The sequence below is a fragment of the Eulemur rufifrons genome, chromosome 7 (assembly GCF_041146395.1).
Source record: "Eulemur rufifrons isolate Redbay chromosome 7, OSU_ERuf_1, whole genome shotgun sequence".
Taxonomy (NCBI): domain Eukaryota; kingdom Metazoa; phylum Chordata; class Mammalia; order Primates; family Lemuridae; genus Eulemur; species Eulemur rufifrons.
The window spans coordinates 226,472,999-226,545,087 of NC_090989.1; the positions used below are offsets into that span (position 1 = coordinate 226,472,999).

The 72,089-nt window shown below is 39.3% G+C and overlaps 1 protein-coding gene across 1 annotated transcript; it reads right to left on the reverse strand.

Annotated features, from left to right (window-relative positions):
- Window positions 1-2,713: 2,713 nt before the first annotated feature.
- Window positions 2,714-42,783, reverse strand: PUM3 (pumilio RNA binding family member 3). The gene is made up of 18 exons (XM_069474174.1): window positions 42,748-42,783; window positions 37,423-37,512; window positions 36,083-36,301; window positions 33,181-33,316; window positions 32,504-32,579; window positions 30,561-30,654; window positions 30,235-30,301; window positions 29,028-29,202; window positions 27,927-28,030; window positions 26,656-26,734; window positions 24,127-24,225; window positions 23,164-23,217; window positions 19,352-19,432; window positions 13,142-13,284; window positions 12,260-12,482; window positions 9,204-9,291; window positions 5,865-5,955; window positions 2,714-2,924 (listed from the first exon to the last, which is right to left on the reverse strand). The coding sequence occupies exons 2-18, from the start codon at window positions 37,502-37,504 to the stop codon at window positions 2,792-2,794; spliced, it is 1,944 nt and encodes a 647-aa protein (XP_069330275.1). The 5' UTR covers window positions 37,505-37,512; window positions 42,748-42,783; the 3' UTR covers window positions 2,714-2,791.
- Between the last annotated feature and the right edge of the window lie 29,306 nt (window positions 42,784-72,089).

Below are 72,089 nucleotides of genomic sequence, written 5' to 3' on the forward strand. Positions count from 1 at the left end.
GTGGATCGTTTGAGCTCAGCAGTTCGAGACCAGCCTGAGCAAGAGTGAGACCCCGTCTCCACTAAAATAGAAAGAAATTATATGGACAACTAAAAATACATATAGAAAAAATTAGCTGGGCATGGTGGCGCATGCCTGTAGTCCCAGCTACTTGGGAGGCTGAGGCAGGAGGATTGCTTAAGCCCAGGAGTCTGAGGTTGCTGTGAGCTAGGCTGACGCCACGGCACTCCAGCCTGGGCAACAGAGTGAGACCATGTCTCAAAAACAAACAAACAAACAACCCCCCCCCCCCAGAATTCTATATTAAGCTAAACTAGATATCTGGGTGTGAGAGTAGAATAAAGACATTCAGACATGCAAGGACTTCACAATTTTACCTCACATGCACTCTTTCCAAGGAAGCTACTAGAGGTGGTGCCCCTTTGAGAAAAGGACGTTAAACAAGAAAGAGAAATGCAGGGGTCTGAGAAACTGTCTCAACAGGAGAGAAGTGAAGAGAAGGCTCAGGGTGATGCCAGTGATGTGAGCAGTTCTTCAGGGCATCCAGGAAGCCGGGGGCCGGGGGCTGGGGGGCGGGGGGGTGTCTCCAGGCGAACGTGGGAACGCCAGCTGACTCGCCATTCGGGATAGTGTACAATTTACTGTTCAGAGGCAGGTTAGCACACTTTTGGCTGCAAGTTTCTAAAGATCCAATTCAAAATGATCTAAACAAAAAATGAGGGTTTATTACCTCACATAACCAGAAGTCCAGGGCTAGTGCAGCTCCAGGAGTTAATTTCCACTGCTGACTTCAGGACTGGGGCCCCAGCGCTGGTCCATACCAGTGCTCTCCTGCGCAAGACACACACGGGATATGTGCATCTATGACCCACTCAAGACACACTGCCTGGGAAACAGTGAATTAATTATGCCAGCCAGGATATCTGAGCCACCTGGGAAGGAGCAGACACCAGAATAACACAGGAGCCTCGGCAGACTGAAAACAGAGGAAAACGGTGGTTGGGTAGTCACTAATGGTGCCTGTGAGAGAAGAGTTTAAGCAATTCTGATGAAAAGTTTAGGAAAAATTAACAACAGAAATGTAGAAACTAAGCAAATGAAAATAAACAAAGAAACGACTAATTTCAGAAAAAATAAAATGACACAGTTCTACTGGGAAGAGAAGGGGGAACAGTGATGGCAGAAGTTTTAATCTGTACTTTCTGTAATAGGAAGTCAAAAGATAATACCTAAAACTGGCAGATTTAAAAAATATACACTATAAAAACAGTATATTTAGAAATTTAGCACAGCTAAGAATAAATGGAAGCAATTCTGGAGAAGTGAGCAGGGGTGCAGGAGTGGGGCAGAGGAAGGACTGCTGCTTCTGTTATCAGCTTTATACAAGTCCTCTCCAAATTCTGTACATGTCATTTTACTGTTTTAGTTTCAAAGATGAACAAATAGCAGCTCCCCCCTCCCTGAATGGATCCTTTATATGGAGAACACGAATCACAATTATTAGTCAAACAAAAGCAAGCGCTAGCGTTGCCTTTTCCCCATTCCCCCTTCTCACCCCATCCCAGGTCCCCTGGCTGTCCTACCCACACCCTACACTCAGCTGAGTGACAGTTGGGAGGAGAATTCATGCTGAAAGAGTTAATTACAGGCATCAGCTCGTTTGTTCTTTGGGGAAGGGTTCAATACACCATGGCAGGAGGAGTCCTGGTAGCTGGCAGGTTGGGAGTAGTCCTGGGACTCCACAGTATGGACAGGAAAGGCACAGCCAATTCTCCAGCGGGTGTAACTGCAGTGACAGATCTAAGTGGGTGTCCTGTTACATCAGACTATTTAGAGAAAGGACCAAGGCTCTATACTGAAAGCTGCCAGATACTCATAAGCATGGCTACATGAGCCTGACTGAGCTACCAATCCTCCTAAGCTTTGTTGCTAAAAGCCAACCACATATTTAAAATTCAAACATCCTACCTGCACTAAAATTCAAACTTCTGCACTATAACAAATTTGTATCTTCTTCCATCTTACGCAAACCCTGTAGGCTTTGACTATTTTAGGGACAGTCCCGGGAAGAAAAGTCTCATCATAAGGAGCTATTTACTTGGAAGGTCCAAAAACAGAGACAGATCTTGACCTTAACACTGCAATCCACTGTGATCCCTAATTCATTTAGCACATTTCCCTCAGAGCTTAACTTACCCGAGTGGCTTTCAAACAAAGTCTAACATGGAAGCTAATCCATAAGACAGCCAGGAATGCAGCTGCTCTGGTTGCAGGGTATCCCCCTCCCTGTACCCATCAAAGCCTTAAGGCTTCCTGAAGTTCAGTTCAAAACCATTGATTTTCACCTCACTGCTCCCACCAAAGACTCCTGTTGGCTCTTCTTTTCCACATCCTACCTTCCTTTGGCAGGATAGTCCTCTCAAGTCCTACCTCCTCCAGGAAGCCTTCTCAGACTGCTGCTCACTGAAGCTGTCTTCTCCTTGAATCAACTCATTCAACTACACTTTACATATATTGGTCCCACCATATATTATTGCTAAACCTTCCACATTACTGCTTCATGCTCTGAATTACTTACTACTTAATATGACAAAGGAGATAGCTTGGATTTAAAAAAAAAAAAAGACCATTTTTAGAAACAATTTTATAAATAGATACTTATAAAAGGAGAAACACATGTACAGAGCACCCAAATTACTAGTCAGGTGAACCCCAGCCCTTCTCTTCTGCACTGGGAAAACAGAACAGAGAACGGGAAAAAGTATTCCATCTTGTGCTTAACTCTTGCCACCTATGTGCTCAGCTTTTCAAGCAGAGTTTCTATTCCTTTGCTCGTGTTTTTGTTTTTTTCCAATGTGGGAATCAGGCTTTTTAGTCCAGCTTTGACTTTGTTTGCAACTTCTTGGTCAGAACTCTGGAGAAGGCTGAAGAGAGAGGAAAAAAATTAACAAAACTTAAATTTCATAAAAACCCCTAGATCATCTGCAAATACTATCTATACCAACAGTATAATAGAATTCATTAACCGTGACACAGATCTTGTAACTATATACACATTTTTTTTTCATTCACCAGATGATGGGAGTCAGTAACCCATCTTCTAAAACCACAGAAAAAAATGTTTTCAAATCTTACTGAAGTCACTCAAGCATGTAGGACTACATTGCATACAGAGTTGGTCCTATCCTCATTTGATCTTAGGACTTACTTACATCCTGCCTTAAAAAATTATTCGTGTATTCTATCTTCCCTTCCCCATCTAGATTACCAGCTCAGAGGACACTGTGTGTGTTTTATTTCTTTATCTCATGGCACTGCTTGTATAGAGTAGACGGCCAAGAAATGTTCACTGAGTGGCTGAAATAACACGTGCGAATGGGAGCACAGAGAGGCAAGGAGGGGGCACGAGGGCTCAGAGTCACTGGGCCTTCTCCTGGAACTCTGCAGCACTTCGTGAAGGGGCGAAGAGCTTTCCTGTGGAGCTTCACCTCTTGAGCATGAAACCTGCCTCTGCCATTCAGTAACTGTACAACCCAGGCCAGGCTATTTCAATTCTCCAAGACTCAGTTTCCTGATCTATAGGATGAGATTAAAAATAGAATCCATTTTATGGCTCACAGGGCTGTTTTTTGAGGCTTAAACTATCCTATATCTAAAGTACCTCGCCAGAGCCTGATACTTAGTAAGCACTCAATAAATGGTAGTCGGTAAACAAAATAACCCTGGCCTCTGCTTTCTGAAACCTTGCCGGAGTGCTCTAACTCCACGAGTGAAGGGAGCCCTGGGGGCAGGTAATGGTAAGTCCATTTCTCTAGAAACAGGGGCTGGGGGATCGGCGCCTGACCACAGAGAACCAGGCCTGGATTTCCTGTTTGCCTCTCACTGTTTCAGGACCACGTGTAAATGCTGACCTCTGAAACACATTCTAGAAAGAAACTACTTGGCATTTTCCAAAGTGCCTGGCCCTGGGAACTTCCATCATGTCAACAAAGAGGGGGATAAGTTATCAGCACTGAGCAGCATTCTACTGCTTGTGGGAGACAAGAAACAAGTACAGCTTGCCACCCGCAAAGTTTAAAAAGTTGAAAAGTAAAGTATCCTTTTAATGGATCTGTGACTCACTAGATGCTTTTATTTTACACACCTTGGCTAAATACAGTTACATTATGCATAATAGTAATACAAGTTAATGTTTATTGATCATATTCCAAATATTAGATACAATGCTAGGCCTTTTATGTGCACTGTCCAATCTAGTTTTCCTAATAACCTTAGGGTTATTATTAATCTTGTTTTACAACCAAGAAAATTAAGGCTCAGAAAAGCTGAATAGTTTTCCCAAGGCTATGCAGTAAGTAAGCTGGGACTGGTACCCAGGCAGTCTATCTAAAGCCAATGTCCTTAAATGCTAGAGAATTCTGTTTCCCTGAGTTATTCTTCAGCTGATATACAAGGCTGACTTTCTCTTTTCACCCAAAATGCTTTTTCACTTAGTGCTAATACGTATAGCAAAAAATAAAAAAACAAAAAAGAGAAACTCCAAAAGTTTTAAGTAAAATATAAACAAGAAGAGAATTTTACTGAACAAGTCAAGCACATTACAATATTTGAAAACCAAACAAAAATGATTATATTAATTATTAAGGTATATAAAGTTCAACTTCCATTTAGAACCACAAGTATTTCATGTGTTTCTGTTCCAATTCTAAGAATTCATAATATACCTATACTATTCTTCTAATGTTTGAAATCTACCCAACAGGAGCTCTGATTGATGAGTAACCTTTATAAATTAATTTCATGGCATTGCTGAAATTTCTAGTTAATTGAGTCTAATGAAAGAATGTGTCAGTGTTTAATACTCCAAATGCCTGGTAAAGAAATTCATAACAAAAAAGTTCATGTTTCAGATAATGGATTCTGACTGTTTAACATCAACTGGAAAATTAACTAATTTTAATGACAAATGAACAAAATGATCTGTAACACCCATGTATTTGGAAATACTGATATACCTGAAGAAATGCATGCTCTTGCGCGCGTGTGTGTGTTTGTAAGCATATTTGTACTAGATCAAAGTATATACTAAAGAAACATTTAACATAACATTTTCAAACACTATAGATTAAATCGCACAGCATGTTGCAAATGAAATATTGTAGGAAATTCAAACTAGGCTTGGTATCTGTTTTCTCAAACCTTGCTAACACAGAGGGAAAAAAATCAACAGTGATTGTTTCAAAGCAACATATAAATCTTCTTTAAAATGAATGCTCTTAACAGAAAAGTTTCATCTAGGCATAGAATATATGGAAATTTCTATGACCTGTAAATTATAAACTCAACATAACTAAATCTATATAAGATGGTTTCATACATCATCAATTTTCTCTCATTTTAAGTTAGAAATAAACAATTAGCACACAGACTTCCGTAGCAAATGTTTTTCTAATATAGCATCTTTGAAAACAATGAAAGAAAATTACATATAAAGTCAGGTACAACTTAAAAAACGTCACAGTTTTCACAGGAACACAACTTATTCATTAAAAAAGATACAATTACATTTTGGTCAAAACCATAAATGTGGTGAAGCCATCATGACACCTTGTCAATGTCATAATTTTATAATCCTTGACATAAAAAAGACAGTAGTTAAAATAAAAAACCCTAAGGACTGGCCAAAAGAGCTACATTTGCTTTCTATTCTTTAAAATAATATTTGGTATAGGTGCCTAGACCATGAGTGACTGACAGAAATATCAGACTATTGGGAACAAATATTAGGACCGAGAAATAAATGAGAAGGAAATATCTTTTGCATGACCATGCCCTGCAAAAAGAAACACACACATTATACATACCTAGAAAGAATAATGGCACCTCGATTTACACTAGCCCAGGACTTCAGGTTCTTCATACCAACATGCTCCACAAGTGTTTTTGCAAAACAACCTGTAATATAAATATACTAAAACTTTGCGAACATCATCTACCAAGATTTAAACTCCCAATCCCCTTTTCTACTGCCCTTAAACCTGTAAATATGTTTTAATAAAAAAGCTAATAAAAACACATGTTGGTGTGGATGCGGAGAGACAGGAACACTCATACACTGCTGGTGGGACTGCAAACTAGTGCAAACCCTATGGAAAGCATTATGGAGATATCTTAAACAGATTCAAGTAGACCTACCATTCGATCCAGCAATCCCATTATTGGGCATCCACCCAGAGGAACAAAAGTCATTCTATAAAAAAGACACCTGTACCCAAATGTTTATAGCAGCACAATTCACAGTTGCAAAGATGTGGAAACAACCCAAATGCACATCAATTCATGAGTGGATTAGTAAATTGTGGTATATGTATACCATGGAGTATTACTCAGCTACAAGAAATAACGGTGATATGGAGTCCCTTTTGTTCTCCTGGATAGAGTTGGAACCCATTCTATTAAGTGAAGTATCCCAAGAATGGAAAAACAAGCACCACATGTACTCACCAGCAAATTGGTTTCCCTGATCATCACCTAAGTGTACATTTGGGAATAACACCAATTGGGGGTGAGGTGAGGGGGTGGGGGGAGGGGATGGGTGTATAACTACATGATGAGTGCGATGTGCACCGTCTGGGGAATGGACACGTTTCAATGTTCTGACTGGGGGGGATGGGGGTATAACTACATGATGAGTGCAATGCGCACTATCTGGGGAATGGACACGCTTGAAGTTCTGACTCGGGGGGATGGGTGGGACATGGGCAGTGTATGTGGCCTGAACTTTTGTACCCCCCATGATGATAAACTGAAATAAAAAAAAAAAAAAAAAAAAGAGTTCTCACCCAATCTCTCTTAACACTAAAAATTCCATGCAGCTTTATACAATGCATTTTTAAACAGTCATTTCTTTTAACTCTGATCCAAAACCTAATCTATGTTTAGCAGTAATTACTCAAGAAAAACAATAAATGCTTATAAAATGCTCACTTGGTTATGTTTGCATTTCTTTGTAATATTTAATGATTTAACTTTGACCTGAAAGATATTCAGGAAGTAAATGTTTGATGGTAGCACCTGGTGGTTGGTTGAAATGAAAGTTTTCCCTTATGGAGGAATGCTCACCCAGAAGGTGCCATGAACACAACACTGTGTTCATGTGTTCAAAAGTAATTGAAGAATGTTCATTCTTTAATAGTAGCTGAAGAATAACTATTCTAGCTTACACCTGGCAATTGCTCTCTACAATGCTTAAATACCCACAAATGCACACATCAAAAGCACCATTCATCTTATGTTATTCTAATACTTCTGATTCCCAAGGTCTTGGTAGTATCTTATTCATTGTGTCAATTAAGTGCAACTAATTCTTGGACAAAGGAGAAATTCTGATGGCTAGGATTTGGTGCAGATGGAGGTAAGGACAGCCTATCTTGAAAGCAAACATCTTGGTCAAGTAGCATGTGCTGTGTATTCAAAGATACCCAAATGTAAGGATCCTTTGAAAGCCAAGAGGCCTATGGTTATTCATCCTTTCATGGCACCTGCTAAGGAGGGACAGAGATCATCTAGTGAGAAAAACTATGTTTTCCAAAGATAACCACAACAGCATCTCCTGTCCTATGTAGTGCTCTTCTAGAATACTGCCATCCCATCATCTAGAGGTGGAATCCATGTCTTCTCCTTTCGAATCTGGTTTAGCCTTTGTGATTGACTTGACCAAGAAAGTATGGTGAGAGTGACATTAAATTAATTCTGAGGATAAATCATGAAAGTACCATGCATTTACTTTGTTCTCTTGGGATGCTTACTCTTAAAAATCAACCACCATCTTGTGAGGAAGCCCAAGCAGCCTAGGAAGAGAAACCGATGTACCAACTAACAGCTAGTACCAACCTGCCAGCCATGTGAGTGAGCTATTGTAAACATGGACACTCCAACCCTGTACTGACTCTGAGTAGAGCAGAGGCAAGCTTCCCCAAACCCTGATGAAATAACTGTCTTGAAAACTACTAAGTTTTGAGGTGGCTTGTTATACAGCAACAGATAATCAAAACAGCCAGACACAAAGCGAGACACACTCATTTGGTGCTACATAAAAATGACAAACATACCAGGCCCAAATAGGCATATTTTAGGGCTGCTAGTGGCTTTTAATTAAGAGGGAGAGAAATCACCAGAAAACTCCTTGGACTTTAAGAGTAAGCCAGACAACTTTTCTGGCATAAACTTTAACTCAATTACACACCAACTTTTTTCAATAATGAAAAAGATGATTCAATATGTTATTTTTCATTAATATGCATTACAAGCTCTTTTACAAAAAAATTTACAGTGAAAAATAGCCCTAAGTCCCTATTCTTAAAGATAAAGTGAGAAGTGACAGCTCTACTGCTGTACCGATTGTCTCACCAGCCTCTGGAACTGCAAGTGGCCTCAAGACATAGATCCATAATCTGTCACTTTTTTCAGACACAGTAATAGAAAGTCCAAACGGTTTCAACTCAGTGTGGGTGGGCGGGAGTCGGTGGGGGGGGGGGCGGATCTCTTTAGTGGCTTAAATACCAGATGGAGTTTGGATTTTGTAAGTGAAGGTCCAGTGAGAGACAGGACTAAGAGAGGAATGGCATGTTAACTTTTAATACTGTCCTCCTCTTGAGAGCTGAGTCTCCAGAGCAGCTGTAAAGCTTATGGAAAACCAGAAGTGCCAAGGACTGGCTTGCTCTTTGGTCACATGTGTTTTAATGCCAAATTCATGGGCGCCCATCCAAAATTCTCTTATGAGGATAATTTTCTTCTGCTTACTCTTTCCTCAAAACTAGAGATAAATGTCATGCCTTTCAATTGGGGTAATGATACTCACAATTGGGATCTCATGCCCCCTCCCTCTCACCATCCTCTAGATATAGAATGGCATTTCTGGGCATTGACCAAGCCCGGGCAGAAGTCTGAAGTAGCAGAGGAGGGAAGACAGGAAGTAAGGATGGGTGGGAAAGAGAAAGAAAATTAAAGGATTCTTGGACACAAATTTCTAGGGGAAAAAGCATTATCTGCAACCACTAAATCATTTCTTATTCACAGACATCATTTCTAAACACTTGACAAACTTTCATTTGCATTTAAATGGCCAGTGTAAAGTTCAGGGATGCCAAGAATTACTGGAATTCCACATAAGATACAAGAAAAGGTCAAGTTTCACAGCCTACCTTCTCTTCCATTTTCCTTCATCTTTTTATCTTGCTCTATTAACCACTTCAGAACTAGATGTCCTGCGGGATGTTCTGCAATGTGAAGCTATGAAGGGTCAAGAACACGTTCATTGCAAAAGCTGTTTTCATCCATGCAAACACAATACATTTGAATGAATACAAACAATTCATTGTATACCACCACACACACATAAGGATTCAGCCACGTTTAAAGTTCCACCTGGCTTAAAAAGTCTTTATTTAGAATGACTGACTATCATACAAGGAGGGACTGAGGTCTACCCCAATGCCCAGACTGAAAGGAAGCCGGTCAAGGCCAGATCACACAGCCACTGCAAAGCAGCTCAGACCAAGCTTCCTGAGTTCCACTCTGAACAGCACTGCCACAGTGCTCACCTTAAAATCATGTTAACTGCGTTTTAGATTGTAATGTGCAGTCTTCTTTTTTTTTTTTTTTTTTTTTGAGACAGAGTCTCACTCTGTTGCCCAGGCTAGAGTGAGTGCCGTGGCGTCAGTCTAGCTCACAGCAACCTCAAACTCCTGAGCTCAAGCGATCCTCCTGTCTCAGCCTCCCAAGTAGCTGGGACTACAGGCATGCACCACCATGTCCGGCTAATTTTTTCTATATATATTTTTAGCTGTCCATATAATTTCTTTCTATTTTTAGTAGAGATGGGGTCTCGCTCTTGCTCAGGCTGGTCTCGAACTCCTGAGCTCAAACGATCTGCCCACCTCGGCCTCCCAGAGTGCTAGGATTATAGGCGTGAGCCACCGCGCCCGGCCTGTAATGTGCAGTCTTGAGGTACAAATAAATCTACAGGACAAAACGCTACAGCAGAAACATTGAAACCCAATGCTGAATGATGTTCAAATACAGGTGACTACTTAAGGGGAACTGTCTAATGAGCAGGCCAAGAGAGAATCTCTGCAGCTCAAACTTACTCGTTTTCAATGGCCACACCAATTGTTCCCAGGGTACCTAAGGGCCTCTCCTTACTGAGTATGGGAGACAAAGGGCTCAATCTCCTTACACAGAAAACTTTCACTACAGATACCTTCATTTCTCCCATTTGTCAATATGATTTGCTCGATGAGGGCAGGGGCTGGGGCTCTCCAAGACCCACCCATGGCCTACTTCTCAATGTGTCAGACACATGGCCCAATCCCATGCGCCAGAAGCACCTTACCATCAATTTCATTCACGACCAAATACACGTCTGTACAAAACACTTCCAAGTGTCAGGCTTTGACCCAGACGGTTAGAGAATTAAAGATGAATACAATGTAATTGCTGCTGTGGAAAAGGCTCTTAGTAGTTTATTCAACAGGCATCTCTCTCTCCACCTTTCTTCCCTGCTGATACCCCATACCTTCTAAAAGTCCCTTCTCAATCTCAGGGGACACATTCTGCCTGGTCTTAACCCGACCTAGTGATCCAATCTAGAAGTGGATGCGACTTAGTTCTCCCCAGCAAAACACCAGGGAAGCCTGTTTGGAGGTTTACTTCCCAGTGCCAGGAGGACAACCCTTCTTGCTTTTTCCTTCCTGCTTGGGACCCTGATAGGGGGACATGGGCTGAGGCTGAGAAAGCCAGCTTGTGACCACAAGGCACCAACAGCTGCAAAGACAGTGAGTGAGCCTGGGAGGTGACATGGCTGGGTTGCTGTACCACACCTGGAGCTGTGTACCATTGTTTTTCTTACTATGGTAATTAAGCATCTAACTGCTAGATTGAGGCATTCTATTATTTGCAGCACAACAACTACTCATGGCACTAGTGAGAAGTTCTTAGATTTGGACTAAATTCAGATGTTATCGTTCAGTTTCCACTGCATCCTGAACATAACTCACCGTTACAGCTACTGGGTACTGTAACGCCTTGCTTGTATGTGTCTCTCCAATGGATCTCAAGCTCTTTGGCAGGAACCCTGTCATTTCATCTTTGAATGCCTCCTTAAGCATTCAGTATGGATTTATTGCATCTTTGATTAATGAATGAAAGGCATGGAACTTGAATAAATTACTACGTATCCTCTAACTATAATACTGAGGACAATAATGAAAGGGTGCTGTGAGAATTAAGTGAAAGCAGAGGCAACTGCTTCAGAAAACAGCAAGTTCCCCATAAATGTCTATTTGTAGTTTACAACCCAGTGTAGGACAAAGGCCCTGTGTAATCTGGCCTGTCGTGTTCCCCTTCCCTTTGCTCACTGATTTCCACCCCCTGCCCCATCCCTGCCTCGAGCCTTCTGTTCTCAGACGTGCCTGGGTTCTTTCTTCCTTAGGGCTGCTGCACAACCTGTTCCTCCCTAGCATCTTCTACCATTCTTCACTGAGCTACTCATCCTTCAGGTCTCAGCTGAGCTTTCACTGCCACTGGGAAGCCTTCCTGGGGGGAGGTTGGCTCTTCCACACTCCCATGAAACTTGTAGTTTCCTTTCATAGCTCTAATCTCAATACTGAAATAATTACTTGTGAAATATTTATTTAAATATTGTGTTCCCCAGAATGGTAAGCTTTGGGAGGGCAGTGTTGGCCACTGTCTAGCAGAGGTGCGTGAATCAGGGAACGGATGATGCAAGGCAGAATAGTATGAGGCCCAAATAACACAGGCAGGAACTATCAGAAAGAGCAAGCGTTTTCTAATGAGGGGCAATAGGAAAGACTTCACGGAGAAGCGTTCAGGGGACCATGGATGAGTAAGGCACAGGGAAATGGAGAAATAGGACGGCAGGCTAGGCTGGGGGAGGAAGCACACACAGAATGTTTGAAATCAAAATATGAGCATAGAATATGCTGAAAAGGCAGTCTGGGGCCAACCACGGACAACAGAGAGTCACAGTAAGAGGATTTTGCTTTTACTCTGGAAGTACTATGGAGCAGGTTTCTGAAACAGACCAGGGTTGTAACGGCATAGCATGGTCAATCCACAATTTCCAAATCTACTGTTGGTATGAGGTGAGTTGAGAAAATCATCATTTAAATCTCTTTACAGTTACTGGAGTTTTTGCTGCGTCTACAGCTTTCCTGTCTGTCACATGACAGCACATTACCTCTCCATCCTTGCCACCAGGATGCAGTTCTGCTGCTGCCAAGCTGGCGATGGCACTCATGGCAGGCTGAACGTCTCCGGTTGCAGATCCCAGAATGTCAGCAACCAACACACACGCAGACTTATCTAGCACCACCTCCTGGGCATGCCCTTGCAGGTAGCTCAGCAAAGCTGGAGAAATGGATTCTAAGAGCTCCCGTCTGCGGATCTCTGTATCTTTCTTACTGTTGGAATATGTTGAATGAGGTATTAAGGTAAGATACACAGCAAAGGAAATTTGGTGACCTTATTATCACAAAAACCTCTAAGAGCTTATCACAGTCTGTGTCACACTCTCTTATAATTGTCTCTTTCTATTGAGCATGTAGACAATGAGTGACTTGAAGGCATCTTTGATCTGTTTTTCATCTCTGCATCACCAGGATCTGAACAGTGCCTGGCGCAGAACAAGCACTCACCAAATGAGGCTTGGCTTATGTAACACAAAAAACAAAAACAAAGAAACACATCAATCCAAAACCAAGCGAAAAAATATCCCACAAGACAACACATTTATACTTCTGTATGGACTCTACTCACTAGGGTACTCAAATGCATGGTACCAGTAGGTTTAAAAACAAACAAAAACTAAACCCCATACCTAAGTGCCTACTATGCGGCAGATGCTCGGGTGTTCTTTTGGCCTGACCTTTTTGTTAAATATTTCCTTTTCAAGATAAAAACTTTAAGAATCTGTCAAAAGAATTTGCCTTTTGAGAAGTTTTAGCTCTCAAAAACTTGGCACGGATGTGTGAGTGGATTTCTGGAACATGTGCTACTGGCTAGTAGTGAACATTCAGAGCAGAGGAATAAAAGGAGGCAAAGCCGTTCTACTTGCTTTTACCTGTGTGCATTTCCATCTCCTTTTTGCAGAACTTCAATGATTTCTCGGACCGTATGTGCAGGATCTCTGGGGCTTAGTAAATACAACAGGACCTTCTTTCCATATTTATCATTTACTATGTTAGGCAAGGAACTGATAATTTCCTATAAAATTATAAACAAAAACAGTGAATCAATACCTACATTCTTAAAGTATGATTGGGATTTGAGTGGTAAAGAAGAATACACACTTAACTATTTTCTCCAGCGGACTTAATGGCAAATGTGGAGCTAGTTCTGAAATTGTCTCATTAAAGCACAAAGAGATTTACACTTAGAACACAGGATCGATTCTCTACTGTGACTAGCATTACTGAACAATCCATTTATATTAACTAATCAAGCCCAAAGACTTAAAAACTATTTAAAAGAGTTATCTTTATTCATTACGACCAACATTTCTTAGGCCACTATTACAAGGGACATTGCTTGCTGAGGTCACTGAGTAGACACAGTTAATTTGCAGTTGCACTTAACTGTAGCATCAGCAAGGATGAAGAACATTCCTATTAGAATTTCCCTGCTGAGATGTATGTGAAAGGAGATAAAGAAACTCTGTTAAATAGAACAAGTTGATAAAGGCTTTCAAAGTTCGGTTGCTTATTCATGGCAAATGAAAGCTCTTTAACTATGTAAGGAAAAACAAAAATAGAGGGGGAAGGAAAAACAAATTCAGAAAGACTCCACTGAGCAGTTACAAATTACACTGTATGACATTTCAATCAACACGCCCAAGAACTGTAACCTCCTTTTCTAGTTATGTGACAAAAGCAATGTCCTCCCCACCCTAACTGAGCTCCAGGGTAGATTTGCTGAAGTTTTCAAAGATAGAAAAGTCACTGTTTAAAAAATTCCTTTATTTTTAATGGAGTACATGTAACAGAAAAAATCATCAGTTTGTTTCTTCCCCCCTCTAACATTCCTATTTCTTGTAACAAACTTTATAAATATTCAAATGCATGTTTGAGCAGTACAGATTCTTTAGAACTGGGTGGGGCCTCAGAAAGAATTCAGTCCAACTTGCCAGGCTTAAGGCAAGGGAGAAGTGATCTGCCAGAGGACATACAGTGACAGTGGCAGAGGCAGTGGCAGTGGCAGGGCTGGCCTAGTCCTGGTCCTCTGACTCCAAATCCAGTGACTTTCAGAGAAAACGTACAACCTCCTAAGGAAAGGAATTCTCACTGACATATATTCAGATCTACTCTTCTTCAAAGTGCCTATTTATTATAAAAAGATTAGTAATTTTAGTGCAAGGAATCAACCTAAAAATTAAGTCAGTCATCAACCATGGGACTGTGATACAGCGAAATTCATCATCCCACGGTTGATGAAGGAACTCCACATTCTACATACCACACTTCTCTTTTTAAAATTCTAAGCTTCCCTCATCTTCTGCACACAAGTATACTGTGCTTCTGATAATTAGTAACAGTAGCTAATACTCGGTAAGTGCTTACTAGGAATCAGATACTGCTGAGAGCTGCACGTCTATTATCTTAAATAATCTTCAAACCTCTACGTCCTGATTCTTGACTCCAATACCCACTGTGCTCTCCTAACTACTTCTGAAGAAGTTTAAAGTCACAGTATAAAGATTCCCACATAAAACGTGTTTTCAGAGAATACAACCACCTCAAAATGGATACATAATCTCAGTCACCCAGGGAAACTAAAATTTCAGTAATAAAAGGTAACACACATAGAAAAAATGTACAGAACTTATCAGTGTAGGAAGAATTTTTGTCAAGGTCAACAAGCTTAACCATGTATACCTTTGGGAAAATCTTTTAAAAACTTCTCTGCATTATCTGTAAAAGGAAACAATATGCCAGCCCAACTCATGGGCTATTACCAGGAGCAAATCAGAGAGTCAAACTGAAAATCTCTAAACAGTAATTATTTCATATATAAAAAAAACACCTCTTGATATACAGCATCCTTAACTATGGAGATTAAATACAGCTGGTAGGGTCATGAGTTTCCATCCTCAAAAGAGTAAAAATATCAACAATGAAGGTGCAATAAAGGTTTTGGCCTTAGCATACCCCCTGCAAGAATTAACTCAGAGAAAATCATAAGGCCCATTTGTTGTCATTTTTTCTTCTTAAGCTCTAAAGTAGGCATGTGAACAGAAGAAAGCATAGGAACAAAAGACCTCCCTTCTGAAGACATGTTTGGCTAGTTCTGACCTCCTTATATTGAACTCTTGCCAGATTCCTTGGCACTCTCGTTTTGCCAACCCAAAGAGGAAGGGTAAAGGTCAAAATAAAAGGTGCACACAGGAAGAGCATTTTTGGTGCAGGATAGAAATGCAAAAATCAACACGTTTCTAAGAACTGAGTCTATGGTCAACACACTCTTTGGTAGTCCGTTGTGGGGAAAAAAAAGAAATGCAGACTGCTTTAACTATAGGAACCAAAATCTAGTGGAAGAGGCAGCAGAGTTAATGAAAAGTTAAAAACAAAAATCATAATGAGTAACAGAAGTGTAGAGGGAAGGTTAGATTATCAGGTGGCCTCTTCAGAGTTCTATTCTGAAAATAGGGTGATTTTATCCAAAAGTCCACCCTTTTGGCTGCACTCAAAAAATGAGAAGGTCAAGTTTAATGGGTATAGTGTTTCAGATTTGCAAGATAATAAAGTCCTGGAGATTATTTGTACAACAATGAACACATTTAATACTACTTAACTATATATGTAAAAATGGTTAAGATGATAAGTTTTATGTGTATTTTATACTCCAATTAAAAAGACAAAAATTGGAAGGTCTACCGCCCTGGAGATCACACTGCCATAGGATGGAGCCGACAGGTGGCCACCACCCTGGACAGGATGTGTCTCTCTCTATGCCCCATAGTCCCCACTGAACCCCCTGGTCTCACCTGGCCTGGTCACTCATTTACCTGTCTGGTCAATGAAGGTTTGTAAGTTTGTGAGCCCTGGGGCAGATGATAATTAACTGCTAAAGGAAAGACAAACACTATAGTAGCTGAAAGCACAGGCAGACCAGATCTGGCTGGGAGATCAGAGAACACTACCTGATGATTAAAGCAAGAGGAGTAATTATCAGGCTATGATTTCAACTTCACATTTCAAGAAATCCAGTTACTGTGAACAGAATGCTTAGCAACACTAAGCTTTCTTGGCTATTTTTAAAAGCACTGTATAATGCAATAGGTTTTGTAGTGCCTGGGTGGGAAATATGGTCACATGACTCTATATAAACATATATGCAGCATATTTGACAACCCAGCAATTCTACTACGTAATTGAAACTAAATTCTGCTATATTAGAGAAACTTAATGTGTGTCCAAAGAGACATATATGAGAATGTTCATGGAATTATATGAAATAGCAAAAATTAATAAGAATTAAAAAATAGTTTTTAAAATTATAAACAACCTAAATATCTACCACCAGGAAAATGGAAAAATAAATTGCAGTGTATTCACATGTAGTAGAATGCTATCTGGCATTGAAAAATAAATGATTCAGAAGACAGGGTGGGCAAACTATGGCCCATGCATCAAATCCAGCCTGTAGCCTGTTTTTGTAAATCCTACAAGCTGTGAATGGCTTTTATATCTCAAAGGGTTGCTAAAAAACAAAAACAAAACAAACAAGAATATGTGGCAGAGAACATATATGGCCTTCAAAGGCTGAGTAATTACTTTCTGGTCCCTTACAAAAAAGGCTTGCTGACCCCCATGGACTCAATTACAAAAGAAAACAGCAAGTTGCTAAAGAATACACACAAGACACTGCATATGTAGAATTTATAAATGTAAAATAAAGTGATATACAACTACATATAGTGAAAGGATAAGGAAATACATATGAATAACAGTAAATTCATCATACTAGGTAGAGGGCAAGGATGAGTACACAAAGGGCTTAAACTCGAACTGCATTGGTCGAGTTTTAATCCTTTTTATCAGATGGTGGGAGGCTGAGTGTTCAGTTATTATTTATACTTCTCTATAAATTTTAAAGATAATACATATAAAAATATGCATCAATATTTATTCACCCTCAAACAGCAATTGGCTAGTGTACTTATTTCCTTTCCCATGAACACTGCTGTCAAACCAGCTGCATCGTACCGATGACTTTAAGGTAAACCGGATCAGATTTTATAAGGATGTTTATTTTGGAAAGTAAAGTAGGTGAGAGAGTTTGTATCCATTTTGAAAGGTGAAGGGCTCAGCTGACCAGACTGTGATTTCAACCTGACATTTTGAGAAGTCTGGGTGCCCTCAACAGGATACTTAGCAACACTAAGCTTTCTTAGTTATTTTTAAAAAACATGCATACTGCAACAGGTTTTGTGGTGGATGGGTGGGAAAAACGCAAGAGCAATTAGCATTCCAGAATTTTATCACTAGCTATTCATACATAGTTTAATGACACACAGAACCTGTTGAGCATTTGTCAGTTAGAAGCAGGAGATCAGCTAATCAGGCCTTTCAGAGAAAGTTGCCCTGAGTACAAGAAAGTCATTAGGAATGTGGGTTAAATAGTTGTGGGAATCAAGCTGATAAGCACAAGGAATTAAAACTGTTTCAACAGCAACATTAAGTGGGATAAATTTTTGGAAAAAAATTAATCTAGTAGACAATTCTGGCAAATGCTGAAGGCAGTTTGGTTTCTCTTGAAATCTACTTGGAACAGTTATGCAAATGTTAGTTGTCATGAAAATATTAAACAAAAGCAAACTTTCAATATCCCAGCCTGTTTTCATTTTAGTGAAACAATTTTATTCATTAGCCAATTCTATGGCCTCACATCTCTGTCACAGGAATGAAAAACAATCATTATTGATTGGAGTCAAAAGGGTAATAAAGTCACAAGGAACATGTCAACATACTCAGTTTGTGACATGAAAGTCTTGCCAACTTGTTTCTTCCCACAATCCTATCCCAAAGAAAGTCATCACAATCTTAAAATAGTCAAGGGTAAAGTTGGAAAATGACAGCAAGGGCATGAGAAATTCACACAGTGGGACCTACAGCTGGCATCTAAGAAAACAAATCTTCCCCTCCATGAGCTGATACACTATTTCTATTAACACTCAGCTCTATTGGTCCAGAGAGGCTACAGCACCACCACCTGACAACAGGTAAATTACTTCTGAATCATCTACATCCTTCCTCCCTGCCGTGGCATGAAAAGTACCATTTGTCACTAAGATTTCTCCAAGGACCCCATGTGTGTCAAAGAGAAAGGTTTGTGTAATTTTCAGACGAATAACTTAGGTCTATCAGATTATGTGGTTTTTAAAACATTTCCAAGTATGGTCACTGCTACCAATGTTGCATTTTCCTATCCCCACTCCTGTAACCTCTACCCCCACACACTAAAAATAAAGGAAGGGAAGAGAAAAGGACCACAGAGTCAGAAGAGGCTGTCATTGCAGAAGGTAGAAAAAATAAATAGTTTACAATGTAATTTTTGCTACGGAGTAGTTTCCCTAAGAGGACAGCTCAGTTTTTCTGAAGGCAAGTTTAAGAATAAATAGACTATTCAAATATTACCACTTAATGGTCATTACACTGGGCTTTGGAACTGTAGCCTGAAATGTAAAAAGGAAGCTAGTATTTTAATTTAAGTATTACAGTAACTTTAAATCTGACTCTACAAAAGCTCTAAGAAGCATTACAAGTCAGTCAGTTTTATGAGTTTTTCTTCTCCATCAGCTCAACTCAGCACAGATACATTGATAAACTGGGTAATTGTACAAAGGTGGTTTTTCCATATGGAGTAAGAGTTAAAAATGTCATGGATACTCTCTGCCTATACATGAGTTCTGGAATAACTGAGGAATTACTATGTAAACTAATTTCTGATCATATCTAAATATTACTTTGCTAATATTTTGCATTTTAGAATCATATATGGTCTAAACAGTCACATTACCCTAATCCAAAATGAAAGTGTTGTCTTAATTTAACCACAGTTTTTTAAATAATTAAAATAGCATTAGTATCAAGTTACAAGGTTATGATTTATATAGGAATTAAGCAAACCTCCAAAATAACAGTTAACTGATAACTAAAAAATAACAGAAAATACTGGTGGAAAGCACAGATGAAAGTCTTTACACATACATGTGTGAAAGCACACAATTGGTCTATCAATGTAACTTAAATTCAAGACCATCAGAATTACTTACTGATATGATTATCTGCTTCACGAGCTTAGTGTCATCAATGCAATCAAATGCTGCCAGTAAAACCAAGTGGGAGTATTGGCCCTGAAAGAATTGGAAGCCAGTAAAGGTTAAAAAAAAATGCATAGACTTTCACTCTTATTTCACCCAGGCTGTCCCTTTACAGAAGTTACCAACACTGACAACTTGTCCGACATAATATAAACAAGATGAATGAAAGCTATTCAAACGAACTTCCTCTCTTATCAGGACCTAGTTAATTATATTCTAGCAGTAAGGTTGATTAAAAAAAAAAAAGAGAAAAGAAAAAGAAAAGCACATTCTTCACTACCAAATAGCCCAAGACTAACCAGGAAATAATACCTGTTCAAACAGACATCCTATTAATGAATAGCAAGAAAGTTGAAGTGATAGGATTAAAAAGAAACCCCCCCCCATACATATTTTTTATATATATATTCATACATAAAATATTCCAATCATGAAGAAGAAAATATATAAACTCAGATACAATTTTATCAACACGCACACACACACACACACAATACATATAACAAAATACATATATACAGAAAATCCTGGAAGACAAAACACTGTAATAGTCATCTCTGGGTTAAAGGATTATGAATGATTTTTCATTTTCTTTTGTAATTGCTCAATTTCTTTAAGATGATCCTACATAATTAGAATACAAATCCCAAAAAAACAAAGTAGAAGAGTGTAATTGTAAACTGAGTACGAGAATACGATAACCATTGTTTTAAAAGAGCATGGCAACACAAGATCTTACAAATACACAATGTGGTTTTCACAACAGTCACCCCTTGAAATAATAAAATTATTTCCATGATGCTGATATTATTACAAACATTTAAAGAACCCCTACTTTGTGTTAAAAACAGAAACTTGCTTTCAGAGCTTGTGGCATTTTTGTTTTAGTATCCTGGATGATGATGCAAATGCTTGTTTTTAAGTTTTGAAGGGAGTTTGATATTTGCTAACAGCCCACACTCATTCAGAGACAGATCTGATGAATACAACAGGTTATAATCGCTAATTTAAGGTCAAAAAAAAAAACTGAAGAGAAACAACAGAGGTCTAACATCCTTATTACATAAAGAGGAAAAATCAACTAAAATAGGCAAAGAACATGAAAAGTCAGTTCACAGAAAAGAGAATATAAATGGCTTTGAATGTATGAACTAATTCTGTATGAAATAATTAGGGACAATAATTTAAACAAAAATACCATTTTCCCCCATCCTATAGGCAATGGTGAAAACCTTTGACAATAGACTAATTTATCAAAGGCTTGGGGAAAAGCAGGCACACTTTTATGTAGGCGAGAATGTAAAGTCATTCAACTTCTTTGAAGAGCAATTGACAACATCTATAAAAATTTAAAATGCATGTACAATCTGATCCAGCAACTCTAGTTTTAGAGATTTATCCCACAAACATGCTTTCACATAAGTACAAATACTTATGCATAAGGATATTCACTGAAGTACTAATTGTAATAAAAAAAATCTAGAAACTACTCAAGTATCCAACAGTAGGGACTGGTTAAATGAATTTTGGTACAGTCATACAATGAAATATTCTGAAGTCATTAAGGGCAGTGAGGCAGACAGGTGTATATATATTGAAATAAAATGACCCATAAGATGAATTCAGTGAAGGGAACAAAATGGAGAACAATGTGCACCATACAAAACCACTGGTTTCAGCTCTCTTAAGTCATACACAAGCATAATCAAGTGCAAAATATCTCTGGATGAATATAACAGAAGCTGATACAGAACTGAATTTAAGCAAGAAATAGATAATTCCATTAGTATAGTTGGAAATTTTAACATGTTTCTCTCAGCAACTGATAGAACTAGAAAATGATAAGTAAATCAGTAAAAACATTGATGATCTGAACAACACTGTCAACCACTTTGATCTAACTGACATTTATATTTAATAGAATAACATACTAAACAACTCCACAATACATTCTTTTCAAGATACTAAGATAGACCACATGTTGGGCCATAAAACAAGTCTCAGTAAATTTAAAAGGACTGAAATTATGCAGAGTATATCAAGAAACTCTCAATATTTGGAAATTAGACAATACTTCTAAATAATCTATGGATAAAATCCATGGGTTAAGTTTATCTCCCCCCTTTAGAGGTAACTCTTAGAGATTAAAAAAGACATTGTATTGTTAATTTCTGTTACCATCACAATGCCATGCTGGGATTAGGGTCTCAAAAAACTTACTGTTGAATTACTTGAAATAACTGCAAAATTAAAACAATCTAATTTTATTATTAAAAAATGTCTTACTATTAATACATTTTCAAATTTTCTATTAACATTTTATTTTTACTCATTTTTAATTTGAAGTATTCAAGGCCGGGCGCGGTGGCTCATGCCTATAATCCTAGCACTCTGGGAGGCCAAGGCAGGAGAATCGCGATAGCTCAGGAGTTTGAGACCAGCCTGAGGAAAAGTGAGACCCCTATCTCTACTAAAAATAGAAAAATTAGCCCCAAGCATGGTGGCGAGTGCTGTATTCCCAGCTACTCCGGAGGTTGAGGCAGAAGGATCGCTTGAGCCCAAGAGTTTGAGGTTGCTGTGAGCTAGGCTGATGCCACGGCACTCTAGCCTGGGCAACAGAGCGAGACTCTGTCTCTAAATAAATAAATAAAGTGTTCAAATTAAAATGTCACTCATAAAAATGTACTTAGTGATGAATTATGAATCATAAAATAATCTCATGCTCTGGAAACAACTCATTAGAGAATCCCATATTTCACTGTTACAGTAAAGTTAGCTACCTTCTGAATAGTTTTATATTAACTCTTCTAATCTCAGTGCTATGGAAGACAATAGGTAAATATATAATCACACAGTATCAATTTTATCTTTGTTTGAATTAACATTTCCTGTAAGTATTCACCAGAAGCTAGTAGTTCTCATTGGATTTTTCAGAGGACAAAGTAGTTCATCACTAAATAATTTTAGTTTATCAATAAATTAGAAATTTCCTGATGAACTAAGTTATCAGTGAAATATAAGATATAACTAAAAAATTAAAATTATAGGGGGGTTGGGGTGAAAAATAAAAAATTATATTTATTACTATGTATATTCTAGTTATAGTATTTCATAATACTATGGAAATATCTAAATCTAATATCTAAATACATACAAACACTATTTTGGTGGTAATTAATCCCACAGAAAAAACTTTTTGTATCCACTAATTTCATTAGGAAAGCTGTTTTTGCAATGCAAAAGGATCCCAAAGAACTATAAAATTTAACAACTTGAATTTTCTATGACCACATTGCAAATTTATTCTAAGAAAAAGGGAGATAAATTTCAGTTTCTGCTATGGTTTTGGTGGTTGTGAAAACTAGTATCAAGTCTCTGAAGTGTAATCTAGCATTACTTACCTATAGCCTAAAATATGTATATACCTTAACCAGGCAGTAACTCCCACATTTTATTAACATGACTGGACAAATTCATTAAGGAAGCTAGTAAATACCAGGTCTTCAAAGAATATCTAATAAAAATGGAGAACTGCCACAATACAATGTTAAATTTAAAATGAAGAAAAGAATACATGTGGTATGTCTCCCATTTCGTGTAAATAATATATAAAAATATACATAACATATGCCTAGAAAAAGATTATAATAAAACAATAAATTTTCTTCTTGGTAACTGAATTTTCCAAAATTTCTATAATGGACACAAATTCATTTTAATATTAAAAATAATTAAAAGAAATAATGTAGGTTTATTATACTTACATTAGCTATTTTTTCAACATAAGTCTTCATTGTTTTCACGATCACTTTCCTGTCCTAAAAAAGAAAAATGTGTCTCAATGAACTTTAAATTATAGATTAAGGGTATTTCATAGTTAAAAGTTTTATATATTAATTTTTCATTTGAGTGGCATACTTTTCATTAGTGAAAATAATAGTTATGCAGGCAGAATAAAAAAAAACTGCAACATACTATGAGAAGTCCTCTCAGAGCTATTATGATCTTAGACTTGTATGTGACAATCCACTCAAACATAAATATGGAGCCATAAAATTGTAGGTCAGAAGGCAAACCCAGAGAAACCACCTTATACAACGAGATCTGAGGGATCCTTCTTCTAAGGTCTGAACTGTCTTCAAATGCATAGAGTCAACCATACAGTTACTTACTATTCATATATATTTGTTAAGTACAATTTGCATTAACCAAAAAGTAGATACAATACAACCACCTTTTGAAGGCAGAATTATGCTGATCAAGGAAATGATCATTTCTGCTGACCTCTGTGATTAATATAGTTCTTTACTCTTTTCCTCAAAGTACTTAACGTCCACAGGAGCAAATGTATGACTAGCTGTTTGTGATCTCCTCTCTCCTCCTCCCTCAATATGATCATTAAATAAGAAACAACAGAGCCTGACTGGTACCAAAACCTCTATACACTAAAGCTTAACATATGTATTGTGTCTACTTGCTTGAAAGACCTCTTCTCATGCTTTAATGAAACTTCAAGGTTTCTATTAAAGCGGAGAAGAAACACCAGGCCTTTAGAAGATGGCTACTTCCTGTGAGGCCCTGAGGCACAACTTTGAGAAGATAATGTTGTTTATGCACAATAGGGCAAAGACCAAAGAAGACTAAAGGTCCAAGAACAGGCAGACAAGCCCGGAGATAAGGTGTGGCGAATGGCAGAGTTTACAGGCAAGTGCTGCTGCCACACTTACCTTGGGCGTGCCATGCCACAGGCAGTGCATGGCCACTCTGGCGCCATCGTGTGTGTGTGCCAGGTACACCACCGCTTCCCGGATGGCTTCAATCATTTCCTAGGGAACAAATGCTGTCAGGGTTTTGCTTTATTTTCTTCTGCTGCTATTATATCTGTCTGTCTACAGGCGGGGAGTTATATACAGAGAATGAAAGAAGAGAGGGCAGGTAGCAAACAATTTAATTTTTAATTCTGTAGACAAACAGAAACACAACCTCTTTCTAGAAACATTCTTTTCCATCAAGAGCAGTCAGTACTGCTGGCAGGCAATTTCTATTAAACACAGTCTGACTTTTAGTAAAAAATCATTGAATTTATTACAAGGTAGTTTAGATGAATTTAATCTTTAGTGTTCATTTTCAATATATATAATTTCTTTTTTTTTGTTTTTTGTTTTTTATTTATTTATTTATTTTTTGAGACAGAGTCTCATTCTGTTGCCCAGGCTAGAGTGAGTGCCGTGGCGTCAGCAACCTCAAACTCCTGAGCTCAAGGGATCCTCCTGTCTCAGCCTCCCGAGTAGCTGGGACTACAGTCATGCACCACCATGCCCGGCTAATTTTTTCTATATATATTTTTAGCTGTCCATATAATTTCTTTCTATTTTTAGTAGAGATGGGGTCTCGCTCTTGCTCAGGCTGGTCTCGAACTCCTGAGCTCAAACGATCCGCCCACCTCGGCCTCCCAGAGTGTTAGGATTATAGGCGTGAGCCACCGCGCCCGGCCTCAATATATATAATTTCTTTTTTTTTTTTTAATTTTTTTTTTTTGAGACAGGGTCTCACTTTGTTGCCCAGGCTAGAGTGAGTGCCGTGGCGTCAGCTTAGCTCACAGCAACCTCAGACTCTTCGGCTTAAGCGATCCTACTGCCTCAGTCTCCCGAGTAGCTGGGACTACAGGCATGCGCCACTATGCCCGGCTAATTTTTCTATATATATTTTTAGTTGTCCATATAATTTCTTTCTATTTTTAGTAGAGACGGGGTCTCGCTCTTGCTCAGGCTGGTCTCGAACTCCTGACCGTGAGCAATCCACCCGCCTCGGCCTCCCAGAGTGCTAGGATTACAGGCGTGAGCCACCGCGCCCGGCCTATTTATTCTACCTATCTATTTATTCCCGGCCTATAATTTCTTATCTACATTTTCAAAGCCTATGTACATAGGATATAAATGAGTTCTGGAAGCTAACAGCTGCAGGGACCCATTTTAGTCTATTCCCAATTTAAAAATTTATATTAAATAAATAAATGCAAAGCCCCATACCAGGAAAAAAGGCAGGTGCAAAGCCCCATACCAGGAAAAAAGGCAGGTGCCGCTTAGGTGCCAATTTCACCAATAAGGCACAAGCAATATCACCCTCAAGTATCGGACAATCCTTTCCCAAGCTGAATCTAAAGAACACAGCTTGTAACCAACATCCCTGAATTTATGAATCTTTTCAAAGCTATCCAGTTGGAGAGTTATGCAGATATTCCAATTATGCTTTCATTATCCCCAAAGGTTTTTCTTCTTAAGTCTCTCTTTTGAAAACGCCCCCAGTGCCAGAAAAGATAATGTCTCGTTACTTTACATTCACACTAAGTTCCAAATGATTTTTTGCTGTTACTAAAACATTCAACACTAAAAAGATACTTTCTACCACTGAATATATTCAAATGATCATTTTATCACTTCTGAACATATAGTCCTGCCTCAGTTAAATCCAGCACTGTGGGGTACTGTGTTCTGCAGGAGATAGAGAGAGATATCCCCAAAAGACAAGATACTGTTATGGTCACTGAACCATAAGTTTAAGTGGGTGGCTACTCTTGGGATGTTATATTGTATGCCAATTTTAAGAGGGTCAAAATTCCAATGAATGTAAAATCTGGCATATTTATTCAAAGAAGGCAGTCTCGTTACTTTAGTTATCCCTTGTGATTAGACAATGAGAACCAATGTCAATGAGCCCATTGTATCATAAGACAAGCAAAGTTCAGGAAACTAAACAATGAATTCTCATTTGTATTCCTATCATTGACTTGAAGGGCAGTGCAATTTACCTTCATTCTCTGTTCCTTCTCCTCCTATCACATGAAGTCCAGGTTTTCATGGTCCATTTAGTTTTACATAAGTATCCTCCCCGAATCCTTTAACGCCAACAATTTTTTTTTTTTTTTTGTATTGGCATGGTTAAATTTAAAGTCACATGCATATTCCTGCATGTGTTAGTTAATTTTCAGATTAGGTTAGCTAGAGGATACTCTATGGATTATAATTAAAATATATTAAAAACTGTAATCAGTAAAACTAGGGTCAATTCTATTATCTTCTGGAAAAAACCTAAGTGAGATTACCAGACTTGTTCAAAGGAAGTTCAGTGAATTATCTTTTCTAAATAAGAAAGCAACTCTTTAAAATTTCCAAAAGACAATGTGCAAAGCAGTGTTTTAAATTTCCATACTGCTCTTCCTCCATGTTTTGGTTTAAAAACAAAAACCAAGAACTTACTGATCTGAGTTTGGGGGGTGCATAGGTAAAAAAGTCCAAGAATACTTTATGCACCAATGAGTGCTTAATCACAGCTTCCCTGAAAAACAAAAACAAAAACAACAACAAAAAAAAAATCACATCAGATCTGGCACTATAGTCATACAGAGACAGGTAATCTCAGAGGTTCTTTTGAAATAGTTCTACTGAATGTAATTTGTCATAAGATAGATTGTATCTTTCACCAATACTAAGATCTAAAAAAAAATTAGGCTATAAAAGTGATTTAGTGCCATCTACAACCAAGACCAGAATACTAATTTCTAGTATCTAACCAGCAAAGATGAAGTTATCATTCAAAATGTGCTCCTCTCTCTTAAATAAGGACATCTACATTTTTGTTCTCCAGCACTGGACACATGATTGGAAATCCACATGTGGACCTGTTCTTTGTACAGCTCTTTTCCTTCTGTTAAGCACTCTTCACAATGCATCACATTCATACAATAATTTTAGCAGAATTAAAATCTGAATGGACCAAAACAGTGTCAGCAATTGCAATGATACCTACTTAATCCAAGCTCCCTAGTGCCTAGAGGAACTTGGTGAACCCAGGTGTACAGGGCAGGCTGACGGTCAGGCATCAAAGAACTAAAGTTCACATGGGGTATCCAAGTAGACAGTCAAAACTAATGGGCAAAATTTATGGGCAAAGCACTGTTCTGAGTGTTTTGGAACTATTAACCCATTCAAGATTCATAAAACCCTATAAAGTTTGTACCACTATTAACCCAATTTAACAGACATGGAAACTGCGGCACAGAGAGGTTAAGCTGTCAAAGGTTACACCGTTAAGTAACTGGGAAAGAGGCACAAGGAGTCACATCCAGCCATTCTGGTCCCAACCATTTCCCTATGGTACAAATGCCAAGAAGGCCACGTGCACAGACTTCCAAGTCTTACACTCCAATTTGAATAACAGATTATATTGGTGAAACCATTTAATATACGTGGATTCAACACAACATTTTACTTGGGGAAAGAATGTTTCATTGCTTATAAAAAGTTTGTAAACCACTACTGTATGTTATCACTTTACAGGATACAACATTAGAAACAAGAGATCTCCTTTGGCACCAAGAATGGTTTCAAGTAAAAATTTTCACACTCTTAGGTAGGACAGATTATTAACAGTAAGGTGAAAATAACCATCTTTTCTAGGCAAGGGTTATGTAAAACTTTCCTCCTTCAAATGCCATTTCTTAAGAAAAAAACAAAAGCATCTTTCTTACTTTTGGGCCATTGGAGTTAGAATCTGTTTCATTTCATCCATAATAAGCTCTAACTTTTCTGGCTGTACCTCTAACACTTTGTCCAGAGTTGGGTGATCTGCTGTCTGCAAAAGAAAAATCAAACCCCTCTAAATTTAATCAATCTCTTCACGTCAGAAGAAAAGCAATCATAGCCATTTTCAATAAGCTTCAACAAATTTAAGATTTCCCATATTTACATAACAAAGCCCCACTGTATATGCACTCATGAAATAATTCTTGATCATCTGATTCTCAGCCTATACATTTACCAATGTATCTAAAGAGCCAGGCTAAACAACAACCAAGTCAACCAGCCAACAGGTACTTGCCGAGTACCTAGCATGCGCCTAACCATAAGATCAAGTTCAGAATTTCTTGCTACCATGTGTTTTGTAATTAACTGGATATTTCTATGGTGAACTGTTAACAAAAGAAGTACAGCAACAAGTTCAATTCAGGAATTGAACCTGACAAATGGAGGCAACCCAGGAATCAATCCATATACCCTCAGACAAATGTGTGCACTTATGCCCCAGGGTTTGAAATAGATCCTTTAACTGTCCTCGTTCCATTACTGGCCCTTTCAGATTCAATCCCTGTATTCTATCCAAGGCTGGGTCTCTCTACTCTCCTTCCTCTTTGGATGCAATCTGGAGAAGGGAAATACACACATACACACACACACACACACACACACACACACGAAGAAATACAGGAGAAGGTAGCAAAGGAAAGCACAATGCACTTCAGCCAGAGCTAGCTAGGGGATGGTGACAAAGTTTTGCTAACTACCAGGAGTCTTCTCCCTCAGCCTAACTGTAGAAATAGAAGTACTGAAACATGACACACAGAGCAGGTGGGAGGGAGTAACAAAAGTAGTTCGATCTGAAGGGGATTTAAAGCCATGCTCTGTGAGAATGTGGAACATAAGTATGACCACTTGCTCACTACATCAGAGACAAAATAATCTGAGAGAATAAAGGGTATAAGACGGTCTCTAAAAGCCAAAGTAATCATTCTAAAAACAGGGCGCTGGAAGTTAAGGAAAAGCATCCAGAAAAAAACTTCTGGAAGTGTCACCTTGTACAGCTGAAATGTGTTCCCGTAGAGCTCCTCTGTCAGCATGTTCCTCTGCTCTAAAATGGCTTTGTCATTGTATGCGTACTCCACGATGGCCGAGGCTTCTGCATGCCGCAGCAACTTCCTCACGTGGCCTTTAAAACTTCTGATTATCTCTGCGATCTGTGGTTTACTCCTAAACCCAGCAAGGTCATGGAAAAAATAAATGATGGAGGGAGAAAGCTGGGTGACAATAAAAAATAACTTACTTCTCCTGAGGCCAACTCATCAATGTGTGTGTGTGTGTGGGGGGGGGGTCTCTCACAGAGAAATGCTTATGGGTAGGAAAATCGAATTGCCTTGTATTTCTACCTCAAGCTTTCAGTGACTCAGAAGCCAGCCTGCCCAGGTTCGAAACTTGGCTCTGCGTACCAGCTGAAAAGACCTTGAGCAATTTATTTAATTTCTGTGCCTCAGCTTCTTCATTTATAAAATAAAACCAAAGTTGATGTGAGGACTAAATGAGCTAAGATGCACCAAGAACTGTGACCAGCACATAGTAAGTGCCCCCAAAATTTCCGTTCCTATTAAACTGTTCAGCTTGAAAAAAGGTAGGGTAGGAGAAAAGAGAAAAGAAAAGAAAAGATGCAGGCAAATAAGAAATTATATTCTAGGATTCTCTTCGAAAACAGGACTTAATCAAAAATGTTTATACTATATTCTAAAATAATCAAGCAGCTGATAATTATAGCCAGGAATATATTTAAAAAAAAATTCATCAACTGCATGTTACTCTTTTTTGTTGTTGGTTATCATATTCAGGCACATTATTACACTCTAAAAGATCGGTCAAGTACTAATTCTATCTCATTTAGGAAATCCTTCCATGTTGACATTTTCTAACCCACTGACCCTACCTTAGTCTACTCACTTGCCCCTCCTAACCCTCTACCCTTTAAATAGTGGTAACTAATTACACGTTAATTATTCCCTTTCTCTTCTACCAGAGCTTCAAGATATAAAAATATGCCCATAAGAATGGTGAAGGCAGTACCATATTTTTACACTAATTTCAATAAATTGTTTTTAAGGTGATACTCCCCCAGAAACATCACAAACATCTGCTGAGGGCTATTACTAGGACCACAGATTTTTGAGCACAGTCAGAATTTATGCTTTCAAAAAAGGAAGAAAAAATATACTTCATAATATAAATAAAACAACTTACCCATACATGAGAAATTTCTTAACAATATTTCTGGAATATTTGGCTTTACTTAATTCAACCAAATCATCTGAAAAACAAAAACACAGTACAATGATTTGATATCTTCATGTCAATTCTCTGGAAACAAAGAGAAGAAAGAACTAAACAAAGGCACAATTCTAGAAACACAAATTAACTCTCTATTTGTCCCAGGTAAAGAACAAATAAAAACAAAAAACACCCTGCAGAAGACACATCTCAACTAAATTTTCTAGGACAGTCTTTGGTCAAGAGAAAACAAGTGACTTACGACAAATAACAATTAATCTTCGATATACAACAGATACCTCGCAATTCTTCAAAAGCCTGTTTTTTCTGTTCTTCGTTACCGTACTGAATGTAACACTGGATCACACGAGTTGAATCATGTGCAAATGCAATCTGAAGGAAAAAGTGTGAGCTGTGAGACTAAATTCTCTTCTGAAGAGTCATGCTTCTTCTTGTTTATGTTTCATTGCAACCTCTTTTAGAATCCCTTGTTAGAAAAATGGTAGACTCTTCACGAATAAAATCAAACCTAGACTACTTGGGAGTAGAAATACTTGTTTTAATTGTTCAGAACATCACTCTTTGGTTTTACTGCTTACCATATTTGGTAGGTATACAATTAATAATGACATTGAGGCAGCAATTTAACTATTTTGCAAGATTCCTATCTTTGTAATTAAAGCCAAACCAAACTAAAACCATCTAATGAACACATGAACCATACTTCTCATTTCTCTGGAAGTTACCTTTCCTAAAAGAGAAGTATAAAAAGTCTATTATTCTATGATTTTTATATAAGTGATCTAAGAATATTTGGCTTTGGTAACCAAAGGTATAGATATGAGATCTAAAAGTCTTGCTACACAAATATAACTATATACATGCACATTGGCAACCATCTATTTCTAATATTTTCATTATAACCCCTGTGCATATATCCAGTTATATTTCTGGAAGAGTTGTTGTATTTCAAATCTGATCTTCCAACCCATCTCCCTCACTACTGGAAGGACCCGCTGAACAATTTTCTAGAGCAACACCCACAAACCCTGCCATGCAAAATTATTTTTACTATGCTACAGTACCAGTCTACTTCAAGAGCAATTATTCATTGCACACTGTCTTTAAAATTGTTTAATTCCAACAGATCAAAAGGTGACAGTATGCCTCCACCAAAGTTGTGGATTTCAGAAGAATTCAAGGGAGACTTGTAAGACAGGTTTGATAAACCTTTGTAAAAAATAAGGCTATTTTTGTGAATATTCTGAGTACCTACTATATAACCAATGTATGTGCTTTAAATATATTTTTCTTATTTAGAACTCAAAGCGACCATGAGAATGAGCTGTTATTCCCTCTTTCAGATGAGAAAAGTAAGGTTCTGAGAAGCAACTAGCTACCCCTGAGACACTGAGGAAAAACTTAACTTCTCCAAGCCCCAGATACATCAAATGTACAATAGGGATGATGACATCAGTTAAACGAGACAATATATGTACCGGTTAGCACAATTCCAAACACACAGTAAATAATCAACAAATAGGTTATTATTATTGTCAAAAAGCACAAATATTTTAAGGTGCAGAGTCAGAATGTGAACATCAAACTAATTCCCAAGTCCATGGTTATGCAGCAGTGACTTAAGGCTAGTCAGGAAAGAATCTTGAGTGTAAAACATTTACAGATTAAAAACAGATTATTGCTAGAGTTGATAGCAATTCTAGTCCAAAAGGGCAATTCTAGCCCAAAAAGATCTTATTGAATTTATAAGAAAGAAACAGCTGAGGACTTGCTATTTCAAGACATTCCTTCAAACTGTAATATAGCATCTGGTTTATCCTATGCATATGCTTTGGCAAAGGCTGCCCCTGCAGGGGCCCTGAAACTCGAATCTGTTATTGGCAATTTAGAACACAGTAAATCATGTGGATTTCAGAGCAAGACAGTAAACAAATACTACTGAACTAATAAATTCCCCAAGATAACGTTAAGAGAACACTGGCTTACTTAAAGTAAATTATTAAAAAATGACACAGCTAACTGATAGTCTTTGCACAGCAATAAGGCCCCTCACTATTAAATGTCTATTTAGTCAGTGTTATGAAAGATTTTTTGAAGTTTTTGGCCAAATACACTGGAAACAATAACTAGTTCACCTGTCATGAATGGCCAACTACCCTTCCCTGAGAGTGAGGCAATTTCGAATTGTTTAAAATTGCAACAATGAGTATGCCCTACTTACGGTTTTAATTTTCCCTTGAATCAACTTCTGCAAGTCACTCATTAACTTTACTCTTTTCTTTTTGTCACAGTCTTTTCTACAAATGAGAAAGGAGGGAGGCAACAACACAGTTGAAGAAGTTATTTTAAACACACAGAACTAAAAACCCTACCAGTATATGTTCACCTGGTTCAGCATGCTTTTCTTTTTGAAGGCAGTAAACCCCTGCCATTAAAATTACTATTCCAGAGCAGCCAGACAAAAGTAATTTTCTCAAAGGCAGAAACTCATCTCACAAGGTATAATTTTATGCATCAATCCACAGCTTAACAGCCAGAAACTTCAGAAGTAAAGAAAATAATAAAACAAGTCTAAGATACCAAATACTTAAGTATCTCAAAACCTAGCTGATAAGAAATTGCCCTTCATTTTCTCAGAAATCTCTCAGGAAGAATGTCAAATGTATTTTAACCTCATACATTTTCATAAGCCTATCTGACGCCATCCTAATGATTCCACACATTTCTGCAATGGGCAGATATCCAAGTACTGATGCCCATACTAGGGTGTTATGAGTACTGCCTAAATAACCCAAGTGCTATGTTATTTATTTTAGGACATTTCACTATTTACAAGGTACACTGTTACTTTTCCATTGTCCCAAAGGGACTAATAAAAACACCATTAGGTAGTATTACCTTCTTAAAATCTCCCAAATCTGTTTTGCTCGAACAACGACATCATAGTTGGTTTTATCACTCAGTTGCCTGTTCTGCTTCAGTTCCTTCTTCTTCTTTTTGAAGTCATCCCACTTGGGTTTCTTGGCTGCTGATTCTAGTTATTACACAAATTATTTTCAATTACATTTAACATTCTGAGTGCCATAAACAAATATAAATTAGATACAAAGGGCAATCACCAACCAGCATCAATACTCATTGTGGAAGCTAGCAGGGAGACAATAATATCATTCCCTATGGACTTCCATTTTACTTCATTTTCTGAGCAGTTTGTATATTTCAAATTTGGTTAAAACCAATCATTCATTTAACTGCTCGTTATTAATTCTTAGCAGAATACCTATCAAGAAATTAAGGACACTAAAAGGATTATAAAAGCTACTGAAACATTTTAAGTATTTTTTTTCAATTGTAAAATAAAATTCTACTTTAGAACATTTAGATTATTGGATTTTAGGTATAATCAGTTTTCAATGAAAAAAAAAATTAGTCCAAATTAAAACAGGAAAAACAATTTCAAAAGTTCACTGTTCTGAGTGCTGCCGTGTATTAAGTCATTAAATTCTTACAACAACCCTATGAGGTGGGTACTGTTATCATCTCCCCTTTCGCACTGGGGAAACAAAGGCACCAAGCAGTGAAGTCTTTGTCCGAGTCCACACAACCAGGAATGGTAGAGTCAGAATTCAAGATTCAAATCCAGAAATGACCCTTTGCTGTCTCTTACTCAGGACAGTGCACAACCAAAATTTCCAAGTTTTCTGCAGAGTGAAGCTATAAAAATCAAGTATCTTTCTATTACTATTTTTTTTGTCCTCAAAATCCAAGTAACTTACCAATTGAGCTAATGAGGCCAAACAAAGAATAACTTAATAAAATGGGTTTTATTTACAGGAGTATCCTGCAGGAAACATTTTGGCAAATTATTTCTAAATATCTCCCTTTCTCTGATTATAAAAACTTGGAAAAAATGCAAAAAAAAAAAAAAAAAAGAAAAAAATTTCTCTTACAGAATCAAAACCTAGCCATAACTGATTATTTAATTCTTGCCTTTTCCCTCTGCATCTTTAAAAATTCAGGGTCTGTATCTTAACATTATATTTTGTTTGCTCATGAAACTAAATGTTCTTTAAGAACATAATTTTTAATGGCTATAAAATATACAACATATACTATACTACTACAATGCATTTAATTATTCCCCTTATTGTTTCCTTGCTTATTCTCTGCCTGGTAATACAGAGGATTACAGGCAATGGAGGACATATTGGCCATTAATATTAGGGCATCCTCTACTATACAGAAGATGATAATAACTGATTCAGAGCTAATTTAATTTCACAAATATTTGGGCATCTTGAATTTTGTTATGCTGGGTTGCAGTAGATATATCCATTCTGGGGTTGTCTAGTATCTGATTTCTCTCAGTTACTGGTTAAATAAAACGAGAGAGAGAGAGAGAGAGAGAGAGAAAATAAAATCAAGAGTTCCATTTTGAAATGTTAGGAAAATATCTCCCATAGCAAAATGTTAGGAACACATCTTCCACAGCAAAAAAAATCAGGGCTATCGCATGACAGGATCTGAATGTGAGAATGAATGTTTATGTGTTTAAAATGCAGTTGTCAATAACTCCAGTAGGGAAAGCAAGATTTGGTATCAATTAGAGAGAGTAGGAAAGAGAAGCTGGAAGAGAAACTATGGGGTGGGGAGATAAAGGAGGAAAAGAAAATTAAGAGAAAAGATGGGGACTGGAGCATGAAAGGGTCCTGCAGGCCTAATGAGATCCTTCCTCTCTCCCCATCTCCCTGTCCAAGGCTGCTGCCCCTCTAGTGAGCCCTCAGGCAGAGTGAGGAGCAAGAACCAGAACTAGGGGACGGGACTGAGAAGGCCCCATGGCAGTGGACTGTTGGCAGCAAGGAGTAGTATTCGGACATGCTGTGTTGGAGAAAAGAATGAAAGAACCAGAGAAATTCTCAGGATGTTGCAGAGAAGGTAAATGTATGTCAGTACATGTCACCTGGACATGGCTTGGTTGAGACCAGTGTGGAACAAAGCATAACAGGGGCATGCTGCGCAATGGAGAGCAGAGCTCTGGGTAAGAAATGACCCATCAAACACTGTGATGAAGGGATCAGCAGTTTGTTTCAATAGACAAATATGATCCCTGACAACACTGCCAAGCAGGGAGCAACTTGTCCTGAACCAATTAAAATCAAATCTGCCATGTGTGCACTATACCTTCTCTGGAACTGCTACTGGATCTGAGTGCTCTGTGGGTTGATTATATTAGACTGGCCTAAGCTCTGCGAGGGCAGGGTCTAAATAAGTCTCTTGCTTATTAAGATACCCTTAGCCAAGGTTGACACCTACCTGGGACACAATGGCTCTTTAAGGCTGGCTTCTGTGATGATTAATTGGGGCCTATATCCTTACTGATTGCTATTTTTTTTTTCCCCTATCTTGAGGAAAATGCATAGAAAACTCAAATCTTTGCTGAACAATGAATTAATAAATTAATTTTAGCCTACAAAAAGGAATGTTTTATTGATGCTCCCCTGTATGAAGCATTACAATTTAGCTTAACTCCATGGCTACGGTAATTCAGAAAGGGTCTAAGAAATAAGGAACTCTAAACACTAGAGGGAAATTTTGACCAGGAAAGATACTATGTTGTTTATTTAAGCCTATCTATTAATAATATACCTTTCCCTCCTCTCTCCCCAAAATGTTCCCTGTCAAAGAACAAGAATGGGAGGTCTCTAATTCATTTCCAGAGTCCCTGTGCACAATGGTGCAGGGACTAGCTCAGGCAGGACAAGGCCTCTGTGGAGACTATGCTCAAGAAATCAGAACTTACCATCCCTTTTACCATCTGGCTGGAATTTTCTCTTCTTGTTGAATTTATTTGCCTGCTGGAATTTGTTCTTCGGTGCTTTGTCTCCCTGTTGCTTATTCTTGAACTGCTTCACACCCTTTTTCCCAGGTTTTGTGGTACTTTTCTCAAAGTTCTTAGATGTCATTTTAGATCCACCCTCCTTAGCAACTTTTCTTGGGAATGGCTTTGAAGAACCAGAAGCTAGTGACAAAAATAAATAATTGTTGCTTCAATGATTTTGGACCCAGATCTCTTTTATCCACTGGATTACATTCACTACAGAAAATTAGACACTTTTAATGAGACATACTTTGTTTTATTCTCAAATATGCAACATTTATCCTTTTGAATAGAATAGGATTTAAACACTCAAAACAAAATTTAAAAACTCTTTCCCTGATTGTAAAATTTTAATAAACATTCATGATACAAAACCTAGAAACTGGAGAAACGTATAATAGAATTTCTCCACAATTCTACCACCCAGAGATAACCACTGCTGTGGGTTTGGTATATTTCTCTAGTTGTAAGCATATAGTAGAGATGAGAGATTACTTATTATATACCTTTCTATTCTGCTTTAATGATTCCGTATCATTAGTCCTTATACATAATCTTCAATGGTTCTTTAACGTAATAGGAGTCTAAGAATAAATTGAACACTTCTGAAATTTAGAAAGTAGAACATAAAGAAAAACTAAAAATGTTTAATTTCAAAATGTCTAATTTTGAGAAAAAATTTTTTAAAGCCTATAATAAAATTCTTTGACAAAAACCTTCTTTGGTCAACAAAGCTTGCAAACTAACAATGAGATGCAAACAGCAACAGCTATGTCGTAAGATTACTGGCAGAAAAAAAAAAAGGTTGCTTACGAAAACATTTAGTAATTTATATAGTACCTGACTTTTTTATTTTGCAATACTGACACCTGATGGAGTAATAAAGACGTCACCATTATAAATGCTGAAGTTATAAGTATTTGGTTTATCAGCAGTATGTATTAACCAGCCCCAATTTATGAAGCATTGATACAAAATGTATGGTGAATTAGTGTAAATAAATTAGGCAACAGCATCAATGGCTGAAATAAAGGGCCTTTCATGAGTAAAGCATTCCTCAATTATGCTGGCAATATCTTAAATGTCTAAATTTCATGAGGACCATGCTAGCTCATACACAATAACACCTATTTCTTCCTACTATTTTAATCCTAATCCTAGCTCATGAATACAGATTAAAATATGCTACATACCCTCCTACCCCCCCAAGGACAATGGCCAACCAACCACATGGCAAACATGTTTTGGCATGGCTATCTTACCATTGTTTTTATGAAATCTGTTTTTTTCTTGTGATGCCTTTGCACTCTTTTCTGTGAATTTTTTCTTCCCTTTGACTTCCATTGCAGCAACTTTGGAAAACAAAAATCCAAACCAAAGAGAATGAATTGCTCATCAAGGAAGAGTCATTAAGTAGTCATTGCCACATTTAGTCCTTGAGTTCACAGATGGAGCACAAACTACCTGGGTACAGTACCCACACAAGTCCAGCAATTATACAATCACTGCCTCTAAGATTTTAAAACTGAAAATGAACAAGATACCAATACAAAACCTAAGAACATGCATACATGCTGGCTAGTCCCTAATATTTCTGGAGGCAGCACTTCAGCAGTGGTTAAAAACAGACCATTATTGACATTAAGTATAAGCATCAGTGTTTCCATTTTGTAAAGTGGAAAGACTTGGTGATGAATAACTGACAATATCACTATTTGATTGATTGGTCTCTATCCTTAAAAACTAGGAAAAAACAATAGGCTGTACTTAACAAGTATTCAAATTTAATGAAAGAAAATAAAGGATTATCTGAAAGATCCCTATGTAACCCAACATCGCTAAAACAAACATTACTATCCAATGTTTAACTTGTGATTGTTTTATAGGCAGCCAAGTAGCTTGCAGTAAACGCCAAAACAAGATTATGTTGAAATATTTAATATTCCATTTATACAATCTGCCCAACAGGTCACTTCTAGGGTATTGAGATCCCATAGTGCAGAGGACAAACAAGAGATAACCCCTCACCTTCCCAAGGCCCTTGTGAAAGAAGCAGATCAAGAGCAAAGTCATTTGGCTCATTTTTCCACTTTCCAAAGTTGTACGTTCATTTCTAAAGTTGGCCCTAAAGAGTAGATGTTAGGGATCCCTAGATACTATCAGATATTTCTAGATTAGAATTTTCCAATCAAACTAATTTACCAGGATATTAATGGATGTAAAAGAAGGGTTCTGGGATAAAATGTATTTGGGAAACAGTAAGTTAAATCAGCCTATAAGGAAATATTTTTTCAGATTCTTTAATTTGCTAATACAACTATCAATTACCAAGCAAAGGCTACAGTATGCAGGATTTTCCAACCTTAGCCGAGCCACTTTTTCCTGAAACATCTCAAGGGAATGGTGGAGTTCCAAGAAACATTCTGGAAAATGCTGTTCTAATTCAGACTTTACTAATATGATCCTGAAAAAAAGGAATGGGCTCTGAATTACTCAGCTTCCTCAGAGTATTCAGGACTGACTGTAGGGTCACTTTATCACTTGGTTATAGCCACCATAACCCTATCACCATCTCTTTAGTTCTCCTATTGCATGTAGTTTTCTAAAAATTCATTCATTTACATGTTTCTATATATATTTGTTTTAATTTTTATTTTGAAATAGTTTTACAGAAGAGTTGAAAAGATATGCAGTGAGTTCCCATATACCCTTTGCCCAGCTTCCCCTAATGTTAACATACAATATTATTAACTAAGTTACAGGATTTATTTGTATTTCACCAGTTTTTCCACTAATGTCCTCTTTCTATTTGAGGATATACTGAATTCAGCCATCATGTCTCCACTGCATTTTGTAAAATATGCCTCATTTGGGGTTTGCCTGATGTTTTCCCATGATTAGACTGGGGTTATGAGTTGTTTTTGGAAGAGTACCAGAGGTGAAGTACGCTTGTCATAGCATCATTTCAGGAGGTACAAGACATCAACATGATTTATTACTGGTGATGTTTACCTTGATCACTTGGTCAAAGCAGTGTTTGCCAGGTTTCTCCACTGTAAAGTTACCATTTTCACTTTTCATATTCTATTAGAAGCAAGCACTAAGTCCAGCCCAAACCCAAAAAGAGGAAAATTAAGCTCCACTTTCCAGAGGGAGTAGTACCAAAGCATTCAGATCACAGCAATTAAGAAACATTTTAGACACGACATTTTGAGACTGTGCAAATAACCTGTGTCTTCCTAAAGTTTAGGCAGCTAATTCTAGCATTCTTCAGCGGATCTTGCATGCAGCAATTACTGTGGTGTTTGGTGATTTTCTATTTCCCGTATTACTTTTACCTTTATTATTTTGAATTTTTCTGTAGGGAAGATTTGTTCCATCTTTTCCAACTATTTATTTATTTGTATCAGTATGGTCTCAAATATTTATTTTACTCCTTGGGTTATAACCTAATACCATTTTTATTTTGTTGTTCAAATAGTTCTAGCTTTGGACAGTAGGAAGTTTTTCAGGTTGCTTCTGTGTCCTCTTGACATGCCTCGCACCTTCCTTTTGTTAAAGCATGTTTATATTTCCTGGCACTTGCTCCAGGTACATCTTGTATTTTCTCCAAGGAACACTGATTCCTTTGAGAATGGTATTTAAAAACCAAGATCTAAATGCTAGGTGTGCTTGTTGTCACTGAGGTGTCACTGTTTCTAGGTCCTTTCAGCAGACAGATCTAGGTAATACACATATGTATATTAACTCATACATACACTCACATCTATATTTACTTCTATAGCTATTAAAATAACATTAAGTTCATATTAATGTCTCTGACTCTAATCAAGCACCACAGGTTTTGTTCTAGTCCTCCCCTCTTGCTCATTTGTAACTTTTTTCTCTGACACTGAGAAACTCTTTCCACTATCTACAATTTATTTATATATTTATTCAACCCTACTATACACATTAAATAGTTTCAGAATTGCTAGCCTGCACCCCATGAGAAACAAATTTACCAATTATAGTACAGTGTTTATGTACAGTTCTTTTTATTTAGCCTCACAGTATCCATTCAAAACACTGTTTTCCAAAGTTACTTAGGTCAACTCCTTTCTCTCCCACCCCCAGCCCCTCTTCAGTGGAGTTCCATGTTTACAGTACAGTCTGATTCATTTGTCAGTGTGCATTCTATCTGCAGAGATGCTGGTAGATTTGTTAAACCTGCAGATAGTCAAGTTCCCTCTTTTTGGTGTACAATTCTATGGATTTTGACAAATGGATAGAGTCATGTATCCACTACCACAGTATCTTAGGGAAAAGTTCCATCACTCTAAAATGATCTCTGTGCAACCCATTTGTAACCAACCCCTCCACCCTTTCCCTGGTTGCCACTGATTTGTTTTTCATTCTGGTTTTGCCTTTTCCAGAAGATAATATAAATGGAATCAGACAATATATAACTTTTTAATCTTGCTTCTTTTTCACTAAGCAAAATGCGCTTTGCTTGGGGACCACGTCTGTCCCTTCATAGCCAATCATTACATTCCAAAGTGTCTTTCAGAATTGTTCCCATTTTTTCCTCCTTCCCTCTATTATCCCATTCATGCTCTTGTTACCTCTTGCTCAGATTGTTTTGCCTTTAGATCCAGTCTGCTGCAATCCACACTCTGCAGCCTGGTTAACCTTCCATTACCACACCTATTTCATGCCATTTCCATGCTCCAATAGTTTCAAAACTTTCCCACTACAGGAAAAGGTTCAAACTCAGATTGGCATTCAGCCATTCAAAATTTGGCCGTAATCAGCCCTCTCAAACACACCACAGAGGAGCCAATTTTACTTCCTTAAAAGTCTTTTTCACGCTCCAAACTTTAAAGCCATTCTAGCAACATAATTCCTACACATCCTTCAACTCCAGCTTAAGTGAAATTTTCTTATAATTTCTTTCCTATATGTCTTCTGCTCTTTCCCAAATGATTCTCTTTATTCCAATGATACATTTTTATATCCTTCTTAAAACATAACACTTTGGGATTTATATTAAAGTTATTCATGATGGCTCCACCTCTCTCCTACAGAAATTTATTTAATATCTACAAAAAATGTGCTAGAAAGCTACTGGGTTGAAAAATATGGGAAAAAAAATCAAGGTGTGCTCTAATAGAGACAGACAAACAGAAAATTAAAACACAATGTAATTAAGTGTTAGAAGTTTATACAAAATGTTAAGGGAGCCAGTAGCTGAGAGCCTAATTCTCCCTTATGAAGGGAAATATCAAAGATTTACCAGAGGTGGAGGGACATGTGATTGATCCTTCTTTATCTCCCTCAGCAAGCTTAGCATTGTGCTATGAAAGCAGTAAATATTCAATACTCAATCTCTAAATGTTGACATTCCTCAAGTCTTTCTCCTAGTGAACTTCCCTTCTTTCACCACACTTCTCCCTAGGTAATGTCATTCAACCTCCTGGCTTTCTTCTATGCTGAGTATTCCCAAATTATTTTACCATTATGAATTTCTCCTTGGGCTCCAGACCTGTGTATCTGCTTACCTGACATCTCTGATTATGTGTCTAACAGGCACCTTACACTCAATATGTCCAAAATATAATTCTCTATATTTCCACTGCAAACCACCCCCAAACAATATCCCATCTATTTTTCTCTGCCCTATCGTTCCCCATTTTGGCCAATGGCACATTATCTACTCTACCGCTCAAGCAAGAAACCTGAGAATTACCCTTGACATTTTTATTTCTTGTCTGTAACATTAAATTTCTTGAATTCCCCTTATTAATACCTCTAACCATCCACCTTCTATCTCTACTACCACCACCCTAATGCAAACCATCAATAGTCTTCTTACTAGACTTCCAAGTTAAATACATTTTATAAAGAGAACCAAGGCTATGTTTCTCCCTCACTTATAAACCTTCAGTGTTTATGAAGGCATGGTAATGTTTTCCCACTGCACAGAAATAAAAAAATTCCCCACTATGGCCTTCAAGGCCCTACAGAACCTTGCCTCACTCCATCCCTCTAACTTTATTTTTTATCACTGTACTCTTAGCCCCAACCTCAAGACTTAGCCCATTATTGCCTCTGCTTAAAGTAGTCCGGGGGCTTCCAGATCTCAGGGTTGCCTCCCGACGTGCTTTAGATCTCCTATAAAATTTGATCACTTCTTCTGACTTCCCATCTTCCATCTTAGCACCCAGTTCGTTTCCTTGCTAGCGCTTATAACCTGCAACTTGACATTCAGGACAACCTGCAACAGTACAGTCAGGCTGTAAACGCAGCACCTAGACGCGGCGTGAATGGTTGTCAAAAACAGGACGGATGGGCTGATCAGAACTAGCACGGGCCAGGGCTTGAGAGGGAAGCTAGTTCTGTCTAACCCAGCACGCAGGCGACCCGGTAGGAAGAGGGGTCGTAGCCTCGGCCTCTTCGCCGGGCTCCCATCAATCCCCAAACTCCTAGCCTAGAAAAATGCCCCAGAAGACTGCCAGTAGGCAACGAACCCGAGAGACCCTCTGACTCTAGCCCGCGGCAGAGTGCGAACCCCTCCCAGGAGCGATCCTTGAGCCCGCCACACTCACCGCACACGTGGGACCCAAGCCAGGTCTGGTAGCAGATCCCGGAAACCCGCTTCCGCTTCCTCGCCTGGCTCCGCCCCCGGGTCCGCTTTTTCCAATCTACCGCGGCAGAGCTGGGGCCAAGGGGTGGAGCTGACCAAAAACACGGAAGTTCTGCGTTTCCATTGGTCCGCTGTTGTTTACTTCATCTAGAGGCGCCAGGGCTGCGCCTCACACGAGTTTTGGCCCTTGCACGGATCCGTCGGGCCGCGGTCACGTCAGCGGCTCCTGAAAGTAATGTCATTAACTCTGTCGCTTCCGTGCCAAAGGAGCAACTGAGGCTTCTCGCGAGGGTCGATGGGTTGCTGAAGGAGAGACCTGGCTCGTGCGGTTAATCCTATAGTCTGAACCAGTATTAAAATAGCTAAAGTTTTAGAGTGTGCCAATTTGCATCCTTTCTAAGCAAGCTAGCATGAAGGATAAAAAGGATATCTTGGGAGCGGGTTTGAGTTGTAATCCTGTGTTTTTCACTTGCTAGCTATGTGGCTCTGGGCAAATTACTAAATTTCTCTGAGTTTTGGTTTGCTGATCCATAACATAGAAATAGGTAAGTAATACATGAAAAGCACTTAGCACAGTGGAATGATCATGAAAAGCTCTTAATAAATGTCATTTTTAATGTTTGCCTGTTCCTGGGTAATGCAAGTATCCCATTTCCCACTTCAGGAAATAAAACTGCGGTTAGGATATTATCCCCAATTTACAAATGAAGGAACACCACAAATTTGATCCTGCCACAACTTTATTTATTCTCTAACGGGATAGAACGCCAACGTCAAGCTATTGGTGGAGCCGCCTACCTTCTGAAGGCTCTAGGGGAGACTCCTTTGCTGCTTCCAACTTCTGGTGGTTCCAGGCATTCCGTGGCTTGTGGTTGCACGACTCCAATCTCTGCCTCTGCCTTCTAATGTCATTCTCTTCTGTGTCTGTGTCTTTTGTCTGTTTCAGGGATGCTTAATATCGGATTTAGGGACCACTAGAGTAATCCAAAATCATCTCATATGGAAGTTCTTAGTTACATCTGCAAAGACACCTTTTTCAAATAAGGTCACTTTCACAGGTTCTGGAAGTTAGGACATGGACATATCTTTTGGAGACCATTCAAACCTACTATAGCTGGAAAGTTGAGGAATTAGGACTTGATCTCAGGTGTGTCAAATTTCAGATTTTTTTTTTTTTCTATCTTCCGACTTACTCTGTTTTCTGCCCTTTAAAGGCCTTAGGCTTGAGACTAGTAATTTACTAGTATACTTCTTGAGAACAGGATCCATCAGTACTTTCCAGGTACCTATCTCACTACTCAGCAGATAGATATTTGATAAATACTTGCCTGCCTTAACTGTTAAAAGTATGTTTAAATTTCAGCTCATTTAAGTCCCATAAGAACAGTTTTGAAGTAAGTCTTTTCTCCTCATTTTATGGAGAAAGGGGGAAAATACTATAGCTCTGGTCCAGTGAGCCTGACTCAACATGGCTGTCTCTGTACTGCCTTCTCGAATCCATTCATTCTCCAGTAAATGCTAAGAGAAGAGAATATGGAACAAGGGCAAATAGTATCGTAGTGGGGATATTAGACACCTTGAAACACCTGACAAGTAAAGACTGGCTCCAAAGGAAAAAAAGTCACAAACACCCTGGGAAGTCCTGGGAAGGGATACATTTGTGTTTCCAGCTCCACAGTTAGTATCGTTTCATATCCTTGAAGACATATCCAGGTAGTTGCCTTAAACACATACACCAAAATCCTACAATTCATTTGCCTTTTCACAAGGGAGAAGGAAAATATTATCATGTACCAAAGCCCTGGATTATTATTAATAATATTTTTATGAAGTCTCCTATGAAAGTGGATTGAGTGGTTTTTTTTTTTTTTTTGGAGTGTGTTGAAAGTATCTAGAAGTTTTGCAGATCAGCCCCTAAAATTTTATGCTGTAATTTTGCTTTTAACCAAGTAAGGCCATTAATCCTTTAAATATATAATGATCTAAATGTAGACCACTATATGTACTCCTAGAAGCATAAGATACTATTTTCGCATGACATATCATACAATTTAATCAGAGCAGCTTGATAAACATATATCCAAGAGGTTAACAACAGCACTATAGCAATGCAATTAAGAGCATTGGCATTAGAATCAAATGAATCTGGCTTAAAACCTAAGTTCTGTATGGCCTTGGACAAGGTAGTTGACTTGTATGGGCCTCAGTTTCTGCACATGTAAAATGGAAATAACAACACTTATTTTGGGGCATTGCTGTATGGCTCAAAAGCGATAATATCTATAAAGTTCTTAGCCAATAGTGGGGCATTGCTGTATGGCTCAAAAGTGATAATATCTATAAAGTTCTTAGCCAATAGTAAATGTTGAGTGATTCATAGCTTGAGAGGGAATCAAGGTGTATTCATTAGAAATATTTTTGGCTGCAAGAAATGGAAATTTCAGCTAATAGTGGCTTAATACTTTTCTTTACACAACAAAAATTCTGAAGGTAGTTGGTGGCTGTAGTCCAATGACTCTACATGTCAACAAAGACCCAAGCTCTTTCTGTTTTTACATTCCACTGCCATCCTCAACCTGTTGACTTTTTATTCTTACACTTGTTTTCTGATTGCAAGATGTACTCAGTTTCAGGATTTATATTACAGTTTGGATTTATATTGGATTTATATTACAGAAGGGAATGAAATCCATTTTCCCTCCACCCCAACAGGCTCTCTGTTCTTTTATCCCAGAAGGAAAAGATCCAGCAGGGGGTCTCCTTTTATTTCAGTACCTAGAACTGGGTTACATGGCCATTCCCAGGTTACAAAGAACAGCAAATATGTTAGCCAGGCATTTGGATTTCATTCTTTTTCCAGTACTATTGTAAAATTAAAGGTCACTCAGCAAATATGCTTTCATCCAGCAGTAGAAACTTAATTTGTAACTTAACCTAATCTGGTTTAAAACTTAAAATAACTATAGTTTCCAAGGCTGTGGATCACAGTCTTGGCAGCACATAAGAATCACCTGTGGAGTTAATAAAAAAAAAAACAAACCCTAAAAACCCAGTAATTCTGATTTAATTGGTCTGGAGTAGGACCTGGACATTGAGAATTTGGAAAGCTCTGCAGGTCATGTGAACATACAGCTAAGGTTAAAACTCACTTGTTTAAGGAATGGGATTCAAGTTGTTGATTTGATTTTCTAGTTAACCGCAGGTTAAATTTCCTGGTCCCTCCTTTTACTGCATTCACCAGAATTAAAAAATTAAATGTATAATAAACTTGTTTCTTTAGGTAGAATAAGTCTTGGACATAATTGTATCTTCCTTGTGGATTGAGATCTGTAGTGATTTAACACCATTAGATATTGAAAATGGCTTACATTTGAACTATACACTTCCAAACATATTCTAGAAAATGCTTCTTTTTTCCATTTCACATAATTTCATGAAATTTTCTCTATTTCATAAAAATAAAGTACGTTAGGTGTCAGCCCCCACACAGCTCCCCTCCCCAAAATCAGTTCTTTAGAGTTCTAATTAGTGGATTTTTAATTAATTGGGCTTTTTTTTCTATTTCCCAAATGCATAAGCAGGAATAAAGGGCATGTTACTGATATAAAGCATAAGTGAGATTTTGGCAAAGATTGGGTTTATTTTCAGGACCTATTAGAATTATAAATCCATGGAAACGAAGCAGTTGCCAACACATTTTTCTTTAGTAAAAAAGAACTGCTTCTCAATAGGGTGCATTATTTTTTTCAATACCATAAATTTGCTAAAAAGTGCACTAATATGGTCTAAACATCAATTGAGCATTCATAATGTTCTGGTTGCTGTCTAATAAACGTGGAATTAACCTTGTCCTAATTTGCTTTCTTTGGTGACATGCTTTGGAGCAGCAGAAAAATTATATGACCAAGATGAAAGTTTATCTGATTGTAGTATAAAGTCTCACCTTAATGAAAGATTGTGTCAGTACATGACGGAGAAATAAAATAAAAAGTAGTTAATATTAAAGCCCCAAAATTATCACTTATACACAGGGCATTTATAATAAACTATGGTTTTTGTAAAACAAAACTCCTCAAGCAACACATACCAGCTCCAGTTTTTGGCCAGGATGAGAACAATTAACATGTTTGTGGTTTAAGTTTTAGTTTAAATTTTGCTTTCGGGCTTGATAAAAGGTATTTCCTTTGAAAAGTGGCAGTTGGTTTTACCTTGTGAGCTTAATTTATGAGCAAAAAAGACTTGATAACCAAGCATATATTTTATTAGGTAAACAAATAAGAAATTTATTTGTTTCAAATATGAAGAAAGAATAATCAATAATTTTCTAATTATCCTTCCAATTTTACTTTCAAAAACTATAAATTGAGATTTAGGATGATGATCTAGCTCTACCTACCTACCCAACCTACCTCTTCCTTTGAAGATGAAGAAAAAAAATTAATGGACTTGCCCAAATCCATTATGTCAGTTCGAATTCTCCAGGGAGCAGATGCCAAGATAGAATTAGGAGGCCAAGAGACTTATTTTGAGAAAAACCTGCAAAGGACGAGGGAAGAGGAAATAAGAGTAAGTAGGGAGAGCCTTGGACCCTGATCCAGATCTGACATGTGTGGAGAGAGAGACAGAAGGAAGGAGAGTGTGGCAGGAAGTCTTCAGATTGAAGTAAAGCTCCAAGAAAGTCTTGGCTAGACCAACATGGAACTCCACAGCAAAGAATTCTCCTTAAAGGAGAAATTGAGTAGGACTGGCCCAGCCCTAGTGCCCCTGCCATGCTCAGTCCCCGGCTGCGAGCAGGCCAGAGCCAGCATGGCTGCAGCATGAATATCGTGGTGGGTCCTGAACTCACAACAGCTGGAGGCATCAGCTAACTAGGCCCCTCACAGCAGGTTCTCTCTTGAAAGAAGATGTGGGTATTTCACTCCGTGGCTGCCAGAGTCCACCCCTCACACGGCACAGATCTATTTCTCCGTCCATGTTGGGGGAGCGGCTCCTCCACTGTCCCTGTGGCCCTCTCCCCGAGGAGAAAGAAGAGGGAGACCAGTGGGACAAGCTCTAGTCTCCTGGGGGCTGCAGCAGGTCCTCATCATCTTGCTGCATCACAATCCATTCCAACTTCACCTCACCCTCAGCTGTTAACTTGGCAGGTCTTGATGGCTTACCTGGCGGTGTGACTTAAACCATCACTCCTGCGGGGTCTGAACCCTTCTAAGGCAAGAGTAGCTATACATCTCCATTTACAGTTACAGTGGGGGCTAAGGAGGCACCCAAGTGGATCACCTGGTTTCTACATATATTCCTCCATGTTCCTGCTGAATAAAAGTAGTCTTACCTCCTCCTGCTGAGCAGAGTTAATCACACTTGCCAGGATGGAGACTCCTCTTCTCACCTGTTGGTGCCAGACATAGTGAGTCCAAAGCGTCCAGGTGGTATCCGCAGTTCAATGAAACTCTTGCTCTGTCCCCTGGCAAGAGTGTGTCCGCTTTGGGGACAAGGACTTCTAACTCTGCAGAGTCCAGAGTTGTGGGGACAGGAAACACAAATTTCCCCAGAGGGCAATTGAGAGTGATGGTGAGAATGATGATTTTTGCTTCTATCCCTTGGTTCCTAGACCCATATATTATTATTAGGGACATAGCACTATACAGAGCTGATTTAGATTTATTTATTCTGCATTCTGGAGGATAGCACCCCATTTTTGCAGACTATTATCTATAAGCGGTACCTTCAATAGGCTCTATCAGGTTGGCTGCCTCTGGACGGTGCAGTATGTGATATGACCTGTGGATTGTATGACCATGGGTCCACTCCTGTGCCTCCTTTGCTGTGAAGTGTGTCCGCTGTTTGGATGCTATGTTATGTAGGATTACATGCTTATGGATTAGGCACTTCATAAGCTTCTGAACACTGATGTTGGCTTAGTCTTTGTGGGTGGGAAAGGCAAACCCATACTTGGAATAAGACTCTGTCCCAGTGAGGAGAAACTGCTGGCCCTTCCAGAATAAAAGGAGCCCAATGTCATTAAGTTGCCACCAGGTGGCCTGTTGGTCCTTTTGGGAAATAAGGCCATATCAGGGACTCCATATTGGTTTCTGTTGCTGGAAGTCTCCACATATTGAGGAAGCAACAGTGAGACTGGCCTTGGTAAGTAAAAGTTTATGTTGTTGGGCATATGCATGGTCCCACCTCTGCCAAGTGGTCACTCCATTAATGCGTATATTGTGCCCAATGCTGAAGACTAATGTCATCTGGCTAAGTTGCTTTGTCTACTTGCTTGTTCCATGTCTCTTCCTTGGTGGATAGTGGATGCTTTTTGATGGGTATTAGCATGTAAAAATGTTCAGACTTTGTGTCCACTCTCATATGGCTCCTGAAAGCTTTACTGATGTGGCCTGTCCCTGAATCTTTCTAGGGTTTATCTTTTGCCCTCTGGAGCACACGTTTCTTACCAGGGTCCCCAGCATAACAGCCATGTCTTCATTATATTGATGTAATGGATCAATGGGATATTCTGCAGCTTGTCCAGATGGTCCAGATCTCTTCGGACTATATTAAGACAGAGGGTGGGCGAGCTAACATAGTCCTGGTGCAAAGCTGTAAATGAATATTGTTGTTCATTCCAAGGAAAGTGAACTGTTTCTGATCCTATTTTCCATCATTTTTTACCATCTGCTATGGCAACTCAGGCATTTCACCTTTGCTCAGCAATTGGGCACTGCTTTCCCCAGGCCTTGGAAAGCCACATAGCAGTGTGTTTGTCTCTTCTCTTGGGGACCTCTCTGGGATGCCTATATCCTCTTCAGGACATAAACCTATGTCCTGAAAAAGTGACCCCAAGTCATGTATTCTTGCTTGTTCATTTTTACCTTTCAGCCCTTGGTCAAACCCTCTCATAATCCAGCATCTGGGTAGATTTTCAAAGCTTTTATAAAGGAATATTCATGAGGATTGTTCTTATGCACCTTTGTCATACAGAACAAGTGATTGTGGCCTTTTAATGACTTTGGCATTTACCTCCACTCTTGACAGGACATGCTATGGGCAATTCTTGCAGGCCCCTTGGGGTGTAATCTCTCTTCTCCCCCCTCAGACCCAATATGTCCCTGGGATTTAACCCTAAAAAGAATTGATTTTTTTTCCACCGCTTCTAAATTCTTTTCTTTCCATTAGAATTTGATATGCGAACAAGAATAGGTACGTATGGCCAAAGAGAATAGAGATCTTTCACAGGCACATATTTGAAAAAATAAGGAGAAAGGATGGAGAGAAAGCAAAGCAAAAAGACCAAGCAGAGAAAGCAGAAGAGGAGGATGGGAGGAAGAATGGGGAAAGGACTTGAAAGAAAAAGATAGAGTAGAAAGGCATAGGAAGAAGAGGGAGAAAGAAGAGAAGCTTGTAAAATCTCCAATCTTTTTGCTTTACCAAATACTAAATATGCTTGAACATACAGGCTTCTTCAGTGAGAGAAGCTCCTAGTGTGCCTTTGGGCCAACTTGGTTAATTAAACTTTTATAGATATAAGTGAACTAACCAAATGTCCCCTTATAATATTTATTTAGTGACAGGTACATACTTAAAACACTTCTAAAATAATATATGAATCTATAAATATTGCTTATTCTTATTTTCACATTTCATTTAATAAACTCTGCATATTCATTTTTGATGGAAGTATCTTTGTCGTCAATAGAGCCACTTTTTGAGTCATCCAATGCTGTTTTCAGACAGGACTTAAAGTTTACAACTCAGGAATAATGACTGCATTATATGTCTTTGTCTCTTTTTCTTTCAACTGATACTCTCAGGTGCCCTCTATCAGCATCCAAAATCAGCATGGATTGAGCAAGTTTATGCTCTTCTTGTCCAAGCAATTCTTTATTTTTTAACATACAGTAATTGAAAGAGAGAGAGCATGAGCGTGCCCTATAAATGAGCTTTGTAAGGACATGACTTAAAGGTGATTTGCCTTGCTTTTTCTTTGAAGAACAATTCAGGCATATATTATACAATTTTTCTAAATGAGAGAATTTTATGGCTCAAAGCTAGGGCTGATTAGCCCTAAAATATTCTGTAGATTCCTTGATACCCCTGCTGTCAGGTCAAACTTGTGATAAATTCCAATGAATTATACATAGAGCACATCTTCCAGGAGATATATTAGCTTCCACTAGATTCTGGACTATTCCCTGGTCAGCCTCTCTTGGAAGTATGCCAGAGACAATGCCAGCTTCATCTGTCCACAGTAGTGGTTCTCAATTGAGGCTGCTTTTATCCCCCCCAGGGTCATTTGGCAAAGCCTGGAGACATTTAAGGTTGTTACTACAAAGGTGTATCTGTCAGGATTCTCCAGAGAAACAGAACTGATAGGATGTAGATATATAAAAGATATGTATGGAGAGAGAGAGAGAGAAAGAGAGAGAGAGAGAGAGAGAGAGAAAGAAAGATTTATTTTAAGGAACTGACTCTTGTGATCATGGAATCTGACAAGTCCAAAATCTGAGGTTCAAGTGTGAAGGCCATCAGGCTGCAGACCTTGGAAGAGTTGAGGCTGCTGTTCAAGTCTACAGGCCACCGTCTGGCAGAATTCCCTCTTTCTCAGAGGAGGTCAGTCTTTTGTTCTATTCAGGACTTCAGTTGATCGGATGAAGTCTACCTACTTTATGGAGGGCAATCTGCTTTACTCAAAGTCCACTGATTTAAATGTTAATCTCATCCAAAAGCACACTCAGAGAGACATCCAGAGTAGTGTTTGACCACATATCTGAGCAACGTGGCCCAGCCAAGTTGACACATAGGATTAACCATCACAGGATGGGTGAGTGCTACTGGCATCTAAGGGGTAGAGTCCAGGGATGCCACTAAAATCCTATAACGCACAGGGGAGCCCCCATCAACAAAGAATTATCTAGCCCCAATGTCAATAGTGACAAGGTTGAGAAACCCTGGTCCACAAGCTCTAGTCACAGGCTAAGTAATGTGAACACACCATTGTTGACTGTAGGTGATGGGACTTTTCTGGTTTGTGGGGAGCCATTAGATTCATCTGGAAAGAAACTGATTGGTGAAAATATCTTAATGAAGATCATTCTTCCCTTCTCTTCCCACTTCGACTTGCTGAGAAAGACAGTTATTTCATTGGGATCTACTTATGACAAGCCTGCTTTTTTGGGGACTTCTCAGCAGACATAAATTTAATTCCTTCATTCCAATGCTCCAGTCAATCTTTCAGCTGCAGAAATATTCTGGGAAGAAGGAAAGCAAAGAAGGTTGTTCCTGATAGTCACTCTGACCTGGGTAAAGTGTGACCTCACCTTACCCAGATGTAAAAACCAGCATTTGAGTGTAACTTTCATTGGATAGTGCAGTCACCAAAGCTGGACAAGAACAACCAAACTGACAACAAATTTGCTGAGAACAGTAGAGCAAATGGGCCAGCAACACAATGGCTGCACCTTTTAGTTCATTCATTTTCATTCTCTCAATAAATAACTTGTACAGAGCCTAGAATGTGCTAGGCTCTGAGTGAATAAGGAAACCGGTCTCTGTTCTTATGTTTTGCAATCAATGGTCTAATGGAATAAAACAGATGATAAAATTCAACTAGAAATATGTTATCAAGAAGAAATAGAGATTGTTATGTACGGCTGTTTACAGATGACTTTTACTATACTCTGGTTGGGAAGAGCCCTGGATTTAGGGTAGGAACTAGATTTAAGTCTCAGCTGTTAGACTTCCTTCCTGGATGAACAAGTCAGTTATCCCCTTGGATCTCTTGTACAATGGGGACAAAAATATCTGTCATCTACCTATCACATAGAATTGTGAGAAGCAAATGCAGTCATGCATGGAAGTGTTTTGTCAGTTGTAAAGTAATGAATTAGTGCTTCCCAGCCCTGGCTGTACATAAAACCACCCAGTAGCTTTTAAAGAATACTGATGCCTGAGCCCCCAGCTCAGACTAACAAGGTTAGAATTCCTTATTAGATGGGCCTAAGCATTGGTATTTTTAAAAAAGCTTCCAAGGAGAAACTAAAGTGTAGTGATTCTATACAAGCATTGTCAATTTGTATTTTGTTTCTTTCCTTAAAATAATCACAGTAAAAATTAGCAATTTATTGATCCTTGTGTCCCAAGAAGTTCAAATTGGACATAAGAAATAGATTTGGGCCACTATTCTTTTTGGAAGTCTTGCTTTGATGCGATAAGTAGCAATGAAACACTTGCCATAGCTCAGAACATACTTGAGAATCATCCAGTGACCCTCACAGGCCAGGAGAATTCAGGTGGGACAGGTCTCACTGCCGGCACAGTAAAATAAAGTCCATCCAACAGGTAGATCAGGATCTCATGAGGGCAGGAAATATGGGACTTTGATTCAACAAATAGTTGATAGTTTGCTCCGTGACTGGCACTTTTTTAGACACTAAGGATACTATAACAAGCTGAAGAGACAACAATCTCTACACTCATGGAGATTATGTTCTAGCAAGGGGAAGAAGACAAAAAATTACTACGTGAAACAAAATTTTAGATGGTGATAAGTACTGTGGAGAAAAATAAAATATGGAAGGGCAACAGAGTCTCTGGGTCTGCAAAGAAGTGAGAGGATGAGCCTTGTTGATACCTACAGGAACAGTATTTTAAGAAGAGGGAACAGCAAGTGCAAATGTCCTGAGGCAGAGGCATGCCTGGTTTGTTTGAAGAACAGCAAGAAGGCCAGTATTGCTGGTGAGGGTAAGTGTACTACAAGATGAAATTAGAGAGTTATCTGCAAGCCTGATTACACTGTCTTGCAGGATATTGTGACACGTGAACAGAAACTTTTCAAAAGAAAACAGACTAATGGCCAAAAAACATGAAAAAAAGCTCAACATCTCTAATCATCAGGTAAATGCAAATCAAAATCACAATGAGATATCACTTAACTCCAGTGAGAATGGCTTTTATCAAAAAGTCCCAAAACAACAAATGCTGGTGTGGATGTGGAGAGATAGGAACACTCATACACTGCTGGTGGGACTGCAGACTGGTACAACGTCTATGGAAAGTAATATGGAGATAGCTCAGAGAACTAAAAGTAGAACTACCATTTGATCCAGCAATCCCACTACTGGGTATTTACCCAAAGGAAAAAAAGACATTCTATTAAAAAGACATTGGCACTCGAAGGTTCATAGCAGCACAATTCACAATTGCAAAGATGTGGAAACAACCCAAGTGCCCATCAATACATGAGTGGATTAATAAAATGTGGTATATGTATACCATGGAGTACTACTCAGCCATAAAAAACAATGATGATCTAGCACCTCTTGTATTATCCTGGATGGAGCTGGAGTCCATTCTTCTAAGTGAAGTATCCCAAGAATGAAAAAACAAGCATCACATGTGCTCACCATTAAATTGCTACTAATTGATCAACATTTATGTGCACATATGGAAGTAACATTCACTGGGTCGGGCAGGTGGCAGGGGAGGGGATGGGTAAATTCACACCTAATGGGTGCGGTCCTCACTCTCTGGGGGATGGGCACGCTTGTACTTCTGACTTGGGTGGTGCAAAGGCAATATATGTAGCCAAAGTGTTTGTATCCCTGTAATATTCTGAAATGAAAAAAATAAAGAAAACCATAAAAAAAGACTTCTATTTTTTTCTCTGAGGGAAAAGGATTGTGAGCAGAGGAATGGATGGGTATGATCTGACTTGTGTTTTTTACAAGATAATTCTGGCTGCCATGTGGAGAATGAACAGAGGGGGCCAAAGGTGAGGAAGGGAGACCAGAGGAGGCTGTTGCAACAACTTGGGAAGAGAGGCTGGTGGCTTGGACCAAGAAGCAAGCAGTGGAAGTTGTGAAAAGGAGGAGGGGGGAAGCAGTGGGGCCCAAGTGAAGAGCTGGCATCACAAGTGCCGCATCAAGGGCAAGTTGGCCAAAATGTGAAAGAAAATCCAGGGTCAGTGCATCAGGAACCCGAGAATCCAGCAAGATCAACACTACTTGAAGCCTGCAGATAGACAGAGAGATGGGTGCTCCCTCCACTCCCGGCAGCCCTAAAATCTTTTTGTACACCCTGTATTTGAAATGATCCAGGCACTATCTCAAATGAAAATGCTATTTTGGGGGGATTGGGACCTTCCCCATTATGGAAGCCTTGTGAGAATTGGAATTTAAATACTGCCAATCACTGTCTAAAAAGGAGACAAAAATGTGATTCTGCAGAACCTTGCTTGAGCATTGTCATGCACTGAATCTGTGAGAGTTGGGAATTGACAAGACTGAGCACACACAGTGGACAGACACGGGGAAGAGCTGTGCACTGATCCTTCTAAATGCCACTGTGATTTGCTTCATGTGAACGTTCTTAACGGCAAGATAAACAGAAGTGTGCAGCGGAGGAGGAACATCAACCACCAGATGGCACTATTTCCCCTGAAATGCCTGATGCTACTGAACCCCACCAGGGTGGGGTGCGCCCCAGCACTCTTGGCAGGCTAGAAAGGAGAGTTGTAATTATTATTAAGATCTCTTCTAAAGTCAGGTGCCTAGAACCTCAGAGGCAAGGGGTGAATGTGGTTGTGTCTGTTCTGAGGCCATTCTTCAGGCTCCCCTGGCACAGAATGACTTGAAGGGTTGATTTTCCCAGCCAAGCCTTCAACAGAGCTTAATACAGGCACTCTCACCCCCTGTGGCAGTCTGGTGAGGCTTCCGAACTCATTCTCAGTATTGCGTTTTTAAGTGCGTAAAATAGAATGCATACGATTGCAAAGGAAGCCAATTACACTGAAATGTAGTTATCAGAATATTTAAGAAAATATGAAATATAGTAATATATGTGCTTCTTTATTTATGCAGTACATAATCAGATACAGAGGCAGCCCCCATCCAGTGTCATTTTGAAACAAGCAATGAACAAAAGTGATATTTCAAGATATCTGCAGCAACTATAATGTGATGTCTGTGGCCTACAATTATATTTGATAAACCGCTTAATTTAGTTAAAGGTTAATGAGAATGAAGGTGTATTTTCTTTTCCTTTCTCCCAGCCTTTCTTTTGTTCCTTTAGAAAAGATTTTTAAAAACTGTTCCAGTTCATGAACCTCTTGATTTCTGTCCATGGACCTCTTGAATATTGGAAGACCCTAGGTTAATAATCCTTAGTTCAATGCCTTTTTAATGAGCACATCACAGATTTTGCCAACTGAAGGAAGTAAAGCCTCACTCAAGCTGGCCAGGATCAAGTTAAAGAAGAAATGAGTTAATTACAGAGAACTTTTTTTGAATTATTTAAAAAATCCTCTGTACTTTATACTCTCTCTCTACAAAATAGCTGTTGTGGATCATGAGTGAATTCTATTACATATGATATAGAATATATATATTACATATATATGGCAAAATGCTGGAGGCTGGGGTAAACAACACATATAAAAATATATGGGAGAGAGAAATAGATACATTAACTTTCAATAGTACCAATGAAAGTACTTTTATGATTAATAATTTAATTTTTTGTACATTGTGTTCCTTTCTCATCATGCACAAGATGGGTAAGGATATTAATCCTTTTACCTTTGTGCCTTAATGGCCCTGGCAAATCAAAGTGTAATTTACTGAGAGAACATGCAAATGAGATCACTGAACTGCTGCTGGTGGGACTCTTGTAACCTCATGGCTATCAGAAGACTGTAAGTGGGAAATTCATATCAGTTTGGTTTTCTAAGAAGGGAGGAAAATAAATTCTATAAACTACAAACCGCAGCCTGGGGAGCTCAGTGTCAGTTCGTAAGTGTGCCGCTCAGGAGAAACTGTTAAGGGACACTGATGCCAGTAGGTGGCGCCAGCAAGCAGTCTCCAAGGACAAATCCCAGCAAAATCACTTCCATGTTTGTGTTTTTGGAGCTTACTAGACTGGACTAGCATATTAAGACCAAGTGTGAGTCCTCCTAAAGGTGTTTGAGGACCATGCTAATGGTGTACTTTCTGACAAGTGGAGAGATGCAGGCTAAGCACAAGTTAGGTGAATTCAGAGCATTTAAAGAAATGAATAACTGGCCATTCTCATATCTTATCAACTTGTAAGATATGCCATCCTCTGTCTTCTTTCTAGGAGTGACCGGTCTCCTAGACTCCACTGGCATATGAACTTGTTTCATCAGATGGGTTAATAAGCATGGGAGGGTTGATTTGGGCAATTCTAGGCTACATTGAATGAAATATAATGTCTAGAATAAAAGATGATGGGTTTACTCTCCTCTGGGTGAGATAGACCACCTGGAAAGTTGTACTCTGTATGGAAAGTCACATTTTTAAAGTAAATACAAATCTGGACTACTTCAGACAGAGTGGCAAGGATGCTGAAGACTTGTGATGTGTATAGGAAATACGTGCAAAAGACCTCAGATGTTTCAACTTGAGGAGGAGCAGTGTTCGTGGTGGGGAGAGGGATAAAGTGTGTTGCTCATATCGTGATGCTGACAGGAAGACTGGACAGTCGGGACAGCATGTAGAGTCGCTGACCTAGGACCAATAAGTGAAGGGGAAATGCTTGCAGATAGGTTCAGCAACAGAAGAACATTCAGTCAGTTGTTCTAAGATAAAGAGATGCTATTAGGAAGTGAATTCTCATTCACCATAAGTGTTCAAGTACAGACAGGTTCTAGTACCACTTTTTACAAATTTGAGGAAGAAGATTCAAGTATTGGATGAGCGGTAGACCAGGTTGAAGTTTATCATACACTAGTCTAGCGATTGGTGATAGTCTATTATAAAATGTTTACCAAGTCTCTGGAAAGGTATAGGCAGCATGGTTCATAAATCTACATTTATTCAATTTCAAGGGCTATCATTTATTCTGATATTATTTGTTCTTACTTGGTGAGGGTTATATGCCTTTTCTTTTTTGGGGGCAATCTTTCAAAACCAAGACTTTTCTTCTTATGAAATAATTGTGGATGATAGATTGTAGTTGGTTTTCAAATATACCTTACCTAGCAAAATAAAAACTTTGACAATCCTCTCTTAAACTCTCTAGTTTTTCTTAAAATAATAAAAAGTGAAATTTAAAAAAACCAAAGGACTACTTATCTTAGTGATCTTTAAGGCTCCTTCCAATCCTGAGATGCTGTGACTTTAAAAAAATTATTCAGCATCCTTAAGGAAGGAGATTCTCTTATATTTATCTGCTCAGTTGGCCTAGACTGGCACTGGCACACATTAGGTTCCCCTTTCCTTGCCCATACATTCTATGCTCATCAATTCCTGGCTTTTCTTCACACTTTTACCATATAAGTGCACACCCCTAAACACTATGGTTTGTATTTTGCATGTATTTGGACTTTACAAAAATAGAATCATAGAAAATGTGTCCTTTTTTGTCTGTTCTCTTTTGTTCAATGCTTAAAATAAAAAGATTGATCCATATTGTTGAGTGTAGCTTTGATTTTGTGGCTGAATATAGCCAGAATATAGCACAATTTATCAATTGTACTTTGATGAACACCTTTTTTAGTTTTTTGCTGTTTTGAATAATCCTGCTCTGAGCATTCTTATTCATGTCCCCTCATGCAGCGTAGAGAAGAATTGATCTGAGTTGAGTATTTTATATAAAATACAACCTTTGTGAAAATCAAATATCCTCTCCATGCACAATCACTGACCCAATCATTATTGTCCAGGAGGGATCCATAATAGAAATTTTTTCAACCTATTAACAAAACCAGGAAACAAACATCCAAAAGGTATGTGGTTTGAAGTATGAAGGGGTCATTTATCAATCTGCCGATTTCCCCCCCTGCTTTAGATGCATCTGCCTGAATTGGGTCTCTTCTTTTTTCTTAACATCCAGTTGATTTTTTTTTTCTTTTAATTCTTATTAGGAAAAAAAAAAACAAAACTAGACATATACAAAAATGCATAAAATATAAATATGCAGATTAATGGATTAGTGTAAAATGACCATCTGGCAACTACTACGCATGTCAGGAAATATGACATTTTCAGCACCCTAAAAGTCCCCATGGCCCCCTGATCACATGGCTCTCACCCAACCTACTTTATATGCCCATCGTTTTCTTGGTTTCCTTCATTTTACCACATAAGTATATATCCTTCAACACTACACTTCTGTTTTTTGCCATTTTGCCCTTTTTAAAAATGAAATCATAAGGAACAATTTTGTGTCTACCTTCCTTTGCCCAACATTAAAAAAAAAAGATGTATCCATGTTGTTGTGGCAGGTGTTGTTCATTGAGTTTTGTTGGTGTATAGAATGCCATTGTATATGTTTTCTACAACTTAACTTGTTAGTATTTCTTTCATAGTCATTTTCCCCTTTTGCTATTATGAGTATGCTGCACTGGATATTCCCTCTACCTGCCTCCTGGTGTGCCTATGCAGACATTTTCTAAGGTGTATATCTGGGAGCAAGACTGCCAGATCAAAGGGATGCATATCTAAAGCTTTGCTAGATAATAAAAAAAATACTTTTCATTGTGGATATACAAAACACCATCAAGGCATATGAGTTCTCATTGCTCCACATTTTCGACATCTGACATTGTCAGACTTTTAAAATTTAGCCAGTCTAGCAGTGACATATCATTGTGGCTTTTATTTTTATTTTGCTCTGTATTAATGAAGGTGAGCACCTTTTTTATTTGGATTCCTTCATTTGTTAAGTGCCTAAGTCTTTTGTTCATGTTTTCTACTAAGCTGTTTTCTTATTATATATAGGAATTCTTCATATATTCTGGATAAAAACCCTTTGTCAGTTACATGTGTTGCAGATATCTTTTCTCTATAGTTTGCATTTTCATTCTTTAATGGTGTCCTTTGAAGAACAAAAATTTTAATTTTAACATATTTATGAAGCTGTTCCTTTATTAATGCTCTTTGTGTTCTAATATTTTCATATCCCAAGATAATGAAGATATTCTACTGCATTGTATTCTGAAAGATTAGTTGTTTTGCTTTTTACATTTAAATCTTTGCTCCCCTAGAATTGATCTTTGTTTAGGGTTCAAAGTAGGAATCAAGACCTACCCACCCTTCCTTCCTTTTCGCCTTCCTTTTTTCCACACTTAGGGATATTCAATTGTTACAGCCCCATTTATTTTAAAAGACTATATTTTCTCTATGACTTTGCAGTGGTTTCTTAGTTATAAATTAGGTGATCATTTACGTATGAATTTATATCTGGGTTTTCTATCTTGTATCATTGCTCTACACATCTATCCTTGCACCAATACCTCCCTGTCTTAAAGTCTATAGCTCTATAATTTATCTTGATATCAGATAGAGCAAATTCACACATCTTGTTCTCGTTTGGGAGTGTCCTGTCTATTTTTGCCCTTTGCTTTTGTACCAAATCTTTAGTAACAAAAATATAGATTTATCCAGTTTCATTTCTTTCTCTCCTTGTTCTTCTCCCTAACCATTTGCTCATAGAAGTTTTTTTTTAATCCAAATCTCTTCTACAACAACACACTTTCCTATATAATTCCTGTTACTTTCTTTCAGGCTCAAAAGATTTGAATTATTAAAAAAATTGCCCTCTCCTATTATTTCAGTAAAAAATAATTTTTTCTAAGTTATCTCATAGGGTGGAAAAGAGAATGGAGAATAACTCTCTTAATAATGTCTTAGCATCTCATTTACAAATGAACTCAGTGGGTCATTCAGAGTAACTTTACATTTCATATGAATGTAAACAAGATAACATAAAACAGCACAGTGCCATAATGCCACCATGCCTTCATCTTTATCACAGCCTCTTTGTTGGTCCCAGCTAACTCTGTCCTCTCCTCCCAAACGTTCCTCCCCTATTTGGTAATGTTTGGCTTCTTTTCTCTACATACCCAGTACCCAGTGCACTCATTCCTTATCTTCTAAGTTTTCTACCAACCCCCCATTTCGGTTGTTACACTAAAAATCCACATCACAGTTACAGCCCGCAATGCTTCCAGTGATATTTATATTTAAACAATCATCAAAGACATTCAACAGAATTTTATAAGCTCTAAATATTATTTGTATGCAGCCTTATATAAGAATATTGACATAACTTAGCATTAGGAAAAATGGGATACAATTTGCAGAAGAGTCTGTGCTATTCTATGAGCCAACCTGTAAAAATGCTACACTTCAATATACAACTCGAGCATTCCCAAGGAAATCTGGACAGATACAAAGGATAGGGAGAATAAGCATTTTGTTCTCTTAAACAATGTCCCAAAAGAAAGGAATCTCTTAAATGTAAGAAATCCCACTTAGACCCACTGGTAAAGAAACTTTAAATAGAAATTATGTTAATGAACTTGGTCCTATAAATATTCCTAACAACAGGAAGGTAGGAGTGGGGAGGACCTATAAAGGGAAGATTTGGTTGATGAGATATTGATGATGTCAGTAGCAACATGTAAGGCTTGTATCCATGAGTTTCAGAGCTGCTGCTTTTTGATTAGAAGTACAGTCCTTTTTAAATTCCTCAGACCTACATAGTGGGTTCTAGTAATGAACTTATTCTCCCTGTGTATCCTTATCAATGGGAAGCTTTTCCTTTTAGCCCCTTCCCAACAAGGACCTAAGTAAAGTGACAAAAATTCGTGGAAGGAAGCCTAAGCACCAGCTCCTAGAGGAAGCAAGATTCTTCCTGGTATTGTTGGAGCCACACCACAGAGACCCTACTTCTGCGGGCTCTCTTGCCTTACCCCTTCTGTGTTGGCCACACCCAACACAGAAGTTGTTGGTCTAGCCCATCCTTTAACAGTTCTTTCTCATAAGTTTGGAGCACAAAAAGTGTCAGTAGTGGGAGGCTAATTACACATGGAAAACTGGGGAAAATATGTTTTACAGATGTTCTTTCCAAGCTAACTGTTAAAGCCCACATCTGTTCACTCTTGTGTATGACTTGGACTAGACCTCTCCATGCATTGTCAACCATCTGCTCCAGAGTTGTCACAAAACTAGATCTGAAAAATTTAACTAGAAAATTAATTACTCAATCATTAAGAAATGTTTCATAGTGTTTCAGGAAATGGACGTTAAGACTCTAAATTCAAGAATTTATAGCAACTGAGCTAGTGAGCCTAACTAAGCTCAAAGCCTTTATTAAAAATATTTAGCTTTGAACGCATTTGACTGATGGTAACCAGAGACCTGATCGGAGTGGCTTAAACATATAGGGCTATTTTTTTGATATGAAAAAATCCAGAGGTCAGCAGTACAAGGCTTGCATGGTGACTGCTGCCATCAAGGATGCAAGCATCTTTCTTCCTTCTGCCCCACCATCCAGAAGGCTCTTTGTGCAGTCTAGTAAGGCCTAAATGAAGTGATCAGTTACTGTGAGTTCCAGGATGGGAGGACAGAGAGACTTTGCCTTTGAGGGCAACAGAAGAGGAGAAGAGGTAAAAGAGATTTCCCCTGAAAGAGCAGAGGTGGGAAGTCAATGGATACCACAAATTCTTATGCACGCCTCTGTATAGATTTCTGGACTACTGGTAGATCAAAAGGATCTTGACTCATCTTTTAAAATTTAAATTTAAAATTTGAAGCCCAGCTCACTACCCCTCCCTGGTGACACTGGCCCTCATCTCTCTGCATATCCAGTGCACACATGTCTTCTGTCCAAGTTTTCTACCCAGCCCTAGCTTCAGGTATTACATTAAAATCTGATCACTAACAAAGGTCATACCTCTCCCAGTGGTATGTGGATTTGAACAATCACCAGAAACAACCAAAATCGATCATTGTAATTACATCTTTTCCAATTTGGAATTAAAAACAATATTTCATTGCTTCATATTTACTTTATTACTAATAAGTTGTATTTTAAAAATGTTTACTGGCCTTTTTTATTTCTACTGGGAATTCTTGCTCATATTCTTTGCATATTTAAAAGTTGGAGTATTAAGATTCTTTTTTTCCAACTTATACAGGTATACGGGTTCTTTACATATTAAAGATATGGGCCCATTGCCTATCATATTCGTTACACATTGACCTTCCAACTCAGTGAGTGATTCATTCTTCAGCTATATTGATCCTATTATTTATTCCACCTATTGTGTTCTCTATTTAAAATATAGTTTTCAGTTGGTTCTTTTTTGATCTCTTGGTCTTGTTCTCTGTATCTAACATCTTTCCTTGTCACAAGCATCTTTCATGTTCATTTTAGATTCTTATTCTCACAATCCTGCTTCGGATGGAATAGGAAAGGCTCATCTGTGTGGGTTCAGGTGAGTTGGAGAAGTGGGGAGGGATAAGCCCCAGGGTGGAGCCCTGGTACCCAAAAACCATGGTTGATCTTTGTGGTTTGCTGCTATCTCACCAGGCAACTCCTCTGTCAGGGCTGCACTCTTAAAATTTAGGGAGAGAGGGAACTGGGAGAGTGCCTCTCCTCCCTAGGTTGTCAGCTATGGCTCTGGGATTGGAGGAGGAGAAGAGTGAGTACCCCAGGACCATGCGGCCCTGCGTCTCCTTTCATTCAATGCCCTACTCCTGCAAGGCTTGGTGCCTGCGCCCACGTCACCCTGTGGACACTGGCAGAGGAAGTCTGGGCAATTGCAGAGGTTTTTGCAGCAAAGAGTCAGTCAGTGATTGCCCCACGGAACCTAGGGGACAGGCACATGCAGAATTTAATAAACTTTCCTGAGACTTCTCTTTTCACCGTTGCTGCAGTTCACCCTCCCTCTCAGACACAGCCACTCACCTGTCCCAGCACAAAACAAGACAAACTTGTCTCCTCAGGGGCCCCTCACATTTCTGAAAATCACTACTTTCTAGAGGTCACGTTTCCTCTTAGTTCTAGGATTTCACCAGGGTTGATTCTGGAGGAAGGAGCCAGCAGCCCAGATAGTTAGTCATTGTCTTACTTTCCTAGAGCTGCTATCACAAAATGCCACGAACTGGCTGGCTTAAAATAACAGAATTTTATTCTCTCACAGCTCTAAAGACCAGAAGTCTAAATAAGGGTGTTGGTAGGATTGGTTCCCTCTGGAGGTTCTGAGGGAGAGTCCGTTTCATGCCTGTTTCCTAATTCCTGGTGTTTCCTGGCAATCCTGGGTGCTCCTTGGCTTGAATACGCATTGCCCGGATCTCTGCCTCTGTCTTCAGATTTCCTTTTCCCCCATGTCTGTGTCTTCTTTTCTTATAAGGACATTTGTCATTGGATTTATGGCCCAGCCAGATAATCCAGGATGATCTCACCTTGAGATCCTTAACTTAATTGCACCCGCAAAGGCCCTTTTCACAAATAAAATCCACCTTTACAGCTTCTGGGCAGGCATATCTTTTTCAGGGATACCATTTAACCCACTATGGCCATTTTGGCACAAACTGAAAACTCCAAGGACAGCTGGTTCACCTGTATGTGTTTTCATCAACTCACCCCAGCAGGGCATTTGTGCTCCCCTGATATACTACCCTTGCCTCTTGTGAGACATGCATTCTTGAGCTCAGGGGCCAAATTCCCCTGGTATCCACCAAAAGGCCCTTCTTTCTCTCTCAAATCTCCAGGAGGTCATAAGAACTCTTGTTAAGGAGCCATTTCTCAGTCTGGCTGGAGGAAAGCCATGCATTTGTCCCAAGCCCTTTGACCTTCTCTCTCCTCTGTCAACCTTAAGAGAGACTTAACAGACATGCCTGGCAGGACCAGACTACATAAAGATCTATAAGCCATTAACCATAGCTATATTAAACTAATAAGAATCAATTCCCACACTTGCCTTCAAACTGTGCTGGGCTTCAGAAGTGACCTGAAAAGTGACAATCTGCAGCCGGGCTGTGATCAGAGGGGCTGTCCAGAAGCAGTCAGCTCCCCAGTGTTGACACACTGTCCGACCCTCGGAGAAGGCTCTCGGCTGAACCCCGGGAGGATGATTCATCAGGAGTTGAGCAGGCCGTTCCTTCACACGGAGCGGGACTGAAGGCCCAGGAAGGATTTAACAGGGAATTAGTAATGGCCAAGCTCCTGAAGTCATTGGGCTTTGAAAACCCCGAGTTTTGCTTTTCTAAATGGCTCCGGGTTGCATTATGCCTATTGATCTTCCTGAGCTTTCGCAGCCTGTAAATGATGAGCCTTTTAGCGCACTCCACGACTGAAGGGCACACAACTGTGAGAACAGCTCATTTCATTTTTTTCGATTTGTACAAAAGATGCTGTGGCCCGAGCCCTCTAGGCACCCATCTCAATACATAAATACGCCAATTAAGCTAAATGGAGATCCTGCAGGTCCAAAGTGCCTCATAAAAGGCGGAGGCTTTTTCCAAAGCCAGAAAGTTTATCCACAGAAGAAATGCCAAATCAACAAAAGTGAGTTTGTGCCAAACCCTGAAGGTCAAAAAGAAAAAAAAAAAAAAAAAAAACACACCAAGTCTTCTAGGACCCAAAAAAGAAAAAAACAAAACAAAACAAGGCACCATTTTTTTTCACCAAAGGAAACAGGGAAAAAAATACCTTTCAGCTGTGAATTCAGGATTCCAGTCAACTGGTACTACTAACTTTTTTTCCATCCCATTTTCCTGGGCAGGGGTCAGTCAGGGGAAGGGGAGGACATCAGTCCTAAAGCTGAACTGCCGCCGAGCATCTCATGTACTCACCAGTTGTGACGATGGGAGGTGTGGGCACAACAGGGCTAGATATGCTACAGCCTGTGACTCAGGGGTGGTCCGTCAGACTCACACTGCAGCCTCAGAGTCAGCAGCACCTGGGAGCTTGCTAGAAACGGAGACCGCAGGCCCCATCCCAGATGATGTCAGGGACAGTCTGCGTCTTGGCAAGATCCCCAGACCATTCTCACGCACGTTAGAATGTAACAAGCCCTGATCTGTGTTAAATGACCAGTCTGGTACTTCCCATCCCATCCCTGCAGAGCCGAGGCCACTTCTTGCCTACCCAGTAGCACTGGCAGTGCAGGCCCGGATCTAGGTAGTGGGCTGCGGGAAACACAAATGGATTTTCATCCCGCCTTCAGTCAACTTGTGGGTAACAATCTCAGGAGACGCTTGTGAATGGATTTAAATACTCAGACTCACCCACTGTAAATCTCCAAATCTTCGATGATCCAACACAAAGCTGGTCTTCCTGGGTGTTCTCTAACACCTTATTTTAGGTCTCATACAATCAGAAGGCACTCAGAAAAAGTTTGGCAGTTTAGAAAGCAACAGATGGTAGCAGATGAAGGAGTTTTTATCTTATGCTCTTGGCCCTCAAATGTGCTTTTGGGGGGAGCAGAAAGCATTGTATAATATTTTCAATTTTTATCCCACTATTATTACCAAAAAGGCTAGTAGATGACACAAACCCGACAATGTCAACATTATCAAAATCGTTTAATCAAACTCCAAGCATCTTCACCTACTCTCTCAGCTACTCCCTCAGCCGTTGATTCCGTGAACATTTATTGATCACCTACTTGACATAAACCCATTGCCCTCAGATTGCTGCCCCTCCCCTCTGCTTTCTTTTCCTGCCAAAAGTTACATATAGTCATCAATAACTGCCTTCATTTCCTTAAGAATAAAGGAATAAAGACCAGGCTGTCTTTATTTCTCTGACATCTCTCTCTATCCCCACTTCTCTACAGAAATAAGCCTTGAGTGTCCCTTGTGTCTCTTTGCCAAGTGCAAGAGGGAGATTCTTGACCCTCCACTAGGAAACAGGAACAAAGGATCACATTCTGTCTATGGCTTCCATGATAAGACATTTCATTTGCTCTCACTCCTGTAACCTCTTTCTCTCTTTGCTGTCACTATTTCCTCTAATTGTACATCTTCTCCAGGTGGAAAAAACACTCACAGATTTTGCAATTTCCATCAACAGACTGATCCTGGCCACTGCTTTTGAGTAGATATGGAGTGGGGCAGGCACTATGACATTTTCAGTTAAATCCACACCATACCATCAAGTTCTAGTTCTCATTCCCAATTTAAAGGCAAGAAACTCAAGGCTCAAAGGCATTAAATATAGTAACTTACCTGAGGTTACAGAGCTGGTTAGTGGGGAGCCAATCACATTGACAGTATGAGCAGTAGGAATCTGTTGCCCGCTGGGGGAATCTAGAATAGCGGGAGCTGGAAAGTACTAACCAGAACCTCTCGGACAACGGGAGTCCTGTGCGGATGGAGTGCCTGGTGCAGAGGGCTGGAGGGGCTGTGCCACAGACGGAGTCAGGGAGAAGAGTCTCAGGCAGAACTGCCAGGCTGATGGAGCAAGCTGGGAGGAGGTTGCTTTATGGAAGCTGATGCTCAAACAGGGCAGAATTAGTAGCATCACTGAGAAGAAGCTGGGGTCTAGAGACAGTCTTACTTGTTTTACCATAAACTCTTGACCCCAATTTATCAATTTTCCAGTTGGAATTATCACAGTTTGGTTCAGTCTCATGAACACTACTGTGGGCCTTTTCTGTGCCTGATGGTGCCTGGGGGCAAAAGGGGTAAAATCCCATGGATTTCACTGCCCAGGCTTTGATATCAGAGAGACATGGTTTCCAAGCCAGGCTCTGCTACACAGTTGCTATGTGGCCTGGTGCAAGTTACATATCTCTCGGAAGCTCAGTTTTCTCACCTGTAAATGGGGATAACAAGTAGCTTCTCACTCATTCAACTGATGCGATGTCTAAATAGATTATGTTCAAGAAGCACTCGTTACATAGAAAGCCTCCCTAAAGTGTTTGATAGCCTGGAGGCAGGGAAGAAAGGGGAATAAGACAGAATCTTTGCTCTCAAGGGCTTATAATGGTGGGGGCAAGTAGGGGGTAGGTCTTGAAATGGGCAATTTACCCATATTTGTCTCATGGGGTTCTCATGGGGAAGCATTTGTTGGGTAAACGTGTGAGCTGACAGATTCTATCTTTATCACACTGAACAGCAAAATGAGATAAAAGGATAAAATTATGGAGAAGCAGATTCCAGTTTCATCACAATTAATAGCCTTCTAACAATCAGCATTGTCAAACAACAATGAAGGAGTGAGTTTCCCAACACTGGGATCTTAAAAGTCAGAGATGGATGGCCCCCAGTAGAAAATGCTACAAAAAGGCATTGAGAGGAACAAATGTCTGAATTTATGTTGTTTTGCTCCTAACCATCTGCCTGACCCTTACGTATAAAGACTGACAAGGTCAGGGCATCCTCCTCCTCCTCTTCTTTTCTTTTATCCACTCCTACTGACCACTCTGTCACTTCTTTGTCTGAGGTCTCACTTCTGAGCTCCACACACGTGAATGCTGTTGCCGACTGAACTTGGATGGCTCCAATTCCCTAAGACCCAAAAGGAGCCTATGATCTTCCATCACAAAACCTGGTCCTTCTCCAGTCTGTGAGCCCGAACTCAAAGGCATTTCATAGCCATGCCACTTTCAAAGGACTTCCCTGCTGTGTTGCAAGGGAAAAGTGAGAGAAGGTACTGTCAGTAGAGGGAGATGTCAGATCAGAAAAGAATCTCACAGGCCCTGTCAACACACTTTTGAATCTGTGGGGTTTTTTAACTCAAAAAAAGTTTTAAAATTTGCTATGTTTTTGGAGCTGTGAAAAAATTAATGTTGCTGTTTTATAACCTCTGACAAGGTTTTTTCTATAGTTGGGTGAGTTCTGTTAATTTGCTTCATGCAAGTGAAGCACTTTTTATATTTGCATTTTAACATATGTAATACGAATGCACACATTCAGCCTGTCTTCCTCCTGCCACCCATTGCATATAGAGGCCACCCCATATAGAGGCCAGCCCAAAGCTGTAGCTGAGTCCAGGCAAGACACAACCAGAGAGGCAGATCTGGAGAGGAGGACACATGCCACAGGCAAAGGCCCCAGGTTTAGCAAGATGCTCACATCGTTTATGTGTATCCCTGCTTCTCACTGTCACAGGTAGTCCTGTAGACAGGTGCATGATACAGCACAGTGTGTGTACTCAACCCCGTTTCTGGCTCCATTTTGTCCCATCCTTGCATTTCTGTGTTATTTTGCCCAATTATAGTTTGCACTATATCATCATGTGCAATTTATCCTTGGGAACTAGCTTAAATCCTTTTTGGAAAAAGGCAGGATGGATGAGTGAGTGGATAGATAGGCAAACAGGTACTCTTTACAGCCACCTGGGCAATGGGCTCTTGATAAATCCCTGCTAGTTCCATTGATTCCACTTACAATTTCCCTCTCTTCTTTTCTTCCTCTAATTCAACTTCTCTTTGCATTCATCCTCCTAGCCTGCCTTCTGTGCCCATCTCTGCTCCTCACCTCACCTCCGGGCCAGGATAAGGTTTGGGGTGACTGCAGGCTTAACACCATAGAGCTTTCCAGAGAGAGCCCCTTGACTGTGTTCCAGAGATGCTAGGCCAGTATTAATCTCCTTGGCCACTTTCCTGCCCTTGTTCCATTTCCTTGTTCACCCCCAGTCTTCATTCCAGAAAGCTCACCTCCCCCTGTGTGCTGCCCAGGATAGCCTGAGTCCGATTTTCTCTAAGAACTGAGATCACTTTTCACTTGAGGCATCTGGACACAACTATCATAAAATGGATAAGAATTCTGCAGGTTGGGAGTCTCGAGAAGAGAACCATCAGAGAGGAAGAATCCCAAGTGCTTGCTTCTGGTAGCAGGGTCCTATACTAGGAATATCCTGTAGTCCAGGAATAAAGTACCAATGTCCATGTGTGCATGCATGCACACACACACATATACACCCCCCCCACACACACAATCAGATTCATCATATTTTAGTCATGCCATTGACCATCATACATTCCCACACGTTGGATCTCAAGGGGGAGGGGGAGAACTTCAGCATTTCAGCTCTCACTCTCATCAGGACATGGCTTCACACTGGAAGAGTTCATGCAAAACAAAGCCTACTGAATCTGCCAGTTCAACAGTGGGGCCTCATCATACTCTAAGAAAGAGAACTTCCCAGCAGTGCACATGTGTTGAATACCTACTGCATGCAAGAGAACCTAATAGGCAAATGGAGTGAGGGTGAAAGCAGATGCACAAAGTTGTGTGCAAACCAGTCCTTAAGACTCTTTGGGGGAAAGCACCATAAGCAAAATATTGATTCAAAACTGGCAAATCAAAATCGCCAGATGCAGCGAATTGTGACTTTGCTTGGCATTCATTGCCATCACCATAATCAAGCCGAATGTTTTCACAATGTGCACGGGTCTATCGTGCAGTACAGCCTCTGAGACAAAAGACAACTGTGTGTACCAACTCTCCAGGAAATGCGCTTATCAACAATTAAGTCCATTACTGAGTCATCAACAGCTCAGAAAATGTTTATTCCCAAACCACTGGGAGAAGCAGCAGACTGGACAGAGAACCAGTGGCACTTTTCAGGGAAAAAGAGAAAGCAGCAGCAAGTTGGGGCATCAGTGGAGACGAGTGTCAGGCAACTCTTCCCAAGAATGTGACCATGAAAGATACTGGGTGGAGAAGCCTGAAGTACACTGCTTATTTTCTTTTGGTTGATCTGCAGTTGCTATATTTTAATACAAACTATGTTATTACTTATATTATGAATAAAAGAACAAAAAGCCTACTCTGGCCAAACAGCTGCTCCACAGCCCTCGGCCTTGAACACTGGCTATGCCCTCCTCCCACCGTGCGTCTACCCTGAATCCTCGAATTGGCAATGTCTCCGTTTCAGCCTCTCTGGGGTTGGCAATGGTAGTGCTTATTCTTTTGTGCATAGCTCCATGGTCTGCTTTGATATTCTCTGTTGTAAGAACCTATCTGTTTCCTCCTTGCTTCTGAGCTTAGGTAGTAAAATAACAACAGTTTTATCCTCTCCTCAGAGCCACCATCACTGCCGAACGTGTTGACAGTGCACATGCAAGTGCTCCATAAACAGTCAAGCAATGCACAAATGTTAATTGATGTGATTATAAGTGCTGTTCTAAGTAGCTCACGTTGAATTCTAATCACAAATCCTGTTACTGGGTCAAATATAAAACAGAATTGCCCTCCTTGCGTCTGTGATGACTGAGCCATTCAGGCACAATGCTGTTATGACAGCTGAGAATCATTTGAAAAAGAGCTTCTCTTCACTCGGTGTGTCAGATGGTCATTTAAAAAACTGGGTTCTGTTTTTTTTTTATATTAGAATTGGCTCACATTCAGCAAGCACATGACCCCTGCTATGAGAGAGACTCAGGCAAGCAGCAGGGGGTGGGACATCAAACCAGGAGCACAGGGACCCGGTTACTCCACAAACCTTGAGGGAGGCTTGCAAGGATAGTCAGTCAAGAGGGAGGCGTTTGCAATACAAGGCCAATTTTGACAGGGGACAGGTGGTGATCCTGGCAGCTGACGAACTTCAGAGGGAGCCAGCCAAGGACCTTGGGTGGGCTGGCAGGAGGGCAGGGCTTTCCCAGAAGTGCTGGAAGGGAGCGGGTGATGACAGGGCTCCGTTGCACACCTGGGGTCCTAAGACTGTGTAGGCACAAATGTCCTGTCTCCCACTGCTGTTCTCCTAGGTAACTTCCACCTCCTCATAGGTCAACCCCATTCAACAGATACGTCCAGACTCATGAGAACTCAATTTAGACTCCATTTATCATGGCCACTACCTAAGGAACAACTGTTTATCATGACTTCAGTAGCTGTTAGGTGAAGCTGCAAAAATCTACTCCTATGTTGCCAAATTCCTGGCTTTGTAGATACAGAATAACATGTAGGGTATAAGGCCACTTGTGCCAAAAGGTGGAGGGAGGGAAGAATATGTATGGATTTGATGTACATGTGGAAGAATGGACAAAAATATTTAGTACTGGTTTCTTGGGGGGAGTGAACTGGAAGGCGGGGGGCAGGGGGCAGATGGGGACATTGTTGTGCATCCTTTTTACTTTTTGAATTTTGAACTTGGTGAATGTGTTGACAATTCAAAGGTTAAATTTAAATAACTGCCGGCATTGTGACCATCTGTCACCTGGCTTATGGTGGCTGATGCTATGAGGGTTCTGATTTCCTTACCGTCACCACTCACCTTCTTGATGGTCATGCTGTTTGGGGACCTGGCATTATCATTGACTGGCATCAATGGCACAGAACATTTCTGGTTTTGTGAAGAAAAGATTTATTTATTTTTTGTTTCTCCTTTTGTCCATATCTCTCCTTGGCATGTGGTTTACTGTTACTTTACATGGGGATTCTGGTCGGCAGAAATTTGTCCTGGGGGTGGGCTGGCAGGCAGGTGTACGTTCCCAGCTTTGGGCTAAAATTCAGGAAAGGACTCCAGCCCACACATAGACCATGCTTGTGGGGGGGGGGGGAGCAGCCCACATCCAACCACAGCTGGAGGGAATGAGGTGTTATACGTGTTGTC

Coding starts and splice junctions, on each gene's coding strand:
- PUM3 (XM_069474174.1), bottom strand. CDS start 37,504: ATGGAAGTCAAAGGGAAGAAAAAATTCACAGAAAAGAGTGCAAAGGCA. Junction 30,655..32,503: donor TTCAAGGGAAAATTAAAACC/GTAAGTAGGGCA, acceptor TTTTTCCTTCAG/ATTGCATTTGCACATGATTC. Junction 24,226..26,655: donor CACCCCCCAAACTCAGATCA/GTAAGTTCTTGG, acceptor TTTGTTCCCTAG/GAAATGATTGAAGCCATCCG.